Source organism: Oryza glaberrima, chromosome 4 (assembly GCF_000147395.1).
Source record: "Oryza glaberrima chromosome 4, OglaRS2, whole genome shotgun sequence".
Classification (NCBI taxonomy): domain Eukaryota; kingdom Viridiplantae; phylum Streptophyta; class Magnoliopsida; order Poales; family Poaceae; genus Oryza; species Oryza glaberrima.
In genome coordinates, this window is record NC_068329.1 from 11,430,657 (window position 1) to 11,502,245 (window position 71,589).

The 71,589-nt window shown below is 41.3% G+C and overlaps 6 protein-coding genes and 1 long non-coding RNA gene across 8 annotated transcripts; 1 reads left to right on the plus strand and 6 right to left on the minus strand.

The window, feature by feature from the left end:
- Window positions 1–3,365: 3,365 nt before the first annotated feature.
- Window positions 3,366–5,837, minus strand: LOC127769790 (transcription factor BHLH6). Its single transcript, XM_052295425.1, has 4 exons — window positions 5,683–5,837; window positions 5,336–5,615; window positions 4,767–5,246; window positions 3,366–3,771 (listed from the first exon to the last, which is right to left on the minus strand). The coding sequence occupies exons 1-4, from the start codon at window positions 5,763–5,765 to the stop codon at window positions 3,673–3,675; spliced, it is 942 nt and encodes a 313-aa protein (XP_052151385.1). The 5' UTR covers window positions 5,766–5,837; the 3' UTR covers window positions 3,366–3,672.
- Window positions 5,838–22,297: 16,460 nt separating this feature from the next.
- Window positions 22,298–26,502, minus strand: LOC127769442 (beta-glucuronosyltransferase GlcAT14A-like). The gene is made up of 4 exons (XM_052295027.1): window positions 25,861–26,502; window positions 24,245–24,320; window positions 23,953–24,068; window positions 22,298–23,227 (listed from the first exon to the last, which is right to left on the minus strand). Exons 1-4 carry the CDS (start codon window positions 26,372–26,374, stop codon window positions 22,737–22,739), a joined length of 1,197 nt encoding a protein of 398 aa, XP_052150987.1. The 5' UTR covers window positions 26,375–26,502; the 3' UTR covers window positions 22,298–22,736.
- Window positions 26,503–39,699: 13,197 nt separating this feature from the next.
- On the minus strand, window positions 39,700–42,540 carry LOC127770193 (G-type lectin S-receptor-like serine/threonine-protein kinase SD2-5). Its single transcript, XM_052295858.1, has one exon. The coding sequence runs from the start codon at window positions 42,507–42,509 to the stop codon at window positions 39,984–39,986; it is 2,526 nt and encodes an 841-aa protein (XP_052151818.1). The 5' UTR covers window positions 42,510–42,540; the 3' UTR covers window positions 39,700–39,983.
- A 6,492-nt stretch (window positions 42,541–49,032) lies between these two features.
- Window positions 49,033–52,192, minus strand: LOC127770765 (G-type lectin S-receptor-like serine/threonine-protein kinase SD2-5). The gene has a single exon (XM_052296571.1). It carries the CDS (start codon window positions 52,190–52,192, stop codon window positions 49,646–49,648), a length of 2,547 nt encoding a protein of 848 aa, XP_052152531.1. The 3' UTR covers window positions 49,033–49,645.
- A 5,338-nt stretch (window positions 52,193–57,530) lies between these two features.
- On the minus strand, window positions 57,531–60,142 carry LOC127770191 (G-type lectin S-receptor-like serine/threonine-protein kinase SD2-5). Its single transcript, XM_052295856.1, has one exon. It carries the CDS (start codon window positions 60,129–60,131, stop codon window positions 57,531–57,533), a length of 2,601 nt encoding a protein of 866 aa, XP_052151816.1. The 5' UTR covers window positions 60,132–60,142.
- Window positions 60,143–65,160: 5,018 nt separating this feature from the next.
- On the plus strand, window positions 65,161–68,509 carry LOC127770194 (uncharacterized). 2 transcript variants are annotated; one of them, XR_008016898.1, is made up of 3 exons: window positions 65,161–65,821; window positions 67,544–67,689; window positions 68,371–68,509. It is a non-coding gene; the product is annotated as an uncharacterized LOC127770194 (long non-coding RNA). The 2 variants fall into 2 exon arrangements; XR_008016897.1 differs by lacking the exon at window positions 68,371–68,509 and adding an exon at window positions 67,814–67,945 and having other exon boundaries at window positions 65,165–65,821.
- LOC127770192 (G-type lectin S-receptor-like serine/threonine-protein kinase SD2-5) lies at window positions 66,970–70,099 on the minus strand. Its single transcript, XM_052295857.1, has 2 exons — window positions 69,931–70,099; window positions 66,970–69,812 (listed from the first exon to the last, which is right to left on the minus strand). Exon 2 carries the CDS (start codon window positions 69,788–69,790, stop codon window positions 67,241–67,243), a length of 2,550 nt encoding a protein of 849 aa, XP_052151817.1. The 5' UTR covers window positions 69,791–69,812; window positions 69,931–70,099; the 3' UTR covers window positions 66,970–67,240.
- Window positions 70,100–71,589: the final 1,490 nt, after the last annotated feature.

Sequence of the window (71,589 nt, forward strand, 5' to 3'; positions counted from 1 at the left end):
TTGTTAGGATGAGATCACCGAAGCAGCAACAACATATGGATGCAAAGGTCTATGTCTGTGTTTTTCTCGAGACTGTGATCTAACCACTTGGGTTCTGATTTGATTTTATAGGGTAAACCAACAATTTGAATAGTCCTAGAAATAGGTAGAGCGACGAATATTTTTTACTCTTGCAACACCCATCCATTTCAACTATGTGTTTACGTCAGTTTAAGTAACAGCCGAAGACAAAGGGCAAGGGTCGCTTCCGTTTACTAGTTATGCAATATAAACCACATTGTTTACTTCAAAACTATAAACAGTTCGGTTACTCCAACACAAACAGTTGTGCAATATAAACGATATTGTTTACTCCAAAAAACCAACCAATTGTGTAAATTCGTTTTGTCCATCACAAACTGTGCGAACGAGCGCGTGTGCTTTAATTTCCTCTTGTCTCTCTTCAACTTTACAATTGGTGTAAATAATTTCCACCATCGAAGTTGATTAATCTATCTCGATTTCCCATGTGGAACGAAAACACACGTGACTTGTAAGATTTAATAGGATTTGGATTTTTTTATTTAATTTAAATAGGCCAATATCCAATTAAATATAACAAAAAAACCACCTTGAATAGTAAAATCACCATCCAAAACGCATTTGGGGTCGTGTGGTGTAACTAAATTGATGGGAAATATTTCTCAAAAAATATAATTGATTGGAAATAGTAACTAGTTTTGAAGTTGATGGTGCTAATAATAAGAGGTTTAAAATGTGCTGAATCATTTTGCGCTCTAGTCAAGCAAAAATTAACAGATTTTCAAGAGATTGAATTAAATCTGTACTGGAAACGGAAGGCAAACGATAAACAATGACCTTAACAGAATAACTGTGACTTTAAAGTTTGAATGTTTGACTACATGAGGAATAGGGATGGAATACGAGTACACCCGTCCTGGGTAAATTCACTGTCGCATTCAAGTTAGGTTGGTGACGTCATCCAACTAATGACGCTATATAATACTGTCTATTTCAATAAACACAAACAAACACATGAGTACATTTAGCAAGCTCCAGAAAAGTGTTTAAGTCATGGTACGACTTACGAGTCACAACACGCTGTATTGTGTCCAGGCATCTCACTATGTAATTATTTTTGGTTAAAATATTCTGAAATTGTGAATCACAACTTTGAGTTAATTTTCAGTTACAACTTTAGATTTTTATTGAGAACTTGAATATTTTAGTACTCTGTTTTATAAAATGTTCTCAAGTCTCAAATTCTAACTTTCTGAAAATTTCCGAAGTGTTTTTTGGCATGTGCTGAACTGTCATATTATATCTTCCAATTTTTTCGCACACTGTGTCTGAATGACAGATATTTACTACTACATCAGTCCAAAAATAAGTTTATTTCTATCATCTAACCTACCTACCTTTAGCTCGTAAATTGATGAGTTTTATTTGTTAAGTTCTCCTTGCTAACCTCTTACATACCTAACCATAAATACCACTATTTTCCTGTTGTTATATATCATGCGTTGCAACAGGATATGATATACGTGTGGTTCAATTTTATACCCTCGAAACAGGATTTAGAGAACATGGTTCAGTTCTTTTTTTAATGCACCGGTTTTTCGAAGTATATGTGAGATTGGGAGAGGGAAGGAAAGGAGTGGGGAACATGGTACAGTTTTTTCCATTGGTTAATTTTTTTGGATGCATGGTTTTTTATATGGGATTGGAGGACGACTATGCTTTGCAACAGATCAAAATTATGGGGTTTATCTTTTCTTCTATCCTGTTTTTCAGGTTGATTTTCGTGTGAAATAATGATTTTTGAGGGAGGTAGTTTTTTATGTGGGGAGGGACGAGGACTTCACTTTTAAGTAGTGAAACAGATGAGCGGTACTTCTCTATTTACCCTCCACCTTGTTTTAACACCTAAGGCTAAAAATAGATTTATTTTGACTTGGAGTGAGAACTTTGAATTTTTTTTGTATTTTAACATAGGTGAATTTTCATCTTTTTTTTGTGTAAATATCATTTTATATTGGCAACTAATATCATTTTCAATAGGAAAAAGTTCAAATTACCCCTGAAATATTTGGTGAATACGAAATCACTCGCGCGCCGGCGGAGGCCGAGGAGGAGCGGCGGCGGATATGGGGCTCCTCCACATGCCGGCGGAGGCCGAGGAGGTGAAGCGCAAGCCAATTGAGGCCTAGGAGGAGCGGCAGCAGCTGTGAGCATCTTTGAGCGCAAGAAAGCTTGAGACGGAGGTGGACTTGTCGTTGGCTGCACGTGAGGTTCGATTCCCCCGATGTTGCAGCCACCTCCGCACAAGCTCTGACATTGGCCGCTGGATTCAATGACCCAATTGGCACCATCCTCATCAGCGAGGACGATGACTCCCGCATGAAGCGCACCCCTGTCCCGGTTGCTCCCACCTCAACTCGAGTTGACGGTGGCATCGGTGTATGCGCCGCCACTGCCTCCAAAGAGAGCCGGGGAGGAAGATTGGCTTAAGGGAGATAGATGACAAGTGGGTCCATATTTATTTTCTTTGTTGATTGGATTGTCATGTTGACTTCACGCGTGTAAGTTCTTGATCAAAATCGCCCAAAACAACGATAGAGGGTAATTTATTCAGTATGAATAATTGAGAGCGTAAAAGTCTAGTATTTGAGTTCAAGGGGTAATTCGTGTTAGAATATATAAGCACATGTAGATTTAATTTATTCCATAAATAAATCATGACATTGAACATGTATACTGCATAATCGCATCATACGATCTATGCATGTAAACTAGACAGAGCAGATCGAATATACAAAATATGATGAATGCGTACCGAGGGTTTTGGAGCTGCACAGCAGGACGAATTCACAGTACCGGACACGTATACTAGCATAATCGCATCATACGATCTATAATGTAAACTACCAGAGCAGATCGAATATACAAAACATGATGAATGCGTACCGAGGGTTCTGGAGCTGCACAGCAGGAAGAATTCACAGTATCGGACATTGACGACGGCGCCGTGGTCGACAAATAGCAAGCAGTCGTGTGAAGCACTTCCACACCCTGTAACCGAATCGAATAAGTCACGCGTAACTTATCTGGACTCCATCGCGGCCTAGCCAGGTGAGACGAGCGAGCACGTGTGTTTCTCTTGTTCTCTTCACCACACGTGTCTCAAGTGATTAGGAGAGCACCCTCTTCTATAAGGAGGTCTACATCTCCTATAACAGACAAGGTGGTACTAAGCATCCTATGCACGCTATCCCGTGATGTATGTTTTTGTGATTTTCTAAAGAATTGATCTTCAAATAGTATAAGACTCATTCATTATTTCGAACAATTCACACTCACCCAATAGTTCATTCAGAGAGGTAATTCACACATTTTCGTTTTCATTAAGCTGGACCACCTTATTATTCATCAATATTAATAGCTACATACACAAGTCAGCGTACTCAATATTTCCAAAATACTTAAACCTATCATCCAGCCACTAAATCGTTGCCTCGCAAGAAAACAACCACCTCCATCACGTAGTGGGGTGTCGCAAAAATGACAACAACAACATCACCAAGCATACATAAAAATGCGCTTTATTGCGAATGAGACTAGGTAAAGTAGGTGGCCAAAACGCATGATTCCATATATCTATCCAGCTCATAACTAATAGCTCATGGAGCTCAACGGACTGCCGGTCGCCACAAGCTGGGAGAGAGCAGCCTCCACCATCTGCTTCATTTGGACACTATCCATGTGATCTACCTGAAATTTGAAACAACTTTATTCAGCCAAAACCCCAAAATTAACAATGCTAAGGTTTTGTTCTTTTGAAGAGGTTGGGAACCCCTTCCCTCCGCACATAAAATAGAGTAATAGATTAACGCATGATTAATTAAATATATTTTAAAAATCTTAAAAAATATATTTGTATGATTTATTTAAAACAATTTTTGTATGATTTCTTTTAAAAATTTAACAGTTTAAGAAACATGCACGTGGAAGTCAACAACCTAACTCAGCCTCAATCCCAAAAAAAAAAAAAGAAAAAAACTAACTCAGCCTCAATAATGTGTATCAAACACCTAATTTCTAGAAGAGGACAAAACACAGAACATCCCCCAAAAACTGTTGTCTCCACGTCTGTAATCAAATCAGCTAAAAGAAAAGTGCGGAATTTCACGTCACAACAAATAAAAAAACGAGGGAAAAAAAATCATCTCTCGTGCAATCGAACACGTGCCAATCGTTTTCCATGGCTTCCCCCAACCAAAACATGCACGTGATGTGACGCCCATGTAGATGTAGTGCTCCCGTTTGCCCCCCCAAAAATTAATTCATTAATTATCATCTGAAGCACGTGCGCGATCCATCCATCCATCGAATTGTTCGATTTCTCCCTCGTGCGCGTCCGATTAATCCCATGTGGTTTTCAATCGCTTTTTGCAATCGAACAGAAGAAGAAGAAGAATCAGGTGGATTCGTAAAAGCGGGGAGAAGGGGATTTTTCTGATGCTTTGAGATTCGGGACGGTCGTCGCTTGGTGAGGATTTGATTTGCCTAACATAAGACGCCGCAAAGGGAGCAGCGTGTGATTGCAACGTTATTTTTCTACCTAAAAATGGAAGTAAAATGTACTACTGCGTGTGAATGGTCAAAGTCAAACTTGGAAGGTCAAACCAAGGAAAGGAAGAGGAGCTCAGTGACCGCGCGTGACGTCAGCAATGGAGATGGAGATGGAGATGGAGATTGTATTATACCTCGACGAAGAGGGTGTGCATGAGGCAGCCGGCGACGGAGGTGATGTTGGCGGTGATGACGCGGAGGCGGAGCTCCTCGAGGGCGCGGCACACGCGGGCCATGGCGTCGCGGCGCTTGCTGCACGTCACGCTCACCACCAGCACCCTGTCGCCCACCTCCGACACGCGCAGCTCCTGGATCTCCACCGGCGGCGCCGGCGCCGCCGCGGCGAGCAGGGCGTCGTTGATGGACGAGACGGACAGCGCCCGCTTCACCTTCTTCGTCCGCTCCGCCGCCGCCGCCGCCGACGAGGAGGGGTGGTGGCCGTACTCGTATTCCTCGTCCGCGCCGAGGCCAGCGAACGGGTTCGCCGCGGCCGGGGCGGCGCTCGCCGCGGCGGCGGACTCGAGCGCGGCAACCTCCCGGAGCATCTGCTGCTCCTCCGCCTGCAGGCGCTGGATGTACTCGATCGCGTCCTTGACGATCGACGCCTTGTCCATCTGCGCCAACCACCGACGAGCAGTCAGCAATGTCGCCGTCGCCGGCCGGCTGGCCGCCATGGATGAACTGTTAAGCTCCTCTCCCTTACCTTGGTGATGTTGGGCACGACGCTGCGGAGCGCGTAGAGCTTCTCGTTGAGCTTGCGGCGGCGGTCGCGCTCCATGAGGATGTTCTTGTTCGCGCCACCGGCGTCGTCGCCACCACCGCCGCCGCCGGCCATCATCATCGTCATCATCCCGCCACCGCTACCCGCCACCGCGGCGGCGGCGTCCCCGCCCACGGCCGCCGGCGCCGGCGCCGACGACGAGTGCGACCCGTCCGGCGAGCTCGACTCGTAGTTGGAGTCATCCTGCGTCGGCAGGTACATGCTGCAACCAAACACCATGTCAGCAACAACAATGGCGGATCGGCGGCGGCGGCGAGGCGGAGGCGCACCTGTCGAGCTCCTCGGACTCGAGGTAGCGCTGCGTCTCCCAGTAGTAGGCGAAGCTCTCGCCCATGGCCATCTCGGCGTCCATGGCGCTTGCTCTGCTTCGCGTTTGCTCTGCTTCGAGTTCGAGGTTGGCTTGTGTCTCTCTCCGACTCCGAGCTCACTTGTCTCTCTCCGAGTCGCCGAGCCAATATATACTGGGAGAGGGGTGAGGCTGGCAGGTGGGGCCCACGGGGGGGGACGCGCACACCCACACCTGGACACGGACGCGTCTGGTCTCCGGGACCGCGTGGCGACCAGGCGGAAAACGTGCGGGAATTCAACCGCGGGTGGGCCCGCCGAGCCAGGCACGCGAGGACAACGTGCGCGTGCGCGAGCCCGGCCGATTGATGCCTCCGGCCACCACTGATTATTATCACTTCGTTTTTTTAATGTGGCGATCACATGTTAATTACTGCTACGCACGCTACTACTTCTGTTGTGTATTTGATCTGCTAGGCCTTAGTTTAGGTCCCCATCGGATGGCCTATTCAGCCAAAAGAAAAACCAAAATTTGAATTTTCAAACTTAATTTTAGTATTGATTTTGAGATATTTTTAACGTAGTTTCTTTTTCAGCATTGACATTTAAGTCACCGATAACACATATATAAAAGTTTTACCTACAAATTTATTTTTATTCTCTAATAAATCGTTTTGGCTTATTACGAAAAAAGCCAAACGATGAGGCAGTTAAATCCCACCTAAAAATTTTACATCCTGTCACATCAAACGTCTGAACACTTGCATAAAGTATTAAATATAGTTTTAAAAAAATAATTGCACGGATTGCGACTAATTTGCGAAACGGATCTTTTGAGCCTAATTGCTCCATGATTTGATAATATCGTGCTACAGTACACATTTACTAATGACAGATTAATTAGGCTTAATAAATTCTTCTCGTGGTTTACTGACGGATTCTGTAATTAGTTTTATTATTAGTGCCAAACACTCTATACGACACCCTATATAATATCTGATGTGACATGCCAAACCTTTACATCCCTGGATCTAAACACCCCCTTAGTAACCTTTTCATAAAACACACCACAAACGCGTACACTAATTCATATAAATGTGCGTCTGTTCTAATAAGCAATCTACAAAATATTAAAGCGATATATCTTGAAATTGATGAGGTTATAAGAAACGTCTTACTGATGTTGATGGGTAGAAAGAATACATATATGATGGTTATGACTTAATTCTGATTCCACCATAAGTGGTTGAGTTTGTTACTCTGTTTTTCCAACTAATCTCTTTTATTTTCCGCGCGTAAGCTTTTTAAATTACTTAACGATGCATTATTTGTAAAAAAAATATACAAAAACTGTTTTAAAAAATCATATTGATTTATTTTTTAAAAAAGTTAGCTAATATTTAATTAATCATGCGTTAATTGATAGTTTCGTTTCACATACACTGCAGAGTACTTCCTTCATCCTATTAAAAAACAAGCTAATACCGGATGTAACATATCCTATTACAATGAATCTAGACATATATTCGTCCAGATTCACAGTATTAGAATATGTTACATTCGGTTCTAGATTCGTTTTTTTATGGGACGGAGGGAGTAGCTGGGAACCCTAGGAACGAACACAGCCTTTATGGAGTACTCCTACTCAGTAAGCACTCTCGTAATGACTTTGGTTATGCTAATTAATCGCGTGTTAATTACACAGGACAGGACGGGAAGCGATGTCGCTGTCCTTGTGTTGGGCATTGATGGTGTACGCGTGTGGACGTGGAGAAAGCGAGTCTGATCCGAGTAAACGACGCTGTGGATGGGGTTTGGCTCGCACCATGTGCCTGCCCCCATTTTGGTGATGAATTTTCTCATCTCCATTTTTAATGTCTTTATTTTTTGTTCCTTTTGGTCCAGTATTCAGATAGAGATTTTTATTTTGTTTGTTTTTGGAGGAGGGGACACCTGGAATTAATTGCGAATGTGGCGCGATGGACCATCTGAAAACTGAAATTACGTCATCCCTGGTTTCGTCACCCTTTACACTTCGCCGTCGAGCAATTGTTGTCTTTGGGTTCGCTATCGAGATAAAATGTGGAGAGAGAGAGAGTAGATTCTACTCATTTATCGTTGTTAGTTATCTCTTCCTATCATAAAGACATCACACATGTATTGGCGGATTCATCGCCTGGGCACCCGACCATTCGAGGTTACTGGCAAAATCTCCATGAAATCTCTGTCTTCTTGAAAGTATTGAAGATAGAATTTCGCAGCAAATAAAACTTGTAGCAAAAATTGCTAATATTTAAAAATGTTCTGGATCTATCACTGAACAAAAACAAGTCTCATTACCAGTACACATCAACCAGCTATTAACCAGCAGAACATGCAATTTTTCTTTAGAAATTCACGACCTAACTTTCTTTCTTTTTGCATATATATATTTGCCACAAACCTATGAATATTTAACATTTCAGTTCAGATGAGACAACTCCCCTTCCACACAATAAAAAAAAAGTTTTCTTTTTTATACCAACCATTTGCCCAACTTGTCAAATTGATGCATTAAACAAGATTAGATCAACTAGTTGCCATATCTAGTGTGAGATTACAGTTATGGCATCAAAACCCAAACAAATAAATAATCTATTGGCATCTTCTTCTCTCTGCAGGACACCTGTTCCCAAGCACAATGCACTGCTAATTTTTGTTTGTTAATTTGGCATTGCTGCTACCCGATCTGGCAGTCCCCAGAAGGCATGGTCTCTGATGAGGTTTACACCCAATTAAGATATTAATTCTTCACCTAGCCATAGCTTGTAAAGTCAAATATGGATTACCTTTTTTTTTCTCTCCAATTTGCCAACAGGGATTAGAGAAAAATCCAAGCCATAAAACCTCATGTAGTGTCATCTGATTAGTTGGTTGATTTCTAAATCAAGCTTCAAGCACATAAATTAAGACCTTAACTACTAACTGGATCGAAAGAAGAAAGGGTTGATGACAATGGCTGTGTGATTAACTACTCAACAAATGATGTCTTCAGCCTAGATTTGCGGGTCTAGAAAAGGAATCCCTACTTTGCTATATGCATGTTGGATGTCTGAATGCTACGGCCAATCGCTAGCACGCATTTCTAAGATAATCCACATTGCATTTTATATACTTCCTCAATCCCAAAATATAAATCACATGTACTTGTAAAACACAGACAGGTTCACTGCAATAAATACAGTCATACAAGTAATAAGATCATAAAGATATTGAGGTAGACAATTTGAAACAAAAATAAAAGAAGAGGGAGGTGCTAGTTTAATTGTATACTATGCATGCACGCCTTGCATTATAAGACATGAAAAAATTGATTGTGTCTTATATTTTAGAATGGAGGGAATAAATGATAACGATTCAACATAGATAGATATGTAATGCAGTAGCATGTACTCCTTCGGTCACAAATATTTAATACCACTGACTTTAACATTTTGTGCTATTAAATAAATATATGTAATATATCATTTAATTTGTTGACTTCTTTTACCACAAATACTTTAAGCATGAGTTATATTTGTATATTTTTATATAAATATTTAAATAAGAGAAATGATCATACTCTATGGTTAAAATTAACTGCTTTTACCCTGTTTCGCAAAAGGAAGAAAAACTGTCAGTCTACTCAAGTACTCCGCACTAGTAAAGGAAGTCGCTTTGGACAGCGATACAGTTTTCAAAACACAACTTTGATTTTTTATTTCTATAAAAATATTTATTGAAAAGTGATATATGTATATTTTTATGAAAGTATTTTTCAAGACAAATATATTTATATAATTTTTATATTTTCAAACTCAACAACTTAAGAGTTATTAATGATTTATATTTTTAAGATTTGACTTAAATATTGTCCTTAACGACTTCTTTTATGAGTATGGAGGGAGTAATTTTACATTGCACTGGCTGATCTACGTACCAAATATTTTAACTGCAAAGGCAGTGTCCTTTTCAAAAAAACAAAAGCAAAGGCACTGTGAAATTTTTGTAAAAAAAAAAGATAGAGAAAACTAAGTTTGCCTCTCATGACATGCATGGGAAAGCGAACCTGTTGGTATCAAACTAATAACTCTGAAATCTGAACTCGGCCGCTTCGATCATCTCGTCCTACTTAATTATGAGTGCTCAACAAGCAACTACTAGTAAATTAATTAATACTGACAAAGAGTTCTTTAGAAATTATAATAAAATGTCAGCTTTCAGAAAATCCATTCATGTCTAGATCGATCAAGTTTCATTTTCCATGAGAAGCGACACAATAATTAAACTTCGCAACAGAAATAAATATGCTGCAATAGCTGAATTTTTTTCAAAAAAGAAAAACCATGGAGACCACTGTGAAATAAATATGATGCAGTAGCTGAATACTTTTTTTTTCAAAAAAAATACGATATATATGCCAGTAATTTTTGCAAAGGCACTGTAAGGCAGAATTAATTGTGCAAATTACGGTCACTTGCAGCATCACATCATAATACGAATATTTTCAAAAAAAAAACTCATAATACGAAGAGTAAACTCTTGAAACTGCATATTGTGTTGAAATGTCGATGTCCTTCGTTTGAGCTATCCGATTCCGAAAACTGTAATAATAATTAATGATTTATTATATAATTGTAACTTCGTTCATTCAATATGTCCAAGAGTCACGCGTGTGTCAACACAACTGAGATACATATTGATCCATTGCAAGTCTATCCTATATATGTTACGGGGATATATCCTATATACACAAATTTTTCGTGCACACCAACTAGCAAATGTTATATAAAATTTTAGAAAACATTGGACACATACTTTAAATAGTGTTATACATATCTGTGAAATCTTATGTTCAAATTCATTATATTTTAGTCGCAACAAAAAAGACAAAATTCCGATAGATTTTACCCTTAAAACTGTCAGATTTTTTACTTTTTTGTTACAGCTAAAATATAACGAATTTGAATAAAAGAGTTTGTAGATATGTGTAATACTATGAAGAGTATATGTTAGATTTTTTTAAAAAGTTTTCGTAATATTTACTTGTTGGTGTGCACGGGGAGTTTGTGTGCATAGGATATATTATATTCCCATTTGTTGTACACAGGTAGGGACATATATCCACCGTCTCAAGAAATTCTAATTTTAGCTACGAATTTCAACTAGGATTTTTTTTTAGGTAGTAGAGGTTAAATCGCCAGCAAAGTGAGTTTTCACTACAATAGTTGTAGTTTTATAAGTGATTCAAGTGCAACGTTCTACTACTTAAACTACTTTCCACTTCACATTCGAAAAAATTAATTAGTAATAGCTGTTGTCATCCATGACTCATGGTATCTTGGAACTGATCCAGCGATGGTGACGACAACTTTACATTACCAATATGTTGCCATAACATATACACGTACACCAAGAACAAGTTTCCACTTTCAGCTTCTATAAAACCACCACAGCAATGGTTCCATGCCCAGGTTTTGCGGTAGCTGTATCGTCAGCCCATTAATTAACAAATTTCCAACATAAGGGCAACTCGAATGTATTTGACTAACTAGTTCATAGATATGGGACCCACAGCTGGAAGTCTATAGTTATAGAAGCCACCACAATGTGAGTAATTAGAGTGGGTCCCACCAAAGGTAAAAAAAATTCAGCCACCCCTACAGCTGTGCTACTCTGGTTGCCCCCCATACATGTGTAACAGTTTGTTTAATATTTGTGAATAGTGCTATTGTTCAACTATGATATTTTATTATCTTATTGCCTACCCATAGTGCTATGGACAGCTTTTGCTATATCTTTGCTATAGACTACTTGCACAATGTGATTAGGTAGCTGAAAATAATATAATATTGTCTATGGACTACTTTTAGACAACATTTTAGACAACAATAGCAAGCTATAAGACAACTATAAACATATTTTAAAAAGATAAAGAAGAGAGAGAAGAGCATCGGGCTACTGATTTGTAGCCAGCTGCAGCACGGACTTCAAGACGTAATGTGTATATGACAGGTGGGACCAAGTATTAATAGTATAGTAAGCAACTATTGTAAAATTGGCTATTACATTGGTTATAAATGATTTGGAGCTAGTAGTGGGTTATACTATTAAACTTGCTCTTTTAAGCATCTACTTTGCTGGACATATACCTAATAATAAATATCCCACAAGCAACCCCCAAATATTTGGATACTTAATTGTTACAAGATGACAATATAATAGCTGAGTTTATAAATTAAAATCGATCTCTCGTCAACAAGAGGTTGGTTCACTGCACAGATATTTTGTTCAAGAATTCATCACCAAATAGATATATCATATATGGTATGAATTTTATACGTAGCAGCAAAGTATGACCGAACTTTGAACACAGCTGGGAAAGCACTTTCTGTATATATAGTAGTGAAGCGGTTAAATGACTGCACCCACTAGAATCACATTCTTGATACCCACAATTGGCACATATGTAGGTGCGGTTTTACAGGAAATTAAATAAAAGGTTTATGTATATATTATCAGAGCAAGTTTAATAGTGTAGCCCACTACTAACTCCAATTCATCTATAGCCAATCTAAAAGTCAATTCATACAATAGTTGCTTACTATACTATTAATATATGGTCCCACTTGTCATACACACATTGTGTCTTAGAGTCCATGCTGCAGCTGGCTACAGATCTGTAGCCCGCTGCTCTTCTCTCTCATCTTTTATCTCATTAAAATATGTTTATAGCTGGCTAATAATCTGCTATTGTACCTGCTCTCAGTGTCAATCTCTTGACCGTGTGTTAAAACAAGTTTTTTTTTAATTTAAACTACTACCAGAGACTTAGTAGTAATATATTAAAAGAATAAAAAGTATTAATTACAACAAAACCATAAAAATATAAAAGTTGTAACTAACTAGGCATAGAAGAGCTGAGAGCCTCATTCATCCTACAAACATGCAGCAGATCCTCATTCCTTCTACAAACATGCATGAGAGTATCATTCCCTGAATGCAACAAACCAACGATCTTCATTGTAACGCCCCGATTTTCGTTCGGGATTTAAAAATCATTTAATAATACATTTTCTAGAAATTAAATAAAAGTTAAAACATTTTAATCAAGTGAATTATTGAGGAAATTAAAATTTCCTTTAAAAATCATTGGCCGAGAATATTTTGTAATATTCTCTGTGCCCTAAAATATTCTCTGAAATTTCCCGTGAATTTTCGGAGCTCAAGAAATAATTTTAATAGCACAAAGATCATTTAATCAATTAATTAAAAAGAAAAAAAATAAAATCTCCCATCTTCCTCTTGGGCCATTTTCGGCCCAAGATCTTTTCCCCCTCCTTGGCCCGCTCGCCCCTCTCTCCTTCCCTCCTCCCTCTCGGGCCGACCCCTCCCTTCTCGGCCCGATCAATTTCCCCTCGTGCAAAGTCTAAATAACCCCCTGGCTCTCCTCCCTCTCTCTCTCCCAGACAGGTGGGCCCGACGACCCCACCTGTCAGGTCCTTCCTCTACCTTCGGCCTCCAGAGCCGAAACCGCCATTGCCGCCCACGTCGCCGCCGATTCCAGCTCCTCCCGCTCGCGCCCTCGCGCCCAAACCGCATAAAATCGGTTCCCCTCCACCTCCTCCACCAAATCCCCCACTTTTCCCTAATTTTTGGCGCCAAATCGAGCCCCACTTCGCCCACGATGTCGCCCACGTCGCCGGCCGTTGCCGCTTCAAATCCGCCACGTCCGGCCACGATTTCTCCTCCCCGAGCCTATAAAAAGCACCCTCGTGCCCTCCTCTTCCGTTTCCCTCTCCTCCCCGAGCTCCTCGTTACCTCTCCCGTGCTCCCCGCGCAAGCCCGCGCTCTGCCGCTTTCCAGCGAGCTCCGGCTGCACGCCGCCGTCGCCGTAGCCACCGCCGCGCTGCGCCGCTTACACCGCCGGCTTCACCATGCCTCGCCGCACACCGGCCACCGCTCCATTTGCACAAACCTCCGCTGAAACTCCCCTTCCACCATGCACCCGAGTCGCCACCACCCTAAACCGCCTCCAGCCGCATGTCGTCGCCGCCTGAGCCGCTCCCGCGCCCTGCCACCACCGCAGCCGGCTTCGCCGCCGCGCGGGCAAGCCCGGCCACCGATCCGTTTATCCCCTCCACCACCGAAAAACCACCCCCACCGCCAACCTGAGGCCGACGCCGCATTTGCCGCCTCCGGCCACCTCCTGCTGCTGTCCCAGACCACCTTAATATGCGCCGTCGCCTCCATCGGCTTCTCCGCCTGGTGCCACCCCTTCGCCCTCGCCATTCACCGCCGGAATCCTCTCCTTCCCGTCGAGGTGAGCTACTCCCCATGTCGCCGGCCTGCGGCCGCTTTTTTTTTTTCCACCACCTCGCGCCTCCTCCCTTTCTCCTAATCATTCCATCGCCCTCCCAGGTCATCCCGGCCTACGTCCACCGTTTCCCGCCCATGGAGCCGCCGCGGGAGCGCCATCCCGCAGTCGTCCCGAGGAGCTCGCCGCCGCGCTCGTCGCCCCTCGCCGCCCGGCCCACGGTGAGGCCTCCTTCCTCCCTTTTCCCTTCTGCCTCCCTTGTCCGGCGCCGCGTCGTGCTGTCATCGCCGGCGGCCGTCCGCGCGTGTGCCGCCGCCTTGTCGGGCTGGCCGGCAAGCCCGCCCCTTGCCGCTCTGTTCGCCGCCCGTGGACCACTCCCGTGGTCCGGGTCCACGGTGCCGCCAGGCCGCGGTGGACCGACTCCATCGTGCGCCCGCCCCTTTGTGCCGCTGACATGTGGGGCCCGCGTGTCGGCGCCGGCGCCCCTTGCTGATGTCAGCGAATGCCTTTTCCTTTGAGAAAATAATTGATAATTGCGCAATAAATCATTAATAATTATAGAAATCCATTTAAATGGCTCAAAACTTCTAAAATTCATATCTAATTCATTCGAACTCCGAATTGGGCCATTCAAATTGCAAAATTCATCTAAAATTGAGTTCTACATGTTTGTTTACTTTTTATGTACTGTTTCCTTGGTTTTTATTAGGGTTTTTCTTTGTTTTGCGTGCCAGCGTGTAGAATCCGTCGTTTCGGAAAATCGCGGTCGCGAGGAAAAGAGTTCAGAAAATCCAAGTGAAGAAGCAAGGCAAGTCACACATTCCCCTTGAGCATGTTGTTCCCAATTTATAAATGTTTTACCGTTTGCAAATAAATATGCATGTTTTGCTAATTACATGGGATCAGGGTTTACCTATCTGCTCGCTTGTGCCATGTTTACTTGATATTTGTCCTTTGTCAACCATAGGTAATAAATCGCCTAGCTTGTGTTACTTTGATGACCTAGCTAGAACTATATGCTTAGCCATGCTTAATTACCACTAGCTCAGTCGATGGGATAATTGCAGTATTAGACATTCTAGTATCTTGTTGAGCTGCGTGCTCGAGACATCTGGCCATGTTTCATGGTCGTAATTATCCAACTAAAATGCGACTGAATGGTGGGCTGTGGGTGCATGGTTTTGTGAGTCGCACCTATGGCAATTAAGGACCGGTTCACGGAAAACCCTGGAAGACTTACGGCGCTTGCCACAAGCGAGAGTGGGTAACTGCTTGATCTGAAGTATAGCTCGACCCTTTCCTAGGCACCGGTGGCGAGGGTGGGCGTGATGGAGTTGGGTCGGCCGGGGTGTCCGGTTGTCCAGCTGTCGGATTCGCCGCGGCGCAAGAGGGGACTGCCCACTGCCTTTTGAGGGGTGGGGGTGAAACCTTAGCGTGGTGTGGATGGTTAGGAGAGGGTTATGCGAAGGGTCTCATCACAATCATTCGACATGGTGACGTGTGCATCATGGGCACATGATGACGCGGTGACATGTCGGTGGGTTGTGTCTTGTGGGTACAGTTGTGCACATCTGGCCAGAGTAAAACTATTCGAATAGCCGTGCCCACGGTTATGGGCGATCGACCAGATTCACCGTGATTAGTCTCACACTTAATAAATCGACCCAATGCACTGTAGTTTAGGTGGGTTGGTTGGGCCTGTTCAACGTGGTGTAGCGTTGATCAGTGGAGATTTAATACTACCTTAATTACTCAACTGTTTTACTGTTTTCCTCAATAAAATGTTTTACAACCGCCTTTATGCAAATAGCCACAAACCGTCCTTGTATCCCCTTGCACGTCTGCATCGTTGGTGTGGCTTGCTGAGTACGGTGGTTGTACTCAGCCTTGCTATTATTCCCCCTTTTCAGAAGTGTAGTGCTTCTGAGCTGAAGACGAAGTTAGAGAACCAAGGCTCAGACCCTAATTGAGTTTTGCCTGTGGAGTGGAGCTGAAGCCCCGCTAGGATCGCCTTTTTCCGCTGCTGCTGCTTTTGTTTCGGTGTGAGGACTAAGTGCCTCTTCTGTAAGTATTTTACGCTTTATTTACGTTTGGAACTATATATTACTTGTTGTTTTGTGTACCCTGGTTGGTCCTGGACAGGGATTTAATACACAAAATAGTCTAGAAATTTGGGCTAAATTTCTGGGCGTGACATTCATCTGGCAAAAAAATTATCAAAAACTTCTCCATTTCACTGTTTTCAGATATGCCAACACGAGAAAAGCATAATACTCCCTCCGTCCCAAAATAAGTGCAGTTTTGCACTATTCACGTGATCAACATTTCACCGTTCGTCTTATTTGAAAATTTATTATGATTAGTATTTTTATTGCTATTAGATGATAAAACATGAATAGTACTTTATGTGTGACTAAATATTTTTAAATTTTTCACAAATTTTTCAAATAAGACGGATGGTTAAACATTGGGCACGGATATCCACGGCTGCACTTATTTTGGGACGGAGGTAGTATCTAGGAAGCCTTATCCTCTGAATTGAAGTCTTGCCAGCACCACCATCTGGCAAATTTTCAAATTAGTATTCTAGCTCTTACTGAAAGGACATATGAAGAACAAATGCATCAACGTTTCTCTCGGGTCTTCACATAAAGCACAAATAAATCAGCATCTTCAAGAGCACAATGCTTCTATTCAACATATCTCTGCTATTCAACATGTCACAAAGAAGTAACCATATAAACACTTCGATCTTTTTGACACACTTGGTCTTCCAGATCCATATGAAGGGCCTTGGGACTAAAATCCCCATAAACATTGACCTGTAAAATTTCTGAGAGGAGTAAGTCTCAGTATTCCATATAAATGTCCATATATCACCCCTTTGTGAGGTGAATTCCAAATCATCCAATTCTTGTTGCAGCTGTTGAAATTGTACATATGACTAAGTCTCAAGGGGAAGATTAAAACAATCCTCAAGGTATCTGCTGCAGAAAGTTCAGATTGTAGAGGGCACACTCTTACGAGCATGTGTGGTGTGCGCCCATTTGCGTCTTCCGTATAGCTAAAAGAAAAAAAAAAACACCTACAATTGCTCAACTCCTCATCAATGTGCTTATGATGTCAATTTGTACTTGTATATAGATAACTAGTACAACCAAAATGAATAAAAAATATAACATCATTTGTGGAACTAAATTACATGTATTGTAGGAGACTTTGGCTTAATTATTCAATTGTCACTAAATTATACAAGTGGCATAACCACAATAAATAGTTGACCCGACATTTTTTATGAAACTACCAATTTTCTTCTTTTCATATATGTTTTCTTAGAACTGTACAAAGTTTTAAAGTTTTGTATAACCCTAGTTCTCACACATGTTCAGTTCTATATTTCCAGTGCCCAACATGTATTTTTTTTTGTTGTAACATTAATGTCCTAGTGAACAGAAAATCTAGTGATAGATTGCAGCTGATCTGCACGTGGAGAAGAAGTTTATCTACCGCGACCAATAGAAAACTTCATCACCAAGTCCTTAGTCCTAAACAACTACTATAAGAAAACCAGAACATCTTTTCTCTCCGCACGTCCATTTGTTATCGTTAGTGAGCACTCCTAAGTTTTTGTTATTAATGTCCCTGTGAACACCGTAAAAAATAGCTGTCATATATACTTTTTACTAGATGGAGTAGAACTTTTATATAGTTTTGTATATAAATATGAGAGAAAACAATTATTAGAGGGACATATACTTGAGAGAAATATCTATAGCATTAATTGGTAGCCTTCGTCTTAGATCTATATCTCTATTGTGTTCATCTACTGTAGTACTCCTGCCGTCCATAAATATTTGACGCCGTTAACTTTTTTAAACATGTTTGACTGTTTGTATTATTCAAAAAATTTAAATAATTATTAATTATTTTCCTATCATTTGATTCATTGTTAAATATACTTTTATCTATACATATAGTTTTACATATTTCACAAAAGTTTTTGAATAAAACGAGCAGTTAAACATGTTAAAAAATGTTAACAGCGTCGAATATTTATGGACTGAGGGAGTACTTTCGCATATGTGCATTTCACATGCGTGAAAGGAGAAGAGGGGAGAGCTATATTCACAATGGGCTATTTAACCATAATAACAAAATTCTAGTGGCATTGTTATTTATATTACCATAGCCATTAATTGCTCGATCTGGCATGTGCGAGTTAGCAAGCTTTGGTGAAGCTTATCATGTCTGATAAATTTCCGCGTCAGATGTTTAGTGTTGAGCTGTACATGTCCTGTCCCTTACCACTGGCAAAGTCAAATATGGATTATCTTGCCTACAATTTGCCAACATGGTCTTTAAAGAAATACTCAAGTTGGTATAAATTATTGTTAACCGATTAGGTTATCTCTGCCCAAAATAAATACCTCGGCCCCCACAAATTAGTGCATCTGTGGAAATGATTAAAGAAACAAGAACTAGTGGAGCAAAACAGGGTGGTTTTTGTTGTCTGAACACAATTACATCAGCACCGTAGCTTTCATGCCTGGGACTACAATTGTTTGAGAGAAAAATCCTTATTAGGAATGCAAAGCATTCCATCTCTGTGTAAACAAAAAGTACATAATTTCTTTTGGTGTCTATGTTGCTTTTTTTTATTAAGTACATATTAATTTAGTGCCTCTCCCATTCTAGGGAAAAAAAGAACAATCCTCAAATACATATTTTTTTATTTGCGACTTTATTTAGGTGGTGTTCTTGTCTGATTAGATATAGAATTTATCTTGATTTTTGTTAGCACGTTTTTCAAACTGTTAAATGATGTGTTTTGAACGAAAACATTCTATACAAAAGGAGCTTGAAAATATCAAATAAATACATTTTCAAGATTATAAGAATTAAAACTTAATTAATCGTAGGTTAATAGCTTATTTGTTCTGTGTGACCTAACTTCATCTTTTATCTTATATTAAAGAATACCACATATTACTACAATTTTGTTTATAGAACTTCTCTCACCACATAGACTTCGAGGGGGGAATCGCTAGAAAAACGATTTTTTTAATTGATGCATATCGCTCTCATCGGTCATCTGCATCTCTAACCCCTCCCACCCTTCTAGAAAAAAAGAAACTAATGTGTAACAGTGACTCCAGCTAAATCCAACACATGCCCAAGTAATTAAAGAAACCAATGTACTTCCAGAATTTATTCAAACTACTCATGAACTAATTGAACCCGGCCGATTCAATTCTCCTAGATCCAAGGTATATTCAAACGCCCAAAAACAATACAACATATGTGCAATGCGTGAATTATTGAATTTCTATTAAATGTCCCCACAAGACATAAAGGCCGCACGTATGTCTGGCCACAACAAGACAAAGATGTAATTCTTAACTGGATTAGATTTTTGCAATCTTTTTTTTCTTTCATTAATAAAGCACTTTTAACAGCGGAGACCTCCCCCGCTGTTTTCTTTAAAGAAATATACACCAATTCAATAAGCTAGTGTCCCTTGCCTTGCCAAATCATTTAAAACAACATTTAATTAATATATCATGAAAATTTACGGATATATCTAATGACGGCAAAAGAAAAGATCTATTTTACAATCTCGAAGTTTCGAGGAATATTAAAAGAATATTCAAGCTCCAACTATTGAAATCTTAAACGGTGCCGAAAAACTAAAACCATCATTTAACCTTATTGTATGCTTGAGAGATGACATATTCAAAGAGCAAACTAAATGACAAATCTGAGAAAAAAAATCCTGATTTGTAGCCTAATTATTTTGTACCTAGATAAATTTAGATAAAGTAGAATAATTTGTAATTCTCAAAACATATGGTTTATTTAGAGTTGAATACTTCCCATTTTTTCAGATGAAAGTTTAAGGGCTGTAAAAAATATTTCCAGCTGCAAATTACATGTTCCGTTCTTCTAATTACGTTCTAGAACATACAACTATTGTATTCCTAGTACTGTCCAAGGTTGAAACATCGACATCGACACTCGTTTTGAGAAATAAGATTTTTTTTCCTGAAAATAGAGAAAAGAAATACTGCATACTTGTACTTACCAAGTACCAACTGATCGTCCCACATGGTACGCATGTTATACCATGCCTTAGCAAGAAGTAGATAAGCATGATTCTTACTGTGCTTTATATCCCGGGCCCACATTCCCATGGTTCACATTGCAACTAGGGATTACAAAATTAATTTTCATCTTACGTATCAATACTTATATTAGAGCTACAAAAGTAATTTTAGTTTGACTCTAGTGCATCCACTTAATTATTTTTTTTTGATAATGCAATAGAATATCCCGACCTTTACTCAAAACGAGCTACAGCCAATTATTACAAAGTTGCACTAAAAAAAGAGTGTACCTCAACAAAACATTGAGAACACGTACTTTAAATAAAAAATAACCCATCTAAGATAAGGAGAACACGTTATTGAAGTCTATTTGTAAATCTCCAACCATAATTGGTAAAAAGTTGCATAACTGTCGTCTCAAGCCTACGGCATGCAACCTTCATAAACTCACCATCTTCATCACACCTTTGTAGCTAAAACACCGGAGCCAATATGTTGCCCTGAAAATTACCTGCATATATGTAATAGATGGTGATTTGTCAAAAATCAAATCATTCCTGCTCAACTACAGAGCCTAACATATTGCAGAGGCTCCCACAAGTATAAGCTTACTCCTTTTCTTGTCCACCCCAAAAACCAACCATCAAAAATATGTGATATGCTACTAGGAGGGCATAGACCAAAAGAATATTGTATTGCTCACATTATTTCACTTGTGCTTATTCTTATACAAAATTTGAAATTTTGAACTTAATTTTTGTGATTACACACAGATGCATACACGCATACACCACTACACACGAAACACAGCACTTGCACCTCGCGAATGCGCCTCCTAACATATGTTCTAAGAGACTGAAACTAGGGGATTTTTGTTTTAGATTTTTAGCATTTGTTTTTGAGTTGCTAAGAACATGTATCTAAAAATTGTACCTATATATTTTTTTTATAATAAGTGGTTCAGATAGCATATGTATAAAAAAAAAGATGGGGCCGCTCATTTCATTCAAACAGATCAAAACAATCTACGAAAGTCACCTATTTTTTGTCCTGGGCTGATATGCTAGATCATACTATGGAGTTTGAGCCCAAAGAGAGTAGTCAGTGAATGTTGGCCCATCCGGAAGGGCCCAAATTGCCGCCCATGAGAACACCTTGGGCAATAAATGGGAGCCCACGTGTACACATGGCTAGATTTTTCTTCTTCTCAAACGCGAACCATTTCTCTTATTTATTAGAAAAAAGAGAAGGATATGACATGTGTCCTTAAGCATTAACAAATTAGTGCATTTTAGCAAAGACGTATTTTTAAGTTATGATTACGACAAAACCACAAAGTAGTGTGCCCTGTAGAAATTTGGCTTAAATAATCAAGGGCTAGTTTGGTTTATGGTCTAAATTGGTCTTGCCAATATTTGAGAATTTCAATAGAACTTAGTGTCTATTTGATTCAAAGCCAAATTTTAGCACACCTAAAGAAACAGGCCATTTTAATAGTGAAATTAGGTTGTTTTGGTTTCAATGTTCAATCCAAACACAACTTTACTTGCCAAGATTAACCATATCAAAACTTATCAAAATTTAACATTGACAAAAATTGATAAAATCTATTTAGGTCACAAAGCAAACCAGCCCCAACTTTTGATAAATGGTAATATGGTGTTTTCTTTTTAAAAAAATATTTACCGTGGTAAAAAGCACATTAGAAAATGGCTATTTGTTATTGTAACAAAGAATACACTCAGACCGCCATAGGAACTGACGATTTTTAATGAAACTTTACAGAAACTGAACTTATTTCTAAGAAAATCCTTGAACTAATTTATATAAAAATACTGTAAATTCCTACTATTCAAAGGAGCTGTTGCGTTCAGGCTCATCCACGCATTACCACGAAGGCCTTAACAGAGTACATACATATGGTCCATGGCTAAAATTGATGGATTATCTAATTTCTGTGATAGCTATTTGAAGATATAAACAAATGAATTAACTATTATAAAGTTTAAAAAGTTTCTTTGGAAAAGTATTTCAAGAAAATTTTATATACGAAAGCAATGCATGAAATGCACCGTCTTCAAAATCCAGAATCGAAAAACAGGGCCTGAAATAAGATGATTAACCAACAAGCCTGAAAAGCTGAAACTCAGCTTCAAAACCTGAGTAGTGCCTACATTTTTTCAGGCAACGTCACCCTGACGATATAGAATTATAAATTATTGGTATCGGTATAGTTCATGTATATACTTCTGTCACAGATATTCTCTATACAAAATGTGATGTAACTAGCTCCTGAAACTGAAAGTGCATTGTAACCTACAATATGATCTATCTACATGCTCGAAACAGAGGCAAAGCATCTACTGCTACAGTGTATATCTCAGTATCTCACATGTATACAAGAGGCACTTACTAAATTTGCTACGCTATCTGCCAGTAAATTGATGGCAATCTCAATCTTCCAGGTTTTCAGTCAGGTGCTTACTCAGCCTTCGCCATTTCCAACATGTAGTTCATCAGCAGAAAAAAAATATGTTCCTTGTAACCATTGGTCAGCTAGTCAATCTTCTTGATGAAAACCTCCAGATTCAGCTTTTAGCTAGCTGCATCCTCTTGTCTGACTGATCTCAGAAATGAAGCGCCTAAGCTGCTCTCCAGCATGCGCTGGTCGAAGAACATTAACGTCACCCCATTTTGAGCACGAGTCCACATCCATCCCCCGTCTTCTGCTGAAGCTTGCACAGACAGCCGAAGAACGGTTTAGTATCTCCTTGTCAATCTTCTTCAGGACCGGAGAATCATCCACGAACCGCCTTGCGAAGGCTGCACTACTGTTTACCATGTCATCAAAATGTGATTCATCAAGTACAAGTGGCTCAAGCCCTGGAGGTTCATCCCACACAAAGTATCGTAGGTCCCCGTTGACAGTTGTGTTTCTGAACTTGGAAGAATTGCAGATAACAGTCTGGAAGTAAGATTCCATGGAGTAAGCTGTGTTGGCGAAGTACATCAGTAGTTTGCGGGGAAGGTTGTCCCAACCATGAACGCAGTGTTCGGTGAAGTTCCTGCTTAGAATTACCCACGGAGAACCTACATAACAGAAATAAACCAGAAATATCATATGCGAGCCTGAGTAGAAAATCGTGAGGCAGGGATAATAGTTAGGAACTACTAAATTCATTGCCATTCTTTTCTCATAATTTAACAGATATATTAATTTGTACGCTTACTGTCATGCCATGTCAATCACCTAGTAAAGGCTCGATTCCTTGCTAGATTTTGACGAAGTATCTAGGATTAATTAATTGAAATAGTCATGTATGAAACAATTTCTAAGCTAATCTACCATGATCCAAATGGAAAAGGATGGAAAGGAACCCTGAAGGGAATTACTTGTTCCCTGATACCATGAGCAATTGGCACATGAACAGAACAGCTACAACTACCAGCTTCTATCATCATATTGAGTTATTGACAAAATTTACCATCATCATTGTATGTCCTCCTTTCATGTTTTAGAACAGATTGTGTTCTCAACAGAAATTTGTAGTTTACTAATATAAAAAACAACTTCATATTTCATATTCTGAATCTCTTACTCCAGTGAGAGAGGACATCAACTTTGATTGCTTCCATCATAAAGAAAAATTGAATTGACTAGATGATAATTTCGTCCCTAAGAAAAATTTGAAAATAGCACATGGCCACCTAGCTGTTGGATTATTGGCAAGTGGGATTCAATTGAAGCTAATAGATCACTAAAAATTCTACAATCGGGATCTTTTGAGTATTCGAGAGACAGTTCCAGCACGCACCTGTGAATATCTTGAATGCATCAGGCATCTGTCTTGGTTCTGTTGCAGGAAGGATCTCACTGTTTCTGTCCATATATAAACTTGGGTCAACAATCAGCTTTTCAAATCTTTCATGCCTGTGAGGAAGAATAGAAAACTATATAAGTCAAACCTCTAAGAAACAAAACATATGACTATGGAATAACTGTATAACCTTGACGTAATTGCCTGAGTTCAATAAAGCTTCCATTATCTTAAAAAAATAGACTATCGATTAAGGAAAATTCTAGAATATGCTACTAAAAGAACTCACTCTTTCCATCCAAGATCACTTGTGTGATCAATAAAGTTGAGGTCCCTTGCTACAGAAGAAAATGCATAAAGCAAATCTGCATGAGAAAAAAACGCGCTTCACATGAAGAAAGAAGAGTGAAGTAGATGGTCAATAAATTGAAGAGAAAGTTTGTCCAGCACACAGAGTTTTTATTTTTAAAAAGAATGGCATGGGCTTTTCTATGAACGGTAGTAGTGGAACTGTGGAAGTACAAGAATTCCCCGAGAAAGCAAATAAAGAAGATTAAGAAAAGTAAAGAAATATGCACCCTGTAGGGCTATCACTAATTACAAGAACTAGAGAGCTCATCCATAGTTGACTACCATCAAACTGATAGGCTGAAATCCAAGACATGAGGATGCAGTTGTAATTTTAGGTTTTAATCGGAGACAAATATGTAAATCCTCTTCCAACTGAGGGCATAAATCAATTAATTCACTCTTTTTTAACAATTACAACTGGAGCCACTTGTAACAGTACAAGGAAATAGTTGGGGCTATTGGCAATCAACTTCCAACCAAAGAAACATGTGAGCAATAAATGACCGCAGTGTTTAGCCTTCAAACCAAAAGGCCATGTTCTGACAACCTGACCAACTGCAATCGCTCTAGTCATGTGCACAATTGCCTATCTGTCATATTAATTAGAGGGCCTGTGTTTTATTTGAGCAAGATCTCAATTATAGCTTGTACCAATCATCAGAACCACAGAAGATCTTGTCAATATTTTTCTCTCCTTCTTAATGCAATGATAAGCTGTTCATATTCGAGAAAATAAAATAACAACAGAAGATAAGGCCAGCCCATTGGTTAAATGGAAGTTTTTCTAAACTGATTAACGAAGTGCCATGTTCATCAGCCTGTAAAACATTACTGGACAAACTCACCATTTTCAGCACAGCACCTGAGGACAGTACAACTGTACAAGAGTCGAAACAACCAAGGAGGGTGCACGACAAGGGTACAATTAGTACTAGTACATGACGGTGTTCAAGGTTTCAGAATTAAAAACGTATGATCTCACGACCACCATTAGCTTGACATCCCAACAAACAACTACCAACAAAAGTCTTTATATCATTATCAAGATGGGGGGTGAGGCATCAGCTAGTCAGCTTCCCACATCGAATTGATCAGGCAGCAAGTAATTAATAATCTGTTTAACGACATTCTCTATGATAAGGACACTGTTCTATCTATCAATTCGTGAATTGCAAGGGTAGATATCCGTGACCGTGAGCATATATGAGCCTTGATAGGTAAGCAAGGAATCACATCCCAATCAGGACGATTAGCGCATCGCTTTTCTTGCAACCTATTACTATACCATCAGGGGATAATCAGCTAGAGTTTTCATGATGCGATTCCCAAATTTCGTTATCAGCAACCGATTAGATACCATCCCTTTACCAATCACGAACACCAAGAATAATCTGAAAGAATCTAACTGAGGCAGAGTATGCACTCCAAGAACTCTTGATGAAATCTAATTGAGACAGAGTATGCACTCCAAGAACTCTTGATGAAATCTAACATGGCAAGAAATTAAAGTAACTGAGAAAAAGTAGTACTAATTGATTTTGGAATAGTTATTACCATCCTGCGTGACGAGCGGGTAATCGGAGGAGCTGAGCGTGACGAACCAGTCCCAGTCGGCGGCGACCCTGAGCAGCACGGCGGCGCCGTGGAGCGCGGCGGCGAGCGCGGACGGCCCCGCGCGGTCCACGGCGTAGCCCTCGCCGACGACGTCGACGTTGGCGCGCTCCCGCCACGCCCTCACCCCGCGCACGGCGGCCGCGAGCCCGGCGCGCTCCTCGGCCCCCGCGGCGGCGTCGAGGTGGAGCAGGTAGCGGTTCCGCGGGTGGTACACCGCCCTCAGCAGCCGCACCACCCTCGCCGCCTCCCCGCCCGTCCCGGATATCAGGTACGCGAACGACGGCGGCGGCGGCGCGGTGGACGACGCGCGGCGCGCGGACGAGGAGGCCGAGTAGGCGCCGAAGCCGAAGCCGAAGCCCGGCCAGGTCCCGCAGATGAGGAGCAGCGCCGCGGACGTCGCCAGCGCCGCCGCCGCCGCGGCCAGGCGCGGCGGCGAGCGCGCCGGAGTCCGCATCGCGACTCAAAGAGCGCGCGCGCGCCCGGCGTGGGCGTGCGCGTGACGACGCGGGCGAGCGGTGAGCGGTGACGGGTGGTGGGGGCGTTGGCGCGCGCGCGCGTGGCGAGGAGCCGAGGAATTTCGCGGTTTTGGAAGGCGGAGGTGGGGGAGGGGAGGGGGGGAGTTAGCCCGGTGGCATTTACTACCGTTCTTACTGTTCAATTTTTTTTATTAATACTTTTTTCATCCACTTTTGATAGTAATATTTTCAAATCTAAAAATTTTATTTTGGATAGGCATATTTCAATCCAACAACCTATTCTCTTAATGACTTTCTTGGATTTAATACGTGACTCTCCATTCTTCTACACAAGATTGGCTACATAAACATTGAGAAATACAAATATTAATGAATCGCTTGTTTACGAGAATGACTACTAGCATATTTAAATAGATAACAAGTAAAATTACTTATCCTTAGTTTATATGTCAATATAAAATATGACTATAAAAATAGGTGAAGAGGATAGTTTCATTGTTATCGGATGATTAAGTATAAAAGATATTTTATACATGACTTATTATTTTTAAATTAACATTTTTATATATTTTTTTAAATAAAACAAACAGTTAAACGTTAGAAAAAAAAATGATGAGTGCGCTGAAAACGGGACCGAGGGAGTACCAGCTGTGGTGACCGGTGGGGGCCTGGGATGTACGTGGCGTTCGCGGGGGCGGGCGTGGCACGGAGAATTTGGCCGTTTTGGTTGAAAAATCCGGCGAAATTTTGCGGCTGAAGTGCCGTGTGGCGTGGGGGTTGGGGAGGCTCGCACTGTCGCACACACTCGGACGCGGTGTTGGGTTGAGTCGCCGGGAGACGACGTGGTGGTGAGTGGTGAGGGCACGACGACTGAGTAAGACACGTTTTAGTTCCCAATTTTTTTTAACAAAAACATCGCACCAAATCTTTGGTACATATATGGAGTATTAAATGTAGATTAAAAAAATTAGTTGTATAGTTAGAGGGGAAATCACGAGGTGAATCTTTTAGTCTAATTAGTCCATGATTAACCCTAAGTGCTACAGTAACTCACATGTGCTAATGACAAATTAGTTAGGCTTAAAAGATTCGTCTCGTGGTTTCCAGACGAGTTATAGAATTAGTTTTTTATTCGTGTCTGAAAACCCTTTTCAATATCTGGTCAAACATCTTATGTGATATTTAAAGATTTTCTTTTCAGAAACTAAAATCGTGTGGGCGCGTGGATGCTAGCTAGTCAAGGCGCGTCGCACTCTCGCTGGTGGCCGTGGCAGTCACGCAGTGCTTGGAACTTGGAAGTACACACACCGTGCTCGCTTGCTTGCTGCGTCGGATCTGGTTCGTGCTTCGTCGGGTTTTGTGTTTTGTTCTGTTGCGTGCTTACATGATGTCGTGTTTGTCCGGGGTTTGAAATACCGGACAACTTTGCTGTTTGCTTGTATTTGTACTATCCTGTGTTTTCTACTACTACCTGATACTGTAGTTTCGAGGGGGGAGGGAAATAAAAACGGAGCTCCCAAAGTCAGACTTCTCTTTTCTAAAAGTTGTGGGCTGAAGCTTTCTTTTAAGAAAAACTGTAACATTTCACAAAAAAAGAGACAAACTGTAACAGAAGAACCAGAGTGAAAGTGATGATATATCTATTTTGTATGGTAAAAGCATCTTGCTATATTTATCGGAGCTTACGGTTAGTTCGTCTGCAAAATGACTGGTTTTCGTTACTTTGAAAACCGGTGCCAGAAAACGTACAGGCAAATAATTGGGTTGAATAGTCTGTCTTTGTGTTCAACTTTTCATCGGCAAGCAAGTGTTTAGTTTTTGTTCAATGTACGCTGAAAGTTCACATTTTACATGTCGTTTTCTATTTAATGTATTCACAAGTTTTGTATTTTTCCGGTTTCTCGTCATTCGACCATATATATGATGGATGGGTATTGCATTGCGCTTAATTTCGATGTTCCGCCTTTAATGGAAGTCTTGTTGCTCTCCCCGTGTGATTGGATTGGAGTTCCTTCACGTTTTCCTTTTCTTTTAGAAATGTTCATGAGTTCTTTCATATATTGATCAAATTAAATAACTGGTTTTTTTATGAAGCACTTCAAAATATGTTAGTTTTCTGACTGCGATTTATGATGTAACCGTCATTACGACATGTGCAATGCTTATCAATAATAAGGCACCATGCATGTGTACTTGTCAATATCATCTAATCATTTTGCTGATGCAGATAATAGCAAACAAAATGATAAAAAAAAGGAGTTACCTTCTCACAAATATATCGCTTGGACACAAGGTGTGAGCAAGCAAAAGGTTGAAACTAGAGCGCTTATGATATTGTACGTGATATTAATTTTAGGGACGCTACTATGCGTCGGACGGCTGATAAAAACACCAAAAAATGGTCGCCCCTCCCCGTGTCGCGTCTCCATCGCCACGCGTGCCATGCTAAAAATTTTAGCCAAAATTTCAGACTATTCTGTGTATGAATCTCTATCCATGAATTAAAATAGGGTACACAAAACGATAAATTAATATACATATACAAACATAAATAAAGTAGATACTTTTCTGAAAAGGCACTTAATTCTTACAAAAAAGAGAGAAGTAGCAAAGGAAAAAGATGATCCTAGCTGGGTTTCAGCTATAGATGGCCAAAAGGCCCGCCCGGCACGGCCCGGCCTAGGCACGGCCCACCAACCATCGGGTCGGCACGGCCCGGCACGACCCGATCGGCACTTTGTGCAGGGCCGTACCGGCCCATGGGCTACGCCTCCTGCCCAGGCACGGCCCACCAGCCGTCGGGCCATGCCAGGCTGGCCCGAAGGCGCAGGTGGCCCATCGTGCCTTTTTTTAAATAAGTCTATTTTCCGTCCCTCCTCTTTGGGTTGTAACATATATATATATATATATATATATATATATATATATATATATATATATATATATATATATATATATATAGCGAAAATAAGTCTATTTTCCGTCCCTCCACTTTGGGTTCTAACATATATACAGTGAAAATAAGTCTATTTTCCATCCCTCCTCTTTGGCCTGACATATATATATAGCTATAATAAGTCTATTTTACATCCCTATTCTTTCGACCATGGCATATAATATGTCTATTTTTACTCCCTAGTGTTTATGTGTCGGGCCTAGCCTGCGGCCCGTCGTGCCGTGCCGGGCCGGCCCAACGTGTCGATGGAGAGGCCCAGGCACGGCTCGGGCTGGCACGGGCCCGACCCTTGACAGGCCATGCCGTGCTTGGGCCGGGCCAAAACGCCGTGCTGTGGGCCGGGCCGTCGGGCCTCGGGCCTTTTGGCCATCTATAGTTTCAACTCCACAACACACACAAAAACTCAACTGGGTATAAATCTTGGTCCTCTAACACCATCTTCGACTCAGAACCACTACACTTCTGAAAAGGACGAATAATAGCAAAACTGGGTACAACCACCATACTCAGCAAGCCACACCAACGATGCAATCGTGTAAGGGGGATACAAGGGAGGTTTGTGGCTATTTACATAAAGGCGGTTGTAAACAATTTATAGTTGAAAGCAGTAAAATAGTTAATTAATTAAGACAACATTAAATATTCACTGAACAACGCTACAGCACGTTGAACAAGCCCAACCATTCACCTGAACTACACCATTTCATTAAGTCAAGTTAATTAATGGAGTGGGACTAATCACGGTGAAGCTGATCGATCGTCCATAACCATGGGCACAACTATTCGAATAGTTTTACTCTCGCCAAAGGTGCACAACTGTACCCACAAGCCACAATTCACCGTCATGTCACCGTGTCCACGTAGACATATCACCATGCGAGTGATTGTGACAAGACTCTTTGCATAACTCCCCCTGAACAAGCGCACCCCCCCATCTCGTGTCTAGGTGAATCCGGAAGCCGCATATACCATCGCAGGGCCCATCCAAACTCCATCATGCTCACACTTGCCTCATTACATCAAAAAGGGAAGAGTTACACTACAAGTACAGCAGTTGTCCATTTTTGCTTGTGGTGAGCACTATAAGTCATCCAGGGTTTCCCGTGAACTGGTCCTTAATTGCCATGGCTGCGACTAGTAAAACCATACACCCACAACCCCCCATTAACCATATTTTAGTTGGATAATTATGACCAATAAAACATGGCCAAGTGTCTCGAGCTCGTAGCTCATCAATATACTCAATGTATATAATGCGATTATCCCATATTTTGTGCTAGTGGTAATTAAGAATGCAAAGCATATCATAATTCTAGCAAGATTAACATAAGTGACACAAGCTAGTCAAATTATTGCCCAAGTTCAAGAAAGGATGGACCACAAATAAACAAGGCGAAAGCAAGCCGATATATAGTCCCATAATCCCATGTAATTAGACAAAGATGCAATTTATTTGCAAATGATAGAACATTTGATAAATTAGGTTTAACATGCTCAACGGGAATGAGTGACTTGCCTTGCTTCTTTAAACGATCTTCTGAACTATTTTCCTCGCGAACGTGATCTTCCGAAACGACGAGATGCACACATTGGCATGCAAAACGAGAAAAAACTCTAATAAAAACCAAATAAACAATAGATGAAAAGTAAACAAACATGTAGAGCTCAATTTTAGATGAATTTTGCAAGTTGAATGGCCCAATATGGTGTTTGTATGAATTAGTTATGAATTTTAGATGTTTTGAGCCATTTAAGTGGATTTCTGGAATTAAATTGAACAAGGAAGGTAGCCTACGCATTCACGCGGGCATGAATCGTAGGCCGCGTTTGAGAAACTTATAAAGGTGGAATATTAATCAAAACTTATAGAAGATCATTTAGCTTGTTTGGATTATTTGAGCATATTTAGAAAAAAAAATTTCTCTAATTAAAGGCACTCGATTTTTGATGTAGTGGCTCAGACTATTTATATTTCAGTTAGTTACTCTGCTTATGTAGTGTGTGTTTAGCTATACATGTTTTCAAACATATCATGGTGCGACCTGTATTGTTGAATTATTTCTTTTTCTTTTGGCAAAATGAATATGTATTTTTTATTTCTATTTTGATACTATATATTTAATTTAGCTATGCATGTTTGTAGAATGTAGAATGATTCATAGTGATATAATATTTATTGTCAGATTATAAGGTATTTAGATGGCGTGCAAAGTGCACAGGTGGACTGTGCCCAAATGCTATAATTATATAGCAAAATATAGGCATATGTATATTATATTGTTAATTTAGTAATAATGAGAGAACAGTTAGACAGAAAATTATTAGAGCTAGTTGTTTTAGTGAAAATCAAAGATAGTTGTTTCTTTTTTATCTAATTTATTATAGCATCACGCGGAGTTATAGGAGCTATCACATGGTGTTTAGGAGTGTTTATAGGAAATTTGATGGACTTTTTACTATATAATAGATAGATTGGATATCATCAATATAATTTAGCGACACATGTTTGTAGGATTATTTAAAGTAACATAATGTCAGGGTTATGGATAGCACATACCTAATAGTAGTTAACTAAATCTCGGCAAGACCCACCACATACCATGTCTTATACGGAAACAACCTTCGGATATAGGAAGAGTTTCGCATAAGGAAGGATGAATAGAGTTCTACATGGAAACGACAAGGACTACTCGAATTGTATCCATATTGGTCTCCCTAGTTCTACTTGGACAAGGGGACACCCATGGGTATAAATACAAGACCACCTAGGAGGAGAGGGGAGAGGGAACAATAGATCAAGACACAAGATCAACATACAAGCCAACATACGCCAAGACAAGCCGCCGGATATCAACATTAGAGATAGGCCTAGTAGTTCCCATATGGTACCTACGACTACCGTCAGGAGGGATCTAGTGCTGTCTCTGATCTCGCCGGGCACGGATTCGAGGAGGAAGACTACTCTGTTGTCGACTACGGGATGGTTTTATGGCTGCCAAGTCGACAACAGATAGATAGGCTACCCCAAATATTGTACTGGTGTGATTATGGTGAATAAGAGCAATGACCGGCTTCGGCCAACAGGAGTAGGGTTATTACCTGACAATTCAGGGGCCCGAACCTGTATAAAAATCCTCGTCTCCATCTCTTTTATTAAAATCTCGCATATATCGTAGTACCAACGATCCCCATACTATGCAAATACCGTAGTCGTGACATCAAACGTCGACACATAATATATATTGTTAACTTTTTTATAGTTAAAAATATTTCCTTGTTATATTTGGTTGCCATATAAAGCATATGGCGTATAGAACAGCATAGATATTAAATTATTTATTTAATTAACAATAAAAAAAAGATGTGTGGCTTAAATTGGAGATTAGGAAAATAAAAAAGAGATGAGGGGATAAGGAGTTTAGTAATAAATGCGATTGCACGTATGCCTTGTTGTTGGTCCCTACTAAACTACACATATTCAGCTTTAGTGTAGGAGTCAAAAAGGCATAATCTTGGTGAGAAACAATATTCATACACATTGAGTGATTGAGAGAATCATTTGAGGAACTTGGTTTATTTGCAAAATCATTTGAAAACTTCCGGAATAAGAGTTTGGCAAAGGATGATATAATGATACTCTATGATCTGTTCTGTCTCCCAACCGCCCAAGGCGAAGAGAAGCATGTGTTCCATCATGGGATTGGGCGTATAGGTAAGCCATCGTGCCTACTTCTTAATACGAGAGAGAGTACTCAAACTTTGCACTTGTACATTCTAGATATATAACATAGTAGCAACTCCTGATCAACAACCAAGTTTATTTTTTTTTGTGAGTCCTTTACTCGAGACGAGCAAAGGTTCAAGCTTGGGGGGTTTGTTGACGGTTGTTATAGACCAATGTCGACCGTCAATATAACTAAAATAAAGGAGAACTAGCTATGCTTGCAATGCATATTTGTTTTAGAATAATCTATTTCCTCTTGTACTTGGATTCTATTTGTTGTAAAGAAAGATACGTAATGGAGAATCGACAGTACAACACTCGAACAATCAGTCAGACGCTGTCGAGAATCAGACTTGTGGATAAATGGGCCAGGAACTCAGAAATGACAAGATCAAATGGGCCCATAATTCACTATTCTGGATTGAGGAGTCAGCCTGCCGAAAATGGGCTAGGTTGGCCCAGCCCATGGTTCGGCCGAACCCCCCTCTGTGCCGTTTGATCCAGGGCTTCGGATGGACGGTGGAGATTCACTCCTAATAGCGGTTGGAGGGTATTACCGACCTTTCCAACCATCATTCATCAGCTATAAAAGGCCTTCACCTCCTCCACTCCTTCACACACTTGAGCAAGCTCAAGGTCTATCTCTCTATACTTTAGTTTAGTATTCTAGTGCTAAGTGGAGTATAATAGAATAGCTCTTGGAGTCCTCGGAGTCTTCGAAGGAATTTAGGTATGGCTCTAGTAGCTTTTCTTATTTCTTTTGTAAGACTTTCGGAAGTAACGAAATCTTATTCTTAATATACTCTCGGTACTTTAGTTCATATGAGTATCGGCTTTACTTTATATTTGTATCGGTACAGTCGTGTAGTTAGCCTACGAGAGAGGTGCAGTGGTGTGGGTTTAGTGTCCGATTATTCGGTTGCTCTATGTCATCTCGAGGGATGTAGAGTAGTATTTAATAATGTAGACGTGGTGTCTAGATTATTAAGTATGATTATCTGGGCATATATGCTACATGAGTCAAGGTGGGCCGCTGATGGTGACAGCTCAGTACGGGTATTCCTCCATGATAGTATATATTCCTAAGAAACTTTCCTGGGGAGGGTACTCCTCCGTATTTAGCCCCGGTTGGATGGCCATAACAGGTTGTCATAAGGAACTCGGCAACCCGGGGTGGTCTCTCGAAACACCAGGAGGGCACTGTTAGGGGGTATTGGCTACATGGTTGTATACTAGCATATGTAAACTAAGATTGAGTGTATAGTAGAATATAGGAATTGATTGCTTTTCTATTTTTTCTTCCACATACCTTAGGATTGATTAATGAGAGATATGAGTTCCTTGTTTCGTGTCACTCTACTCTTATAAATATATTAACCCATGTTTAAGACTCTGATCATACAAGTGGCATATATACATTATTAGCATAGTTCTCTCTTACAATCTTCCTTCGCAATTAAATAAATATGATACCTTGGAATACTCCGGGGTAAAATGCTACAATGGACCATTTCTTGCGCCATTGCTAGGAATTTATATGTCTAGTAATGTTGTTAAGAAATGCCAACAGTAGGAGAGACACATGGTGGCTTAGGAGCGTTTGTAGGAAGTTTCATGGACTTTTAGTATATAATAAATTATTACGCAATTAATATTTAATTTCTCAAAGAAAAATTCAAGTGCTGACGTCAACAAGGGGTGCAGGCATGGACCGCGTCAACCAAGGGCAGGTCCCACACGTCAGTGGCACCAAGGGGAGCTGGTCCACTGTGGACGGAGTTCACGATGGCAACCGGCCACACGGGCACGCACCTGACGGCCCAGATCGGCCGAGGCCGATCAGATGGCCGAGAATGGCTAGGCAGCGTGGCTAGGCAGGTGTCGACTATGGTATTTGCATGGTATGGAGATCGCCGGTACCAGGGTATACGCGAGATTGAGGTAAAAGAGATGGAGACAAGGATTTTATATAGATCCGGGCCCCTTATCTGACAGGTAATAGCCCTACTCCTGTTGGCCGAAGCCGGTGTTGCTCTTTATTCATCTAGATCACAAAGTACAATATTTGGGATAACCTATACAACTGTTGTTGACTTGGCGGCATAGATAACCGGTATGAAGTCGACGACAGGGTAGTCTTCCTCCTCGAGTACGAACTCATCGAGATCAGAGATGGCGCTAGATCCCTCTTGTCGGCCTCCGCAGGCATCATATTAGGTCTGTCTAGGCTTATCTCTGATGTCGATATTTGGCGGCGTGTGTTGGTGTCTATTCTGACTTGTGTTGGGTTGTATGTTGTGTGTCTATCTATTGTGTGTCCCCTCTCCTCCCCTCCTAGGGGGCTTGTATTTATACCCATAGATGTCCCCTTATCCAAGTAGGACTATAGGGAGTTAAGTATGGATACGATCCAAGTAGTCTTTGTCGTTTCCATATAGAACTCTACTTGTCCTTCCTTATCTGGAACTCCTTCTATATACAAGATATGATTCCGTATAAGACTTTATGTTGGGTCCCGCCAAGCTTAGTCGTTACTATTGAGTATGTGGTATCCAAAACCATAACAACAGACGTGCACTCAAGGCAGCCGGGCCCAGGAGGCCACAGGCGACGAGCGGCGGTGGTGCGGAAGAGGGCATCTGGGACAGAAGGAGGATGGGACCCTCACCGTGCCCGCAAGGCAGCGAGAGAGCGGCTGGCGGCGAGGATTGGCGGCGGCACCTCTCAAAGCTTGACGAAGACAATAGCCTCCGACAAGCTTCGGTAAACGAGACAAGGAGACCGAGGCTCTCCGACCTGGGGATAGAGGAAGAGCATTTAGGGGAGCTCAGGGCATCTCAAAGTGGAGGGGAAAGGTGGCCGGAGACCGCCATGGATGTAAGAATGGTGTTTCTTATCTAATTTGCACCATTGGTTCGGATTTTTTTTAATCTTCTAAAATTTTAACCGAAATACAAAATTTTCTACATAGTAAATTTTAATTTACTTTTAGTGACTCGATTGAAAAGAAAAATTAACAAATCCAAGTGTATCAATAAAATTAGTACTTTAAATTTGACTCAAAACTTGATTATTAGTTTTCTCAAACGCCTGCATATGATTAGCATATCTATATTACTTAGATGTTGATAGGGGTGGTGGTGGATCCCTCACACCACTTACCCCATTATAATTTTTGCATATTACCCTTTAAACCTTTAAACTTTTTATAGTAAAAACAGTGAAATGTAAATGGATTGCCTCATCTAAAATCAAATAAGGTGAATGTTCTTTTGTAAGTAATATATTTCAAGATAAATATATTTTATTTGTTTTAGACAATATTATAATAAATATTTTTTATCTGTGGCAAAGCACGGGACATTTAGCTATTACCGAAATTTTGACAAAATGACTCTTTTAGAAAACTTATTTTAGGAATAAACTGTTTCAAAAACTTATTTTAAAAATAAACCTGGCTCAACGCTACGAAGGTTGACACTGAAGTATAACACTTTAGCGCGCCATGAATATATTGTCGTTCACATTTCATTCGATATGCTCAGCGGTACTGTACTTGGCACTGAGCTATGAACGTATAAATTGAACTTTAGGACCACATTTCTCGTATCTGCTCGGCTAGAGCAGTGGCAAGAGGCAAGCCCCTCCACCAAGCGGGTCACCGTTTAAATCCTAGGTCTGCATCTTCTTTTCTATTATATTACAAAATGTTAAGTGTGACTAAATTTATTACATATATTATTGGTGAAAATATTTTTATATTAATAAATTTTATATGAAATAATATCGACTACATAACTATATTATTATTTTTTAACTCCTAAAATATGTGCAGTTTGTGATTAAAATTTTAATATTCTTTATTACCCCATGCAATGCACGGGTTAACGTCTGTTGATATCAAAAATTGACAGCCGATGGTTTTTATTCGGTTATTTTATTTGGATGAAGTCTTGCCGAATGTTTTTATTCTTCTACTTAATTGAATTCGGTTGTTCAATGGTTAACCAGGTTATTATCAGAGAATATATGGGCAAGTGCTCCTGAATGTGATGCATGCATATAAGGTTTCTTACTTTGCCTCCTGGCTCCTGTCGTAGCAGCAGTACATGCAGAGATTGGTTTCTTCAGGATTTTCTATGGAAGATAAAACTTGAGAACAAAATTGATATGCTGTGATGCTGGATAGAAGATCACATGATCAAGTTGGCAGCATAGAAGTGACGTGCAGAGGCAAGGAAGTTGGAGGCGCTGTGCATATGCAACGTTTCATTTTCGTTGTTTTGGTTACTGATGTGTGATCTCTAATCTAATTAGTGTGGGACCAAGACAAAGACCAGGGACCCTATATAAGGGTTGAGGCCGATTGGAAAGGAAAACACAGAATTAATCAACACCTAATTTTTATCGTATTTCCTTTTATGCTGTTTTCCTTCTCTTCGTTTTGCTGCTTCCGATCTACTGCAGTCAGCTGTCATCGTCATCGTCATCCCTCCGGCCGGCTGGTGGTGACGCTGCGTGCCTGAATCGGAGCAGCTGCTCCTGCGTGTGCATCTACACAGCGGCGTTGCCGCAAAAGTTAGGGTGTGTTTAGTTTACGTTAAAATTAAAAGTTTAATTGAAATTAGAACGACGTAACGGAAAAGTTAAAAGTTTATGTCTGTAGGAAAGTTTTGATGTGATGGAAAAGTTAGAAGTTTGAAGAAAAAGTTGGGAACTAAACCAGGCCTTAGACGTAGCAGCAGATGAATTTTTGTGTTGCTTTCTCAGGATAAATTTTGGTGGTGCAACATCTAATTCATAAAATAGTTATCTATAAACATATACTATGATTCCACCTATTATACATATATTGTGTCCTGGAGTCGTGCTGCAGCTGGCTACAAATTTATAGCCCACTATACTTCTCTCTACTCTTTTATTTTCGCGATATGTGTTTATAGATAGAGCGCAAACTGGAGCTAGGTAGTATGTACTGTATACCGTTGTCTAGTTTTCTCTTATAAATAGCTTATAGTCCGCTATTGTACCTGTTTGCCACTAGCAGCGAGGCAGGTACCCGCCGCCGGAGTGGGCGAGGCGGCGAGCCACCAGTCCACCTCCACCTCCACCATTCGGACCGATCTCGCCGCCTGCTGGACGCGACGGCGGCGGCGCCCGCGCGATGTCTCCCACTCCGCGTCCTCGCTTCCTGGCCGCGTCCGTTTCCTTTCGTCTCTGGTTTTGCAGCCGCCGGCCTGGGCAGCCTCCGCCACCCATGATGGGCTCGCCTGGAAGGTGTTCGACGAAATGCGCGCGAGTCACCACGGGCTGTTGCCTGTTTGGCGTTCTGGGATGGGAAGCCAGGCGCTTCGTTTACTATCTGGTTTGCCTAAGCTCTGGCAGCGAGGAAAGCCGTGGGCATTCCCATGTCGAATTCGCAGGCTAGCTGTATACTAATGCTCCGTGCTAGCGTCGTCCTCACCGTGCCGGGTTGTGGTGCCGTTGAGCCAACTGATGGTGAGGCAGAAATTGGAATTCTTTGCGGCTTCGTGAACGAACTATTATCGGGATGTTCTCTGTCAACAATTTTTGATGTTTTCAGGAGCAGTGGCCAGTGGCGTAAACCTGATCCTTTGGGTCATGGGAGCTGATCAAAATGTAGATCCGTTGAACAATATTTTCGACCAATCTCTAAACATGTAAGTTTACATTTTCCCATCAAATTTGTAAGTTCGTATATGTGCATATTCCTAAATTTGTATGTCCGTATATGCGCATATTCCTAGATTATGCTCTTAGCTTTTCATGAAGATTTTGTATCTTGATGAAGTTGCAGTGCGCAGAAAAACAAAAATTGAAAATAATTTATGCAAAACACAAATTATTTGCTGTGGCCAGTAATCTGGATTGAGGTGGAAGACGCCAGACCAGACATCATGGTTGTAGGCTTCTTACCAAGTCATTAGGACACTTGAAATTTAGTGGGCGGACCCAGTCAACACAGGGTAGGCTTCTTCCTTTTTTGTTATTTTAAGGAAAATAGCATTGCTGCTGTTTTTTTCCAAGACTCCTGCTATTGTTGTCTAAGAGAAGGATGGCAGAGCTGTCAGAGGAAAAATATGAGGTTTGAAAGATATATAATTTAAGGTGAATTTTACCTCAAAGTGAATTTTAGCAAATTAAACCCAACAATGTTTTCACTATATGTAGTAGTGATTGCTAATGGTTTTTCAGCAGCATATTGAAATCATCACCAAAAATCCAACATATTTATTGGTAGGAGCCAGGGGGTGTACCCAAGCTCCTCAGTTAATAGTGGTGCTCGACAGGATGGTGAGATCTGTAGCATCACCTCCCTTGAGCCGTGATGAACAGAGAATGAGATGGAGGGTATGCGAGATTAACTTCTTGCTTATTGATTCCAACATCTCCCTTAATACAGAAGAGAGGCCCAACACTTAACAAACTCTTAACAAGAATGTCTAATCCTTAACAAACTCTCCTAATCCCGTTGAATGAAAAACTAATCCTGGGCTAACCAAAACGGAAGACATGGGGTCAGTTGGATAGCGCACGTAGGACCGTCTCCACATAATTTTAAATCATTTATTGTCCAAAATGTATATTCTTTTGGTGCTCTCTTAAACACACTTCTCCAAGAATAAATAGGATAGAATGCAAAAAAAGTTATAAAAGGCAAAGTACATGAATCAGATTTTCTTCTGCTCAATAGTCAGTAATCATCCATTTCATCCAGCGGTGGAGCCAGAAAGATTTTTAAGCCCTGGCAAATTTCAATATAACTAGCATTTGCTATAGAAATTTCATAATCAATTTACTCATCAATATTAAAATTTAATGGAGTTTTCGCCAGTGAGCCCGGGCGGCTACCCAGGCTAGGCTGGTGGTGGCTCCGCCACTGATTTCATCTTGGACTAGATAATATTGATGCCCGAGGTGGGGCTGAATATGTGGATGGAATGCCTTGAACAGATATTACTGAATTTGCATTGAAAAAGCTGTAATCTAGGCAATTTTCCACCCTCATTGCACCCTCCAATACCTTGACAACCATTGACATAGAAGGCCTCCGGTCACTATCATTTTGCAAGCACCACATTGCAAGCTTCATCATTTGAATCACTTCCTCCTGGTGTGAGACCATGTCATTACTGTGCTTGTCAATCATATCAATCAACTGATTGTTCTGAGCCTTTTCTCGTAATAAATTGATCAGCTGAACAGCTTCCTCTGGCTGAGAGATATCAATATTTTTTCTTCCACTAATTATTTCCATAAGAACAACGCCAAAACTGTAGACATCAACTTTTTCAGTGATTTGCGATGTTAACCATTCAGGTGCCAGATATCCAGGTGTGCCTCTCATCACAGTCATCACCTTGCTTTGATCTCTATCTATTAGCTTAGAAAGTCCAAAATCTGCCAATTTCGCATTGAAGTTATCATCTAATAGAATATTCTGTGGTTTGATATCCAAATGAGCAATTTTTCGCCTGCATTCCTCATGAAGATAACATAAACCCTTGGCAATATCGAGAATTATCCTACACCTCGTGCTCCAATCAAGAGGCGCATTGTTATGGTGATAATATATCCACCTATCAAGTGATCCTCTTGACATATATTCATATACTAGAAGCCTATTTGACTTCTCTACACAAACTCCGATCAGTCTGACAAGATTGATGTGCTCAATGCTGCCAATAGTCTCGACCTCTGCCAAGAATTCTTTCTTTCCTTGTCTAGCACTTTCCAGCCGTTTAACTGCAACTTTCTCTTCGCTAATTTTCCCTTCATAGACCGATCCAAACCCACCTTCACCTAGCTTTTTACTGAAGTCTTCAGTGCTTTTTCTCAGTTTTTGAAATGAGAATCTCATTGGCATTCCAGGCATTATATCAAAATCTAATTCTTCATCTCTTTCTCGATACTTCCTCCTCTTTTGGACATAAATAGCAACAACAACAACCAAAATAAGAGCACCAATTGCTGCGAGTATGGAACCTAAAATTGTCTTTGTTTTGTAACTTTTGTTTTGTGTAGGGGCAGAAGAAGAGGGAGTAAGTTGCACTTTGAGGTAAGCAGTAGAGTTGTAAGTAGCAGTTTGAGGTTGTATTGTTTTCAAGGAGAATACCTCTGTCAATGAATGGCATGTTCCATGTGAATCATTGTGGAAATACATGAACATTACAGCCCTGCAGGAGCAATTCTTCAAGCATGCTTGCTTGCAATCATCTTTGTTTGTTGGATTTGCAATGGGTTGGCTAACATCAAAGTAAGAAACGTCACTAAGAGTCAAGAGATGATGGTTTTGCATTTCTTGACAAGATATTGGAGTCACTGGTACACATCCAAGATTCAGCTTCCACTCATCAACTGGCTGGAAGTAGCTTGAGCTAGAATTACTCTCAGGGGGACAGATACATTGCCCGCCTGTGCATATTCCGTACTCCCCGCACACTTTTGGGAAATCACAATCATCAAGGGATAGCTTGGTTACATCAGACACGACGGTCCACTTCTCTTCACTAGACCACTCGTACAACCTCAAGTGCCCGTCAGGCTCTAACCTTATGTACTGGATGGACTTAGCTTCTGGCAATGCGATACGGCCATCTGGATTTCCTGGTTGTGTGGACTGCACAAAGATGCTGAGGCAGCCATTTGTGAAGGTAACCGTTGTTGGAACTCTCTTGCTCTTGTTTGTGCTCACTACATAGTTATAGTAGAGTTGTGGTGGTGTGGATTCAACATAGCCATATACACCATCTTGGAGAATAGTTATATATATCTTACTCTCAGTCCAATTTGTGGGGGAGGTATTTGCTTTGAGGATCATGCCCTGCAGCAGTGACTGCCCTGGGACCAATGCGTCTGTTGGATGATCAAATGACTGCCACACTGTTCCATTCCTCTGATCAAACAGCACCAGGTTGCCATTCTCAGTGATCTCCATGCCTTGCACGGATCGGCCTGAAGTGCCGCTCGACCAGACGAGTCTGCCATTGGCTTTTTCACGGAGGACGAGGTCACCATCTCCAGTCAGCTCAAGGGTAGCATCCTCTCCTAGGGGGCTTCCCCTGTTGGCACACCAGATAACCTCGTTTACCGCTACAGGGAACAAAGCACCGCTGCTGGTGAAGACAATGAAGACAGCGAAGATGAATTCTCGGCAGGGTGGGGTGCAGAAGAACCCTGCGGCAAAGGAGGGGCCATAAAAGGTTTGTGGTGACAAGAGGAGTATGCTGCGTACCATAGACCCGTCGTCATATGTGATGCTGTCAGGGAGCCTGTTTCTATTGTTGACCCACAGTGTCGAGAGGTTGGCCATGGGATAGTCGGAGCGCTGCCTGGGGAGCGTCCCTGCTGCAACTGCAAGAACCATGACCACCAGCACCGTGAAGCCGGTAAAGAGATTGGCAGGATGCATATGGTTCTTAGATGGAAAAGAGAGGAGAGAAGCCAGCAAGAAACTGTGGTCAGTTCAGAGGTTAGCAAGGTGTGTCCTGACCTTGTGATCAGACTGAATCGATGAGCTGATGTGGTCACCGGAAAGATGATCTCTGGACTAGCTTCCAATTGGTCGACTGGCTTTCTCGTCAATGCATGTCAAAACTTCAAGGCTATACCACGCGGTGCTCTGGTTTTGGTTTTGGAAGCATGGATTGGTTTCTCCAATCGCCAGTTCTAAAGGTTCAAGAATTGGCCGTGCCGCATTACCTTGTAAAGTTGCTTGGCCAGTGACCACCACCATGGAGTCAGCGTAATAGCTGTACTGTCTGTTGTTTTATTGTTAAGAAAAAGGGCAGGAGCTGATAGCATCGCCCTTAACAATTTCATCATCCAAGCCTTGTCAGAGAATATATTGGTATGGTAAGAAGAAATTTTGGTAATCGAGTATACCATCTTCTTTTATGCTATTTTCGTTTGGAGAGCATACCAGCAGACAGACTAATACTCCTTTCTTCCCTAAATGTTTGACGCCGTTGACTTTTTATAACATGTTTGACCGTTCGTCTTATTCAAAAACTTTTGTGAAATGTGCAAAACTATATGTATACATAAAAGTATATTTAACAATAAATCAAATAATTGGAAAAGAATTAATAATTACTTAAATTTTTTGAATAAGACGAACAGTCAAATATTTTTAAAAAAAGTTAACGGCGTTAAACATTTTGGGATGGAGGGAGTATCAGGTAAGACCGGTAAGAAAACACGTGAATCATACTGTTCTATTTGAAATTTACACGTTCCAGACGGCCATGGAACGATTGAATCAGGAAGAAATTATATGATCTGCTATAAACAAGCGCTTGGTTGTTATTGGCGAGCACAAGTTCTACATACATACAATATGTTTTTCTTCCCTTTGTTTAATTACCATCAGTTAACCTCCGTTGGTTATTTGATTTTTTTCATAATGCCTAAGACACCCTTGAGAGGTTTGCAATATCTTCTGATATTTTACTGTCAGTTGCATAAATGCAATTAAATCTATTATCTATTGTTATTTCACTGTCAGTGAGAATTCCATGAAGAGCTAGTCACATGTCTCAGCGGCGGGTCTTTTTTTTACTCCCTTCGTCCTAAATTATAGGACGCATCATTTTTTAGAAAAATCAAACACAGTACTAGTTGTGGTGGGGGGCTTCGACGCCTCGTCGTGTTGGGGGCGGCGTGGCAAGGAGATCGAGTTTGGCCGTTTTGGTGGAAAAATCCGGCAATTTTGACTATGTTGGGTTTGAGCCGCCGGGGGACGACGTGGTGGTGAGTGGTGAGTGCACGACTGACTAATCGTGGATGCTAGTCAAGGCTCGTCGCGCTCTCGCTTGTGGCCGTCGCAGTGGCACGCAGTGAGTGAGTGAGTGCCTGAGTGGAGTGCTTCGTCGGGTTTGGTTTTGTTCTGTTGCGTGCTTACATGCATGTTGTCGTGTTGTCCGGGGTTTGAAATAACCGGACAACTTTGCTGTTTGCTTGTATCTGTAATATCCTGTGTTTTCTGTACCTGATACTGTACTTTCGACTGGGGGAAATTAAAACGGAGCCCTCAAAGTCAGACTTCTCTTTTCTGAGATGGGCTGAAACTTTCTTTTAAGAAAAAACTGTAACAGAAGCGAAAGTGATGATATATCTATTTTGTAGAGTAAAAGCATCTTGCTATATATCGAAGCTTACCGCGTTTAGTTCGGAAAATGCTGCGCGCCTGACGTTCGACGTCAGAGAAAAAGCGCCTCCTGCAGAAAACAATTTTTCTCTTAAACTAATTATCCAATCTACGATTTAATCACACCGTTATATTCATTGCAATTAAATCTTTACAACAAGACCACACATGATTATATTTCGATAAAAAATATTTTAGCTTCTCTATTGATATTTTTTTGAATGTTGCATATGATCTCTTTTGATGTTTCAACCAGTAGTTTTACGATGTTTCAGCTAGTCTACTTGCGATGTTCTAATATGTACGGATCAAATGTTGCAGTGGATTTTAATATTATGGAACGCGCCGTTGCAACAAATCACCCACATATTTTGGAAACCCCCTATTAAAGGAATTTGGATTATTTTTTGTTCAACAAAAAATGTTTCATCTAGTGTACTCACAATCTTTCACTGTGTACAGATCTAATGTTGCAGTGAACTGAAATATTCCATTGCAACAAAAAAAACCCACATATTTTGGAAATTCCCTATCAAGGGAATTCGTTTTATTTTTTGTTCCACCGAAAAATGTTTCACCTAGTGTAGTTATAATGTTTCACTATATATGGATCAAATGTTGCAGTGAACTAAAACATTCTTTCGCTATTTGCTGAAACATTATTTTTATATAGGATGAAATAACACCCGATTTAAACGAGTGAAACATTTTCGATCTATTTAGTGAAACAATTCCGATATACCTGGTGGAACATCGTGCATCATTTAAAAATAATTCAATAATAAGCTTAAAAAAATTTCGTCGGAATATATCCATGTGTGGTCTTGTTTTGAAGATTTAATTGCAACGAATTTAATGGTGCAATCGAATCATGATTTGGATATGTAATTTAAGAGAAAAATCAGTTTAAAGTAGTTTTTGCACGTAAATCGGACGCTGACGGCCGAGCATCATACGTCCGAGCAGAGTTCCCACCATTTAGTTCGTTTGCAAAATTGTAACCTGATACAGTGACTGGTTTTGTTACTTTAATTTGCAAACCGGTGCCATAAAGAGTACAGGCAAAAAAAATACAGTTGAATAGTCAGTCTTTTGTGTTCAACTTTTCATCGGCAAGCGTTTTCATTCGGTTCCATAAAGTTTACTGTTCAATGTATATACGCTGAAAGTCCACATTTTACATGTTGTTTTCTAATGATTGTATTCACAAGTTTTGTATTTTTCTGGTTTCTCGCTCGTCATTCGACCCTATGTGATGGATGGGTATTGCATTTGCGCTTTGGATGTTCCGCCTTTAATCGAAGCCTTACTTGTTGCTCTCCCCGTGTGTTGGATTGGAGTTCCTTCACGTTTTCCTTTTCGTCTATAAATGTTCATAAGTTCTTTCATATATTTATCAAATTAAATAACTGGCTTTTTATAAAGCACTTCAAAATATGTTAGTTTTCCAACTGCGATTTATGATCTAACTGTCATTACGAGATGTGTCCAATCTTATCAATAACAAGGTCATATAATACTTTTATCAATATCACCTAATCATTGTTCCTTAAAAAAAAAGAATATCATCTAACCATTGTTCCTTAAAAAAAGAATATCATCTAATCATTTTGCTGATGCGGATAATAGCAAAGAAATGATAAAAAGGAGTTGACTTCTCACAAATATACTCCCTTCGTATTTTAATGTATGACGCCGTTGACTTTTTAACCAACGTTTAATCATTCGTCTTATTCAAATTTTTTATGCAAATATAAAAATACTTATGTCATACTTAAAGATCATTTGATGATAAATCAAGTCACAATAAAATAAATAATATTACATAACTTTTTTCAATAAGATGAAAGGTCAAACGTTTGTTAAAAAGTCAACAGCGTCATACATTAAAATACGGAGGGAGTATCTCTCAGACACAAGGCGTGAGGCTGTGAGCAAGCAAAGGTTGAAACTAGAGCCAAAAATCAGCCGCCCCTCCCCACATTGCGTCTCCATCACCACGCGCAGCCTATGTTGCATGCACACTATAATTAGTCCATCTCTCGCATCTCGTGTACTGTAAAAGTCTTATCATCCACGGCATTGATATGGTGGTAGTCTTTTTTAGCGAATTTCAAATATATTTTCTCCTAAATTACTTATTCATTATGTGATCCAATTACACTGTTGTTTTTGCACTTATTCAACCATTAGGATTTGATGTTTACGTATGAGAAACAAATGTTTCATCGGGAATCTAACTCTGTTACACATGCTATATTTTTAATTTTTTTTTGAATTTTCTTGATGGTTTAGTCGTTCTTACTAAATTATTCAATGTTCTAGTTGATTCACAAGTGTATCCGCACCGACGCGTCGGGCGCAGGTTGGAAGGAAAAAAAAATCAAAAGTCTTGCTCTTCTTTTCTAGGTACAAAATTCGCTCGTGCGTGAGCTACGAGGATGACTGACATATACTCCCTCCGTCTTATAAAAAATCTATCCCTAGTATTCCAATATAGAAATAGTGGAGAGTGAGAATGACTAAAATACTCTTAATCATTGAAAAAAGGTAGTGAGAGGAATATGTAGGCAAAGGATATTGAAGGGATAAAGCTTCTCGTTTTACGTAATGAGGGTAGGTAGGATAATAGAAGTTGGGTTTTTTTTATAAAATTTAAACGGTAGGAGTTGAGTTTTTTTATGGAGGGAGTAGCAACTACTGCTTGTTTTTTTTCACAAACTCATACACCTAGCTAATACAAACAAAACGGTATAGGTACACATGTATACATGTTTATGTACACGATAGACTAACAACAACTTTTAGTTGGTCGCTTATTTGACCGTATGCCTACACTACCAACATTTCCTATATCGCAGGGTGTAAAAAAAAACGAGTTACTGAAAATTTTAGTTATTAACAAGCAATGCAACAACAATAAATATATAATAGAATAGAACATAACTTATAGCAACATGAAACATCGCAAATATACTTGATGAAATATGCAAGGAAAACTACGTGCAACTTTTGTAAATAAACTAGTGAAACATTAAAAAAATTACTTATTCAAATATCCAAATGATATCATGTGCAACACTAAAAAAGATCCACCGCAACATGAGTAACTTAAAACGTGCAACAAAATCCAATTCTAATTGAAACATCCACTTCCCTCACATAAAACGTTAAAATTCACTGGTTAAAACAGGTATTTTTTATCACCTAAATATAATCATATGTCATGTTGTTATAAAGATTTAATTGCAAGGAGTACAATAATATAGTCGGACTATAAATAAGATAAGTAGTTTAATTTAAAAAATCATTTCAAGAAGCCAAAATAAGAAGGTGATTTGTGCACGCATACCACAAACGTACAAACGCAGCTAGCAGATCGTGGGAAGAGCACCCTATTTTAGGGATGGCATCAGGTGCTCGACACCAATCAATCTCCTGATTTTCACTCATATTTTTCACCATGGTTCTGTGTGTCATTTTATATAAGTTTTTATCCCAATTCATGCATGTTTTAGGTAATATGCAATTTATTTGAAAGTAAAAGCAAGCATTCACATCTTTTACGTGCCCTATGAATAGAATGGCTGCTTCCTTTCTTTCCCTCCATTTTCTCCCGAATCGTCTCAACATAGCTTTGGGCCTGTTCGGAAGAGCTGGCTACTGCTGCGCTACAGCAGTAGCTACAACGTCTAACGGAACCAGCTAGCAGCGGCTACAGCAGCCAAACGACCAAGATGCATTCTTGATTGACAGCCGAACAATTGGATTGTCCAGTGCAGCCAAACAGCTGCAAAAACAACAAACTTCCGAACAGGCCCTTTGCGGTTCCCCTCACCACGGTTATTCATGGCTCCGGTCTTTTAATTCTTATTAAGATACATATTTCACCCTAATTTTCATTAGCGTTCATTGTAAATTACTAAATAGTGTGTTTTATAAAAATATTAGTTTAAAATATTAAATAAATATTTTTTTTTCAAATTAATAATAATTAAAACTCAATTAAGCCTATATTAATAATTCGCTCGTTACGATATGAGCTGACTTCATCTTTATTTTCATCTATCTCAAAATCCCACCATAGTTTCCCCCTCCTCCCCACCACCAAGGTCAGAGGCGAAATGCGCGCCGACCGGAGTGGGCGAGCCACCACTCCGGCGACGGCGTCGGTGCCCGGGCGATGGCGCCCACTCCGTACCTCTCGCTTGCCGCGTGGCTGGATCGATGCGGCTGTTTCCCTTTCCGTCTCTGGGCTTCGCAGCGCCTGGGCCAAGCCACGGTCCGCTCTGGCCAGGAGGTGTTCGGCGAAATGCGTGAGAGCCATCACCGCCGTGAGCTCTTGGCATGCTGGGGAAGGCGCACGCACGCACGATTCGGTTCTGGTGGGTACGCCTAAGACTCTGGTCGCAACTAGCAAGGGAAATCGTGGCGTTGAATATGCAGGCTAGCGTCATCTCCGGGGAGTAGTGAAGCTACAATCGGGAATTCTCCGGAGCAATGGCGTGCACCTGATCCCCTCTTGGGCCATGGGAGCTGATTGAAATGCGGATGCGTGGAACAGTAACTCTACCAAGCTCTAAGAAGGTAAATTCACCATTTCCATCAAGTTTGTGAGTTCATATATGTGCATATTGCCATATTCTGATATTATGGAACAAGAAAGCTCTTTCAGCTTTTCATGAATATAGTTTGTATTTTAATGAACTTGCTGTGCACAAAAAGAAAAGTGCAAAATACGAATTATTTTCCTGTGATCAGTTATTTAGGTAGAGGTGGAAACCTTTGGACCAGATATTATGTTGGTTGTAGCCTTGTAGGCTTCTATTCGGTAGAGACTTCAAATTTAAGTGGGCTGATCAGGCTTCTTTCATTTTTCTTTGCTGATTCTAAGACTTCTGCTGTCATATCTGAGAAAACGATGGCAGAGCTGTCGGAGGAGGCTGATGAGGTTTGATGGATATTTTTTGGTTGATGCAAGGGTTTGCATCTCAGTGGCCAGATCAAGTTGTGGTGATTTTTGGTTTCTTTTGGTGGGTTTTACATGGTTTGATAGGGCTTAGAGTGATGCTGAAGTGAACGCAGAAATGGATTCAATTTGGTGGCATAAGTACAGTTTAGACCCACCTTAAGGGGTGAAGTCAATTGGTTTAGAACTTCAGAAGCTTTGCAATATATAATTCGATTTGTTTCACAGAATCAACCTTACCACAAAGTGATTTTTACAATATTAAAGCCCACATTGCTTTCACAATATGTACTAGCGGTATTGCCCAGAAAGTACTCTTTGATGCTTCCCAAAACATACTTCTCAAAGAACAAATAAGATAGATTGCAAAAGCAGTTATAAAAGGTAAAGTGCATGAACCAGAGTTTGTTGTGCCCCTTAGCCACCCATTTCATCTTGGACCAGATAATACTGATGCAGGAGGTGGAGCAGAATATATCGATGGATTGCCTTGAGGAGACATGACTGCAATTGCATTGAAAAAACTGTAATCTAAGCAATTTTCAACACTCATTGCACCTTCCAATACCTTGACAACCATTGACATAGAAGGCCTTTGGCAGCTATCATTCTGCAAGCACCACATTGGAAGCTTCATCATTTGAATCACTTCCTCCTGGCGCGAGATCATGTCATTACTGTGCTTATCAACCATATCAATCAACTGATTATTTTGAGCCTTTTCGCATAATAACTTAATGAGCTGAACACTCTCCTCTGGCTGAGAGAAATCAATATTTTTTCTTCCACTTATTATTTCCATAAGAACAACGCCGAAGCTGTAGACATCAACTTTTTCAGTGATTTGTGATGTTAACCATTCAGGTGCCAGATATCCTGGTGTGCCTCTCATCACAGTCATTACCTTGCTTTGATCCCTATCCATTAGCTTTGAAAGTCCAAAGTCTGCCAATTTGGCATTGAAGTTCTCATCTAAGAGAATATTCTGTGGTTTGATATCCAAATGAGCAATTTTTCGTCTGCATTCCTCGTGAAGATAACATAAACCCTTGGCAATATCCAGAATGATCCTACACCTTGTGTTCCAATCAAGGGGGGTATTATTGTGGCGGTAATATATCCACTTATCAAGTGACCCTCTTGGCATGTATTCATATACTAGGATCCGGTTTGACTTCTCTACACAAAATCCAATCAGCCTAACAAGATTGATGTGTTCAATGCTGCCAATAGTTTCTACCTCTGCCAAGAATTCTTTGTTTCCTTGTCTAGCACTTTCCAGATGTTTCACTGCAACTCTCTCTTCACTTATTTTCCCTTCAAAGACCGATCCAAATCCACCTTCGCCGAGCTTCTTACTGAAGTCTTCAGTGCATTCTCTTAGCTTTTGAAATGAGAATCTCATTGGCATTCCAGGCAATATATCGAAATCTAATTCTTCATCTATCTCTAGATACTTCCTCCTCATTTGTACATAGATACCAACAATAACAACCAAAACAAGAGTAATAATTGCTGCAACCGTAGAACCTAAAATTGTCTTTATTTTGTAACTTTTCTTTTGTGTAGGGGCAGATGAGGATGTTTGTTTTGGCGCAGAAGAGGAGGCAGTAAGTTGCACTTTAAGGTAAGCAGTAGAATTGTAATGAATAATTTCAGGCTGTATTGATTGCAAGGAGAAGACCTCTGTCACTAACAGGCATTCTCCATCGGAAACATTTTGGTCATACCTGAACATTACAGCCCTGCAGGAGCAATTCTTCAAGCAAGCTTGCTTGCAATCCTCTCTGTTTTTCGCATTTGCAATAGTTTGGCTTCCATCAAAGTAAGAAACATCAGTAAGAGTCAAGAATTGATGGTTTTGCTTTTCTTGACAAGATATTGGATTCATTGGTGCACAACCAAGATTAGCCTTCCGTTCGTCAACTGGATGGAAGTAACCTGAACTAGTATTAGTCTGAAGAGGACAGATGCATTGTTCACCTGCACATATCCCGTACTCTCCGCACACTGTTGGGAAAGCACAATCATCAGGGTATTTCTTGATAACATCAGATACCATGGTCCACTTTTCATCAGACCACTCATACAGCCTCAAATGTCCATCGTACTCTAATCTTATGTACTGGATGGACTTCGCTTCTGGCAGTGCAATAATGGCTTCTGGCTTTCCTGCCTGTGTCGACTGCAGAAAGATGTTGAGGCTTCCATTTGTAAAGGTAACCCTCGTCGGATCTTTTCTGCTCTTGTTTGTGTCCACCAAATATGTATAGTATAGCTGTGGTGGTTTGGATCCAACATAGCCATATAAACCATCTGGGAGAACAGTCATATACAACTTACTCTCAGTCCAATTTGTGGTAGATGTATTTGCTCTGAGCTTCATTCCCTGCAGCAATGACTGCCCATGGACCAATACATCGGTTGGATGATCAAATGACTGCCACACTGTCGCATTCCTCTGATCAAACAGCACCAGGTTGCCATGCTCAGTGATCTCCATACCTGCCACTAATTGGACTGAAGTGTTGCTCGACCAGACGAGTCTGCCATTAGCTTCATGGAGTACCAAGTTGCCATCTCCAGTGAGCTCAATGGTTGCGTTCTCTCCAGCTAGGCTTGCCCGGTTGGCTGACCAGATTACCTGTGCCATTCCGTTTACCGATAAGGTGATCCCAGCACCGCTGTTGGTGTAGACAATGAAGACAGCAAAGAGGAATGCTTGGCAGGGTGGGGCGCAGAAGAACCCTGCAGCGAAGGAGATGCCGGGCAATTGTTTTTGTGAACGGAGGACAATGGCACGTACTGCTGACCCGTCGGTGTAGGAGTTGTGCTTGAGCATGGCAGCATTGTTGACCCATCGCGTCGAGAGGTTAGCCATAGGATAGTCATAGGGCTGCCCGGAGACGAACGGTGCTGCAGTTGCAAGCAGCAGCAGCACTACCACAATCTCAAAGAAGAGATTGGCAGGATGCATGGTTCTTGGATGGGAAGGAACGAGATTGAAGCCAGCAAGAAACTGTGGCCAATTCAGAGGCTGATAAGATGTCCTGACCTGATGACACTGAATCGATGAGCTGATATGGTCACCAGAAAGATGGCTCACCCTCGCGGCCTTGCCAGCTGGCGCATGCTATTGCTCCCAAGTGGTCGACTACTCATCTTCTCGCACTCTGGATACAAGTCAACAGTTCAGAACCATACCACTCGGTGCTTTCAATTTCTTTTGAAGATCGATTGGCTTGACCACTTCTAATCCTAAAGTGACAACAATTGGCTTTACAGGCATTCCCATGTAACTTTGATTACCATGGATTCTGGTGAACAAGTTTCCTTCTGCCGTATCATGGGGAAAAGCACATGCTGATATCATTAACTTTAGCAATTCAAGCATTTTTAGAGTAGACACCGGGATGGTAATATGAAGCTTCATAATTAAGCATGCCACGGCATTCGCATTCCGTTCTTCCATTTTCGTCCTGGGAGAGCATAACAGCTAAGACTAATCAGGTAAGACCAGGTAACACGGTGCGTGACTAGTATTGGTTTGAAATTTACATATTAGGGGAACAAGTAATTTACTTATACTCCCTAATTCCATGGTTTTTGATGTGTGACTTTAACCATAATTTAAACTATAATGACTTTATAAAATTCAATAAGTTCAAGAGATTATGAAAGTGTTTTTGGGACAAATCTACACATAGCATTTTTATGTTTTAAAGATAAGTATTTCAAAAGTTAATGACGGTTAAAGTTCCAAAGTTTGATCAGGTCTTATCAAATTAAACATCAAATAATGATAACCGGAGCAAGTATTTCAACACGTACTTCTCTTCACTTCTAAGCTCCAACGAATCCGACAAGTTGGAATCTACAAGGGTTGAATCCTTTTTTGTTTAAAATGCAGCAACCAAGGTCTTTTGAATCCTTTCTTTTGTGCATTGAGTTATAGGCACTATTTAGTTTACCTAAAAAGTTAATGTGAATTGCAAACTGATGTAGAAGGCTATAATTTCTTTATACTTCAACAACCACCACCATCTTCTATAGTGTGCAACCAGGAGTCTCAGTGGCAGCTAGGATCATATCATATGATTTTCGATCCTTCTAGGAAGAATCGCTGTCCATATTCATGGACACCGATTAGAAATTCATAGAGTACTTTATCTTAAAAGGGATACTTTAGCATACCAGACCCCCCATTTTGTCATTCCAGTAGACTGTTAAAGGTAGTTTCTACCCAACTACCAGCTGAAATTTTTTGCTGATTTCTACCTAGTTTTGGATTGTAGGATCATCTTGATAGAGACACCTGCCGACTATAGGAAGCACGGAGCAACCTCACTCGTTCTTCTACGCATGAACTAATATGTTGATCTGCTTTGGCACAGTGTCAGTGAACCAATCAAAAGACAAAAACAGGGGAATTCTTAGCAATAAGAAGAAGAGGTTGGGAAGAGGACTGAAGGGCATGGTGCCGGCGAGAGAACTCCAGAGAGGGCAGCATCAAGGTGAACGAGAAAGAAAGAGAAGTAGAGAATGAAATGGGGGATGCATTTGTGCTGTCAACTTGCAAAAAACATGTCCATGGTCCGATTTGTAATTTCGAGCTGTGCAAATCTCCTAGCACCGAAATTTTGTTCTGTTGTTACTATTGGTAGTTAGTTTGGAGAAGTGTGACTAAGTCAGGTGTAGCCTTGTAGGAAGGTCGTTTTGGACTTTTTTTTTTTTAAGAACCGTCGTTTTGGACTTCGGTTATTCTCGTGCATGTCATGCAGAGCTGGAATCTCAGTACTACTCCCAAAATAAATATAAACGAATTTGAACCGACACATATTTAAATTTGTAGTATTAGAACACGTTCTATCCGCTCAAAGATTGTTATATTTTGGGATAGAAGAAGTATCTTTTTTTTCTCTCTTGTTTTGCTGGTTGTTGGGCCTATCAAAGTTGATTTTCTGCGAATGCAGTTTAATTATGAGTTGTTTTTTTTCAAAGACACTTGTTGGGCTTATGTTCAGATATTTCCACAGATACAACACAAACATCCGACGTTACGTTTCACTGCCACCCAAGCTGGATTTTTCACATTTTTGTTGTTTTGAAAAACTTATTTCGGAAATAGACCCCTGGAAAAACTTATCCTAGAAATGATCCTTTTTGGGGCGCCAGAGTGGCTGGCGCCGTCATCCAACTGGACGGCGCCAGCCTCCTGCCGACGTGGCGGGGCGATGCTGAGGTGGCTAGGGGGAGCGCGCCAGAGTGGCTGGCGCCCCCCCCCCCCCCCCCACCTCCCCAAAATTTTTAAATTTTCTTTTATTTGTTTGATATTTTTTTCACGCTTAGGGACACACAAGAACCAACCATAAAAAAATTGAACTCAAATGGACGTAATATGTGACCTGTAGAATTTTTCCTCTCCTCTCCTCTCTCCGAACTAGTGCAGATGATTGAGATGTGCAAATTTTTTATTTTTATTTTATTTTTTTGATATTTTTTCACACTTAGGATCTCACAAGAACCAATCATATAAAAAATAAATTCAAACAGACGAAATATGTGGCCTGTGGAATTTTCCAAAGCTCTACCGAGAAACTTCTCTCCTCGAAAACACAATCTTGCAAGCGGAATTTGGAGGTTTTAATATCGCCGAACCCAGTAAAGCTGGGGAGAATCGGATGTAACTTTTTCTGTAGATGTTCGTGGATATATTATTTGCCTGATTCTGAGTCTGTATGACTTTTCAGTAGAGCTTTGGAAAATTCTACAAGTCATATATTTTGTCCGTTTGAGTTTATTTTTTCTATGGTTGGTTCATATATTCTCCTAAGTGTGAAAAAATATCAAAAAAATAAAATAAAAATAAAAAAACTGCATCTCTTTGTACTGTTTAACTTATGGTTATCATTTTATGTGGTTATATTTTGAATTAGAGATTAAGTAATTTCATATAGTGGTAGAGTGCATTATGTTTAACATGCTGATCAAAGGGTTTTACTAAAGGAATTATGGTCTAATTTTCGGATATGCTGATCAAAGTAGGCTAAGTGGTATGCCATTTTCGGATATCTAGCTAAGTGGTATATTCCGTTTGAGTTTAATTTTTTTTTGTGGTTGGTTGTATCGTGATCCTAAGTGCGAAAAACATCCGAAAAAATAAAACAAAAATAAAAAGGTTGCAACTCTATATAGAGAAGTAGGAATGGAGGCGAGGGGTGGAGAGGGGCGGCGCCATCATGGCTGGCGCCCTCCTCCTGCCATGTCGGTTTGCGTGTGCCACGGTGGCAGAAGGACGACGCAACCTTTAACAACGATAATTTCTGGGATAAGTTTTTTAAGGGGTCTATTTGCGAAATAAGTTTTTTAAAAGGACCAAAATGTGAAAAATCCAGGCCACCCAAGATTGGTTGAGCTTTCCTCTCCCCGACTGCCACCCAAGCAGGCAGGTTGCGCGGCGACGGATCCATCCACCGCCACGACGCCGATCGATCTCCCCGCCGCCGCCTGCTGGACGCGACGGCGTCGGTGCCGACACGATGACGCCCCCCCCCTCCCGCCCTTACCGCGTCTGTTTCCCTTTCATCTCTGGTTTTCTGCAGATCGCGCTGGCCGGGCGCGCCAATAGCCATGGCTGATATTGGCTCGCCCGGGAGGTGTTCGACGAAATGCGCGGGGAGTCAACACCGTGAGCTATTGGCGCGTTGCCGTGCTGGGAAGGTGCGTGCTTCGTTTCTGCTGGCTCTGCCGGCCTAAGCGCTGGCAGCAAGGAAAGCCATGGCATTGCCAGGTCGAATGTGCAGACCGTCCTCACTGGGGGGGCTTCGCTGTGGTGCACTTCACTTGAGCCGACTGATGCACCGTGCAGGTTTGTGGTGAGGCAGAGAATTGGAATTCTCTGCGGCTTCATGAACGTTCGTTCATGAATCCTGATCCTTTGGGTCATGGGAGCTGATCGAAATGCAGGTGCGTGGAACAATGATTTCTACCAGGCCCTGAACATGTAAGTTCACATTTCCCCATCAAATTTGTAAGTTGGTATATATGCATATTCCTAGATTAAGGAACCAGGAAGTGCTTCCAGCTTTTCATGAATATCTTGTATCTTGATGAAGTTGCAGCCCACAGAAACAAAAATGGAAAAGCTGAAATAATTTATGCAAAATACAAATTATTTGCTGTGGCCAGTAATCTGGGTTGAGGTGGAAGACACGGGACCAGAGATGATGATGGTAGTAGGCTTCTTACCCAGTCATAGGAGACTTGAAAGTTTAGTGGGTGAACACAAGATAGGCTTCTTCCATTTTTGTTTTTTGAAGGAAAATTATTTTGCTGCAGTTTTTTTTTTTTTTGACCTAAGACTCCTGCTATTGTTCCCTAAGAGAAGTGCGGAGGATCTGTCAGAGGAAGCAGATGAGGTTTGAAAGATATTTGTTTGTTTGATTTAAGGGTTAGCATCTCATGTGGCCATATCTAGTTATGGTGATTTTGGGATTCTTTTGGTGGATTTTACATGGTTTGATTAGTGCCTACTTGTGCATGCGCTTAGGGGAATAAGAGTGATGTTGAAATGAAGGTGAAAATGGATTAGATATGGTGGCATAACTAATGTTGAAATCCAACTCATGGGGTAGTAAACAGGTTTCAGAGGTTCAGGAGGTTTTTGCAATGCATATAGTTTGATTTGTTTCATAGAGTCAACCTTACTTCAAAGTGAATTTTAGCAAATTAAAGTCCACATTGCTTTCACAATATGTAGTACTGATGCTAATGGTTTTTCAGTGGCATACTGAAATCATCACAAAAAAAAAATCCAACATATTTATTGTTAGGAACCAGGGGTGTACCCCAAGCTCCTCAGGTGATAGTGGTGCTCGACAGGAGAGCTAGGTCTGTTGCCTCACCTCCCCGGAATCGTGATGATCAGAGAATGGGAGGGAGGGGTTTGGGAGATTAACTTCTGCTTGCTTATTGATTCCGACATCTTTCTTAATATAAGAGAGAGGCCCAACACTTAAAAAACTCTTAACAAAGAATGTCTTATCCTTAAAAAACTATCCTAATCCCGTTGAATGAAAAACTAATCCTAAGCTAATCAAATGGAAGACATGGACTCAGTTGGATGTCATCGGCTTCTGCTGCTTCAGACAGCGCACATAGGGCTGTCCCCACATAACATTTAATCATTTATTATCCAAAATGTATTCTTTTGGTGCTCTCTGCAACATACTTCTCCAATAATAAATAGGATACTAGGATACAATGCAAAAATAGTTATAGAAGGTAAAGTTCATGAATCGAATTTTCTTCTGCTTTCATCTTGGACTAGATAATATTGATGCATGAGGTGGAGCTGAATATGTGGATGGGTTCCCTTGAACAGATATTACTGAATTTGCATTGAAAAAGCTGTAATCTAGACAATTTTCCACCCTCATTGCACCTTCCAATACCTTGACAACTGTTGACATAGAAGGCCTTCGGCCACTATCATTGTGCAAGCACCATATTGCAAGCTTCATCATTTGAATCACTTCCTCCTGGTGTGAGACCATGTCACTACTGTGCTTATCAATCATATCAATCAACTGATTATTTTGAGCCTTTTCTCGTAATAAATTGATGAGCTGAATAGCTTCCTCTGGCTGAGAGATATCAATATTTTTTCTTCCACTTATTATCTCCATAAGAACAACGCCAAAGCTGTACACATCAACTTTTTCAGTGATTTGTGATGTTAACCATTCAGGTGCCAGATATCCAGGTGTGCCTCTCATCACAGTCATTACCTTGCTATGATCTCTATCTATTAGCTTAGAAAGTCCAAAATCCGCCAATTTGGCATTGAAGTTCTCATCTAAGAGAATATTCTGTGGTTTGATATCCAAATGAACAATTTTTCGCCTGCATTCCTCATGAAGATAACATAAACCCTTGGCAATATCCAGAATGATCCTACACCTTGTGCTCCAATCAAGTGGGGCGTTGTTATGGCGGTAATATATCCACTTATCAAGTGACCCTCCTGGCATATATTCATATACCAAAAGCCTATTTGACTTCTCTGCACAAAATCCGATCATCCTGACAAGATTGATATGCTCAATGCTGCCAATAGTCTCGACCTCTGCCAAGAATTCTTTCTTTCCTTGTCTAGCACTTTCTAGACGTTTCACTGCAACTCTCTCTTCACTTAATTTCCCTTCAAATACTGATCCAAATCCACCTTCACCTATCTTTTTACTGAAGTCTTCAGTGCATTCTCTCAATTTTTCAAGTGAGAACCTCAGGGGCATTCCAGGCAATATATCAAAATCTAACTCTTCATCTGTCTCTTGATATTTTCTCCTCCTTCGTACGTAGACAACAATAATAGCAACCAAAACAAGAGTAATACTTGCTGCAAGTGTAGAACCTAAAATTGCCTTCATTTTGTTACTTTTGTTTTGTGTAGGGGCAAAAGAGGAGGTCTGTGTAGGTGCAGAAGAGGAGTTTTGTGTAGGGGCTGGTGAGGAGGGAGTAAGTTGCACTTTGAGGTAAGCAGAAGAGTTGTAATGAACAATTTCAGGTTGTATTGATTGCAAGGAGAAGACCTCTGTCACTGACTGGCATTCTCCATCAGAATCATTCTGCCCATAATACCTGAACATCACAGCTCTGCAGGAGCAATTCTTCAAGCAGGCTTCCTTGCAATCATCTCTGTTTTTTGCATTGGCAATAATTTGGCCTTCATCAAAGTAAGAAACATCCGTAAGAGTCAAGAATTGATGGTATTGCATTTCTTGACAAGATATTGGAGTCACTGGTGCACAACCAAGATTAGCCTTCCGCTCATCAATTGGATGGAAGTAACTTGAACTAGAATTAGCCTGAAGAGGACAGATGCATTGGCCACCTGTGCATATCCCGTAATCTCCACACACTGTTGGGAAAGCACAATCATCAGGGAATTTCTGGATTACATCCGATACCATCGTCCAATTTGATCCTGCATCAAACCACTCATACAACCTCAAGTGTCCATCAGACTCTAACCTTATGTACTGGGTGGACTTTGCTTCTGGTAGTGCAATAATGGCTTCAGGCTTTCCTGCCTGGGTGGTATGCATAAAGATGCCGAGGCTGCCATTCATGAAGGTAACCCTTGTCGGATATTTTCCACTCTTGTTTGTTCTCACGTCAGCCTCATAGTAGAGTTGAGGCGGCGTGGATTCAACATAACCATATAAACCATCTGAAAGAACAGTCATGTACAACTTACTCTCAGTCCAATTTGTGTTGGAGGTATTTGCTCTCAGCCTCATGCCCTGCAGCAAAGATTGCCCAGGGACCAATGCATCAGTTGGATGATCAAATGACTGCCACACTGTCACATTCCTCTGATCAAACAGCACCAGGTTTCCTTGCTCTGTGATCTGCATACCTGCAACAGATCGGCCTGAAGTGCCGCTCGACCAGACGAGTCTGCCATCGGCTTCACGGAGGACCAGGATCCCATCTCCAGTCAGCTCCAGGGTAGCATTCTCTCCAACAGGGTGTGCCCGGTTGGCCGACCAGACAACCTGCGGAATACCGTTTCGTACCGAGGTGATACTGGCACCACTGTCAGTGTAGACAATGAAGACGGCGAAGAGGAACGCTTTGCAGGGTGGAGCGCAGAAGAACCCCGCGGCGAAGGAGGGGCCGAATATGGTTTTTGGTGAGCGGAGGATGATGGAGCGCACGGCTGACCCGTCAGTGAAGTCGACGCTGTGTTGGAGCACCGCGGCATTGTTGACCCACCGTGTCGAGAGGTTTGCCGTCGGATAGTCATAGAGCTGCTGCACGGAGATGGCCGGTGCTGCAGTTGCAAGCATCAGCACCACCACCGCCGCCACAGCAGCGATGTCGAAGGACAAGAGATTTGCAGGACACATGGTTCTTGGATGGGAAAAGCGATGAGAAGCCTGCAAGAAACTGTGGCCAATTTCAGAGGTTGGCAAGATGTCCTGACCTGGTGATATGTCAATACATGTTGAAAGTTCAGGGATATATACCACACGGTGCTTTGAATTTGGTTTTGGAAGTTTGAATTGGTTTCTCCAATCACCAGTTCTAATTCTAAAGGTTCAAGAATTGGCTGTGCCGCATTACATTGTCAAGTGGCTTGACCAGTGAGGCAGTGACTACCACCATGGACTCAGCGTAATTTCCGTGTGCTATCTCATTGTTTTCTTGTCAAGAAAAAGGGCAAGTGCTGATGCATCACCGTTAACAATTTCATCATTTAAGCATTGTCGGAGTAGATAATGGTATGGTTTTAAGCAATTTCGTAATTGAGCGCCATTCTTTTCTGCTATTTTCGTTTGGGTGAGCATACCAACAGACAGACTGGCTAATCTCAGGTGAGACCGGTAAGAAAACACGTGAATCATATTGTTTTATGTAAAATTGCAAAAAACGTCCCATAAGTCAGTTGAAGTTTGAAGTCATTTTGTTGCAAATGCTCACCTCTTACTTAGTTTTGTTGAAAATGTCTACCTCCTATTTGGTTTTGTTGTAAAAACCACCCTAGCGCGTTTGTGCTTAATCGAGTCATTATGTTTTTATAAATTATGAGACGTCAATGTGTTGTGTATCAAACTTAAATATTTCTAGGAGTATAATCTTGACACTTTTTTTTTAGATTTCACAAATAGAATTGTTGATGAGAGCTTAAATGTTGTTGCACTTAGTTTCGCTAATGAAAAAAAAAATCAATGAAACATGAAGAATGAGTCTAATGCAAACACTTGACTCGGCTAGCTTAACCTATGAAGCTCTACATCAGCGATAACAGGCTGATCCGGTTAAGCATGTGCGTACTAGGTTGATTTTTGCAACAAAATCAAGTAGGGGGTAAGTATTTATAACAAAATGATTTATAGAGTGAAATGTAAAAGTTCAAGTGACTTGTGGGGGTGGTATTTGCTATTTTCCTACGATAACAGGCTGATATGGTTAAGCACGTGCGTGCCGAGGTGATCTTTGCAACAAAATCAAGTAGGGGGCATTTGCAATAAAATGATTTATAGGGTGAAATGTCAAAATTCAAGTGACATATGATATGGCTTTTGCAATTTTCCCTTCTGTTAGTTATTTGACTTTTTTTTTCTATAATGCCCAAAATACCTCGAGGGTTTTGAAATATCTTTTGCTATTTTACTATCAGTTGCATAAATGCAATTAAATGTACTGTTATTCACTGCAGTGAAAGGAAAAAAAACCGTTCCATTGAGAGCTATAGTCAGATGTCTCAGTGGCAGCTATATTTATTCCCACTACTAGAAAACCAATTTTCCCAAGCGGCCAAAACTAATTTTTGCAGGCGGGAGAGAGGTCCGCCTACGAAAATGCAAAAAAATGAACAAAAAAAATCGCCGCACCGCCGCCGCCACGCGCCTCACCGCCGCCCCCCTCCCCCGGCCGGATCTGAGAGGGGAGGGGAGGGGAGGGGAGCCGCCGCCGCCGCCGTCGTCGCCGCTACCGCCGCTCCACGTCACCCCGTGCCGTCGTCACCGCCGTCGCCCCCGCCGGCCTCCCCCCTCCCTCCTCCGGCCAGATCTAGAGGGAGGGGGCGAGGGGAGACGCCGCCGGCCGCCCTGCGCGCGTCGCCGCCGCCGCCACCGTCCCGCGCCGTCGTCGCTGCCGTCACCCCCGCCGGCCGCGCGCCCACGCTGCCCCGCGCGCGTCGTCGTCACCGCCGCCCCGCGCCGTCGTCGCCGCTGTCGGCCCCGCCGTGCCGCCGGAGATGAGAGGAGAGGAGAGTCAGTGAGGGAGAGGAGAAGTGAGGGAGAGGAGAGGAGAGGAGAGGAGACTGAGTCAGTGGAGGGAGAGGGAGAGAGAGAGAGTTGAGTGGTGGGAGGAGAAGATAAGGGTGGGTTTTTTTTAGGTAGGTACGATTTTTGCAGTCGGACCACATAAGGTTCGATTTTCACAGGCGTCGCTTAAGTAGTCCGCCTGCGAAAATGGCGCCGCTTAAGTGGTCCGCCTGCGACGGACAGCGAACTCCACCCCGATTTATATTTTTGTAGGCGGTCATTTGACTATAAGAGTCATGTCCGCCTGCGAAAAAAAGACCGCTACGTTGGGAAAAATGTGTTTTCTAGTAGTGTCCCGGTCTGTTTGGTTGGATGGAGTTTTTAGAAAGGATTGGGAGTTTAGAGAGATGAGGCTATTAGAGCAGGTACAATAGTAGGCTATAAGCCAGCTGCAAACATATTTTAAAGAGATAAATAAGGAGAGAGAAGGGTAGTGGGCTACAGATTTGTAGCCAGCTATATCACGGACTGCAAGACGCAGTGTGTGTATGACAGGTTGACCAGGCGTTAATAGTATAGTATGTAACTATTGTATGAATAAGCTATTAGATTGGCTATAGATGAATTAGAGCTAGTATTTGGCTATACTATTAAACTTGCTCTTAAGTGTTTTGTTTGATTGGGAGACATGTGAATTTTGGTGGGATGGGGATGGGGAATTGAGGAAAGAACTCTCTCCTTTTCAATACCTGGGTAGGGGCAGATAATTGGGAGAGAATTTCTCATTTACTTTGTCTAAGCAAATCTCAGCCATCCGTTTTTATTAATGACTTAATCTCCAACTAAACTCCCTATCAATTTTCATCACATCTACCAAACAAGATATTGGGATTAAAAATCAAATTTTCATCTTAATCTCATCATCAATTCCCTCGTATAAACTCTCAATCCTCTTCCGTCGAGTTACCAAACAAGCCATAAGCGTACGTTCAAATTAAGCTTGGACTGACGGGCGCGTACCTGGGTTTCCCTACAGCGAAAAGAAACGGCACTGTAGTGTCACTGAGAATTTAGACGTTTTGGTGGAGAAATCCGGTGGGATTTTGCGGCTCGTTAAATCCGCCGTGTGCGTCGGGGACGACTCAACGTGGAGGTGGCGTCTCGGTCTCACATGGGGTGTTAGTGGCAGACAGGGCAGTGCACCACGAGGATGGCTGATGGGCCCCGCGAGACCCGTTCCTTTCTCTTTCTCATTACGTATTAAAAATATTGCTTTTTTTTATGCACTAACCATAAAAGAATGACTTGAAAAAAATATATCAAAACTACTTGTAATCAGCTCGCTCTGCGTCTCCTGCTGCTGTCATGGAATGGGAGCTGAGAATGGAGGTGACAACTGGCGCGAAAACAATTTGATCGATCTCCAAGAGAAGAGACGAGCTATTTGATTTTGCCGTCGCCCGTCATTGTATTTTCCTTTTCTCCGAGCCAAAACAAATTAACCGGGTAAAATATGGACATGCTACCAGCTACCGCTCCACCTATAAGACCACCTATAAAAGACTCTATCCACCTATACTTCAAATAAAATTTTCTCTTAAACTACTCATCCGATTTACGATCCGATTACACCGTTGTATTTGTAACAATTAAATCTTTATAACAAGATCTCACATGATTATATTTTGATGAAAAATTATAAATTACTTTTATAATAAATTTAAATTACTTTTAGATTTTACTAAATTACTTCTTTGACGTATAAAAGTAAACATACATTATAGAAGTAACTTATAACAAAAGGAAAGTAACTTTAATGAATTTACTTCTAATGTCGTGACAAAGTTACTTCCGTTTTGTTTTAATATATTTTTATAATACATGTAAATACCTTTTAGGCTTTATTGAATTTACTTTTATATGTCTAAGAAGTAAATTAGTCAAATCTAAAAGTAACTTATATATATATATATATATATGATAAAAGTAACTTACGTATATAATAAAAGTAATTTACAAATATAAATATTTTTTTCATCGTAATATAATCATGTAAGATCTTGTTGTGAAGATTTAATTATAACGAACACAATGGTGCAATCGGATTGTAGATCGGATAAGTAATTTGAGAGAAAACTTTACAAGGAAGAAAAAGACATGCATGTCTAAGAGGAAAAACAAGCATGCACGTCAGCACGTGTAGCCGTACTTCTTCTCACAATTCGTTCGTCGCTGGTTTACACTAAACCGAGAAGCCTCTCGGTTTAGATTTTGCCTATTATCTAATAAAAAAAAAGATGGACATACTATCATGCACATTCCGCTTAGTAAAGCTAATGTACATTTGAAGTTTGAAAATCATGAGAGTAAAGATCGCCTTCGTCCTGATTGCATCCACGAGGGGGGAAAAGAAGCAGCTGAAGGCGCGCATTGAAGGCGGCTTATGAGCTTTGAGATGGAGGCGGCGGTGTGTGAACTCTCAGATGGAGGCTTTGGTGAGTGGTGACAGCGTGAGGGCTCTCAAAAGCATTGTAGAAATAGATCACAACGTAGGATAAAAGCTCTCTTTTACGTCACCATTAAAATCTCGCTCTGCACATATATTTATATAGGTCTTATAAGGAGATAGATCGTATCTGTACTCCGATTTATAGATTAAAAAAACCTATCTTATATAAAAATTTGTTTCACAACAATGGGTTTGGTTCGGTTTGTGTTATAGTCATAGGCGTATCTGATGGGTGGTCTAGGGACCATCCAAAAATACATAGCTATAATTTAGAAAAGAAAAAAAATATTCTTGAAAAGAGAATAAATATTTTTTTTGCACCAGTAGTAATTAGCAAGTCGTTTATTAATATATCACATGGTATATGTTGTATACATTTTATATTTATGACACTTAAAAATTTTAAAATTATGTAAGGTGGACCACCATATAAAAATGCTTCACAGTGAGCTGGGTTGGACTTGGAGCAGTTTTTGTATGATGATCTGGGGCGTGTTTGGCCAGTGAGCTGGCTATTTTTTTTCAGCGGTCAGGCTGTTGCCGACGTTTTATATGAAAAAGAAGATGCTCCATTTTAAGAAAAAAAATAGAACCAAAACTTACAATGCATAGTTAATTAGAGAAATTGGGCGGCTATAAAACTCTTAACAACCTATCAAGACCGTGAAAATAAAGGACAGTCGGAGCCCAAAACAACTGTCGATAAAAGGCCAGTGAGCCGGCCTTGAATGACGATCTCCCCCCAACTCTCGATCTCGCCACCATCGAGCTTCCCCTCGCCACGCACGCTCTCCCACGCAACTCCAATCTGCCCACCACCAGTCCACCGCGCCGCCTGCTGTGTCCGCGTTGGCGTTCCACTCCGCTCTCGCTTGCGGGCGCCTCGTCCCCGCTTCCCGTCTCTGGCTTAGCCAGGCGTCAGGCCATCCATGGCCCCCGCACGGGAGGTGTTCGACGAAATGCGCGAGCGCCACCGCCGCCATGAGCTGTTTGGCATATGCTGGGAAAAAAGGCGATTCGTTTTACTGTTTGAGTTCGCCTAAACTCTCGTAGCATATGGGAGGAATCGATTCTCGTTTGTCTGTTTGAGTTCGCCTAAACTCCCATAGCATGGGAAATCGTGGGCATCGCCTGATGTATGCCAGCGGGATGCTTTTCTCTTTCAACAATTTTGACGTTATGGGACCTGTAAAACTGCAGGCACAAATTGGACGTGTTCCGGAGGAGTGGCGTGCACCTGATGATCCCCTCTTGGGTTATGGGATCTGGTTGGAGACGCGGATGAGAGGAACAATAATTTCTATCAAGCTCTAAGCAAGTAAGTTCACATTTCCCATCAAGTTTGTGAGTACGTATTTGTGCATATTATGAGATTGTGGCAGCTTTTTCATGAACATTTTGTATCTTAAGTTGTAGTGCACAAAACAAAGCTGCAATAATTTGTGCAAAATACAAAGTATTTTCCGGATGTGGAAGACATGGGACCAGAGATCATGATGGTTGTAGGCTTCTACTCATTAGGAGACTCCAAAGTTAAATGGGCTGACCCAGTTAACAGTTAAACACATGATAGGCTTCACTGCTGTTTTTCTAAGGCTGCTACTATTTTTTAACCTATTTTTCAGTAAAATTGTGTTGCTGATGTTTGTTTAACATATGGTCTGACAAATTTGCTTTGTTGGATCCTCCTAGAACTCCACCATTTATGGTTCTAACTTTTGACACATCAAATCAACTTGAGTTTGGTGATCCTAATATTTTTCTGGAGTTTAACATGTAAGCTCGTTTGAATTTGCTGTTTCTAATATCGAATAGACAAGACCAAAACTTACCCCAAATTTACTTTTAGAAATGCCATCTATGCATAGGTATATTACTAGCAAATTTTTCACACGCCATCCTTTCTGTACATAAGAGTTTGGGTGAATAAAGGGTGCATCTCCTTACTTTGGAACAAAGTTGAATTAAGAGTTTTATGTAATGACTAATCTACTGTTAAATTATGTTTTGTTCTGCATAAAATCATTGCACGATATGATGTGTATCATAATGGTTTAAGAACAAATTACTTACAAAATAACAAGAAATCCTTTCTATATGGTAAAAAAGAACTTCTTTACTTCCCTGAAGCATTACAAGTGTCCATCTTAGTCTTTTCATCTTGACCATTGAGCATGTAATATTGGCTCATTTCGCTTTCTAGTGTTCATCTGAGAATGGTTTTGGAGTTCTGCTAAAGTTAGCTTGTCATCACGGGCAAGGTAACTGTGTGAACTGTATAGGGCATTCGATAGCAGGTAGGGGTGACTTCTGTAGACAGCAGCCAACAGGTAAGGCAGTGGGTTACTGGGGTGCAGTTTTCGCTATGGGATGTGTCAGTGTTGGTTTTCAGATGACATGCACGGTGCATAACTATTGTTGAAACCCACCTCATAGGGTGAATTAAACCAATTTTAGAAGTTCAGGAGGCTTGCAATATATAGTTCTATTAGTTTCATGGAATCAACATTACTTTCAGAAAATCAAAGCCCACATTGCTTTCAGAACATGTACTAGTGGTGCTAATGTTTTTAACGACATACTCAAAACATCACCGAAAATCCAAAATAGCCAGAAAGTATTCTTTTGATGCTTTCTGAAATATAGTTCTCAAAGAACGAAAAAGATAAAATATAAAAGTAGTAATAAAAGGTAAAGTACATGAACCTGATTTTCCTGTAATCATTAGCCACCCATTTCATCTTGGACCAGATAGTATTGATGCTTGAGGTGGAGCCGAATATGTAGATGGGTTGCCTTGAGCAGATATTACTGAATTTGCATTGAAAAAACTGTAATCTAGGCAGTTCTCCACGCTCATTGCACCTTCCAATACCTTGACAACCATTGACATAGAAGGCCTCCGGCTGCTGTCATTCTGCAAGCACCACATTGCAAGCTTCATCATTTGAATCACTTCCTCCTGGTGTGACACCATGTCATTACTGTGCTTATCAATCATATCAAGCAACTGATCGTTTTGAGCCTTTTCTCGTAATAGGTTGATGAGCTGAACACTCTCCTCGGGCTGTGAGATATCAATATTTTTCCTTCCACTTACTATTTCCATGAGAACAACTCCAAAGCTGTATATATCAACTTTTTCAGTGATCTGCGATGTTAACCATTCAGGTGCCAGATATCCAGGTGTGCCTCTCATCACTGTCACTACCTTGCTTTGATCCCTGTCTATTAGCTTGGAAAGTCCAAAGTCAGCCAATTTAGCATTGAAATTCTCGTCTAAAAGAATATTCTGTGGTTTGATATCCAGATGAGCAATTTTTCGCCTGCATTCCTCATGAAGATAACATAAACCCTTGGCAATATCCATAATGATCTTACACCTTGTGCACCAATCAAGAGGAGCATTGTTGTGGCGGTAATATATCCACCTATCAAGTGACCCTCTTGGCATATATTCATATACCAGAAGCCTATTTGATTTCTCTGCACAAAATCCAATTAGCCTGACAAGATTGATGTGCTCAATGCTGCCAATAGTCTCGACCTCTGCCAAGAACTCCTTCTTTCCCTGTCTAGCACCTTCCAGACGTTTCACCGCAACACTCTCTTCACCTATTTTTCCTTCGAAGACCGATCCAAATCCACCTTCGCCAAGCTTTTTACTGAAATCATCGGTGCATTCTCTCAACTTTTCAAAAGAGAACCGCGTTGGCATTCCAGGCAATATATCAAAATCTAATTCTTCATCTAGTTCTTGGTACTTCCTCCTCCTTCGTACATATATAGCAACAATAACAACTAAAACAAGAGTAGTAATTGCTGCAAGTGTAGCAGCTAAAATTGTCTTCTTTTTGTTTTGTGTAGGGTCAGAAGCAGAGGGAGTAATCTGTACCTTGAGGTAAGCGGAAGAGTTGTAATGAACAGTTTCAGGCTGTATTGACTGCAAGGAGAAGACCTCTGTTACTGATTGGCATTGTCCATCAGAATCATTCTGTCCATACCTGAACGCTACAGCCCTGCAGGAACAATTCTTCAAGCAGGCTTGCTTGCAGTCATCTTTGTTTTTTGCATTCATGATGATTTGGCTCTCATCAAAGTAAGAAACATCAGTAAGAGTCAAGAACTTATGATTTTTCATTTCTTGACAAGATATTGGAGTCACTGGTGCACAACCAAGATTAGCCTTCCGCTCGTCAACTGGATGGAAGTAGCTTGTACTAGAATTGTTCTCGACGGGACAGATACATTGCCCACCTCCACTTGTGCATATCCCGTACTCCCCGCACACTGTTGGAAAAGTACAGTCATCAGGGAATATCTTGATTACATCAGATACCATGGTCCACTTCGATTCTGTACCAGACCACTCATACAGTCTCAAGTGCCCATCAGACTCTAATCTTATGTACTGGGTGGACTTAGCACTTGGCAGTGCAATGCTGTTATCTGTATTTCCTGGCTGCGTGGACGGCACAAAGATACTGAGGCTGCCATTCGTGAAGGTAACCCTTGTCAGATTTTGTCCGCTCTTGTTTATTCTCACCTGTGGCTTATAGTAGAGCTGAGGTGGTGTTGATTCAACATAGCCATACAAACCATCTGGGAGAACAGTCATGTACAACTTACTCTCAGTCCAATTTGTGGTTGAGGTATTTGCTGTGAGCCTCATGCCCTGCTGCAATGACTGCCCAGGGACCAATGCGTCAGTTGGATGATCAAATGACTGCCACACTGTTCCATTCCTCTGATCAAACAGCACCAGGCTCCCATTCTCAGTTATCTCCATGCCTGCCACGGATCGGCCTGAAGTTCCGCTCGACCAGACAAGTCTGCCATTGGCTTCACGGAGGACTAGATCGCCTTCTCCGGTGAGCTCAAGGGTAGCATTCTCTCCTACAGGGCTTGCCCGGTTGGCTGACCAGATTACATGTGCCATACCGTTTACCACTGAGGTGATCCCGGCACCGCTGTTGGTGTAGACAATGAAGACGGCAAAGAGGAAGGCTTGGCAGGGTGGAGTGCAGAAGAACCCTGCGGCGAAGGAGGGGCCGTACAAAGCTTTCGGTGACCGGAGGACGATGGCGCGCACGGCTGACCCATCGGAGTAGGTGACGCTATGCGGGAGCACCGCGGCGTTGTTGACCCACCGCGTCGAGAGGTTGGCCATGGGATAGTCGGAGCGCTGCCCGGAGACGGACGGTGCTGCAGCTGCAAGTACCACCGCAACAACCGCCGCCACCATGACGCCGAAGCAAAAGGGATTGGGCCGATTGGCAAGACGCATGGTGCTTGAATTGCAGAGGCGACTGCAAGAAGAATCTGTTCTTTGGTTAAACAAATAAAATGTGCACTATCTAAAAGCAGGAAACCAGCCAGCCACCAAGAAACTGTGGCTATTTGGAGAAGTTGGCAAGATGCCCTGACCTGAGCCCTGATGACGCTGAACCGATGAGCTGATGTGGTCACCGAAAAGACGGCCTCGCCGTTGCCGGCGGAGGGTTGCCGGACTCCGAAGTGGTCAACTACTCGTCTTCTCGCTCTCTGGGTACAAGCCAAAAAGTTCAAAACTACTATTCAACCATACCACCGGCACCGGTGCTTTGGTATTGGTTTTGTTGGGAAGATGGATTGACTTGACTACTTCTAAAGGGTGTATGATTGGCTGTGCCGACATTGCCATGTGATCGATTTTGACTGCCTGTGAACATTGAACAAGTTCTCGTGGTTTTCTTCACCTCGAAAGAGAAGTATGTCTCGATATTATTCACGCATTGTTGGAGTAGATACTGGTATGGTAGGGTAGGCATGGAAATGAGAAGATTCGTAATTAAGCATGCCGCGGCATTCCCTTCTGCCATTTTCGTAGGTAAGATCAGTGTGAAAGCACCTCCAGAATCAAATTGGTTAATGTAAAATTTACTGGTTCGAAGAGGGATGGATAATTTGCTCTGGTGGACACAGGATTAAAATCATGATGGGGCAGAGATGTTTGCTTTATAAGGACTCTAAACGCAACTAATATCATATTTATACTATAATTAAGGCAAACAAAACAATTTTAAAGCAAACCAATAATATTTGCGCAATACATAATTCATCATACGCCAAAAGACTCATAAAGCATTGTTGATAGATATATTTAAAAAAGATAAATATATGAGAAGACATACCGGCAATAAAACACTAAGCTCTTCTAGGACTCTAGAAGGCTAAGGCAACTCTATCCGTTGGTCACCGATGACTTGAAACCTCTCCTTAACTTTTTCAAAATCAAGTCCTCTAAAATCTCCTTGTCAATGTAGCACGATGTCAAATCATTGAGCCATTTATCGGACATCCTACTGCGTAAATCTGTCTTGATTATATTCATAGCTGAGACAGTGAGACACTAATTTAGTGATTTGTTTGTTGATTCGCTGAGAGGAGTGAGAGCATGAGACGTTGCTTACTTAGTTACTTGCTAGTTGCTTGCTTGCCTGATTGATTCACTGCCCGAGCAGCCAGCAGGAGGTGAGGTCGGCACTCGGCAGGTCTCGAGCAGGCGAGAAGGAGGCGAGGTCGGCAGGCGCTGGCGGGCGGCGGCCTGGCCGTGGCCGGCTGCGAGCGGCGTCGGGCCGGGCGGCCGGCCGTCGGGCGTCGGCTGTCGCTGCTTGCTAGACGCTAGGGCACCTGACGGTGGGCGGTGGCGGCTAGGCGTCGTCGTCTGTCCTCTGCGGTGTGCTCCCTGTGCGGCGGACAGTAGTGGCGGCGTGTAGGCATCGCCAGCGACCGGCGTGGCACCTGGCGCGGAGGCGGAGTAAGTCGACCGACGTCTCGGCTTCTGTCTCTCTCGGCGAGCGAGCGATGCGGGAGAAACAGAGAAACGAAACGTCGCGCTCGAGACAGAAGCGGACACTGATGGGCCGTCGCGCGTGGGCTTTCTACTTATGACAATTTTTGAATGGAATAAGTTCACTGGAGGTCCCTCAACTTAACAGCGAGATTTTTTTGAGGTCCCTTAACCACAAAACCAGAAATGTCTACCCCTAAACTTACTCAAACCGTTCACCGGAGGTCCCTCGGCAGTATTTTCGCCCGATTTTG

Bases quoted from the DNA above. Each gene is read 5' to 3' on its own strand.
- LOC127770193 (XM_052295858.1), bottom strand. From the start codon at position 42,509: ATGCATCCTGCCAATCTCTTTACCGGCTTCACGGTGCTGGTGGTCATG.
- LOC127770191 (XM_052295856.1), bottom strand. From the start codon at position 60,131: ATGTGTCCTGCAAATCTCTTGTCCTTCGACATCGCTGCTGTGGCGGCG.
- LOC127769442 (XM_052295027.1), bottom strand. From the start codon at position 26,374: ATGCGGACTCCGGCGCGCTCGCCGCCGCGCCTGGCCGCGGCGGCGGCG. The intron at 24,321-25,860 runs GTAATAACTATT...TTTCTCATGCAG, and splicing joins CCCGCTCGTCACGCAGGATG to ATTTGCTTTATGCATTTTCT. The intron at 23,228-23,952 runs GTGCGTGCTGGA...TCTGTTATGTAG, and splicing joins TGCATTCAAGATATTCACAG to GTTCTCCGTGGGTAATTCTA.
- LOC127770765 (XM_052296571.1), bottom strand. From the start codon at position 52,192: ATGCATCCTGCCAATCTCTTCTTTGAGATTGTGGTAGTGCTGCTGCTG.
- LOC127769790 (XM_052295425.1), bottom strand. From the start codon at position 5,765: ATGGACGCCGAGATGGCCATGGGCGAGAGCTTCGCCTACTACTGGGAG. The intron at 5,247-5,335 runs GTAAGGGAGAGG...TGGTTGGCGCAG, and splicing joins TCGTGCCCAACATCACCAAG to ATGGACAAGGCGTCGATCGT. The intron at 3,772-4,766 runs GTATAATACAAT...TTCAAATTTCAG, and splicing joins TGCACACCCTCTTCGTCGAG to GTAGATCACATGGATAGTGT.
- LOC127770192 (XM_052295857.1), bottom strand. From the start codon at position 69,790: ATGCGTCTTGCCAATCGGCCCAATCCCTTTTGCTTCGGCGTCATGGTG.